Consider the following 72089-nt stretch of genomic DNA (forward strand, 5'->3'; position numbering starts at 1 on the left):
GTGTTTATTCCATATAGCATTGTTATGATTGTGCTATGGTATTAAGAAGTCACACGAAATAAACCCACGCTTCCGCAAAAGCCAGGGTGTGACAGCTTGGTATCAGAGCTTCGATCATAGCGAACTAGGATTCTTTCTCGAGTCTAGACTATGATCACTAGGGCTCTCACGAAAACATTTTTACATTGCATACACTAAAACTTCCAGATCCAGGATACAAAACATTTTACAAATAAAAGGCACAAAAACACTTTGACAAAATTTATGGTTCAATCTTAGAGACTGAGGGAGTTTAGCCTTAGAGGCAGGGAAGGTTCAGTCTTAGAGACTGAAGGGTTCAATCTTAGAGATTGGGGAGGTTTAGTCTTAGAGACTGGGAGGTTGGTCTTAGAGACCAGGGAGTTAGTCTGAGAGGCTAGGGAGATCAGTCTGAGAGACTGGGAGGGTATTCTTGGGAGACTAGGAGAATTACTTGTTTGTTTTATTGCGACTTACATGTTTATTTGATTTCATGTTGACATTTGTGCATATGTGTGGTTATGATACAGACACCATGCCATCATCTTCAGACACAGGAGTATCGGACACAGTGGACCCTATGGCGATTGTGTCAGACGACGAGATACCATCAGAGGGAGACGTATACACATCAGACACCACTAGCACTGATGACGATGATTTCTAGCCGTTCGCTCTGCCATCAGAGTTCAGATACAGCCTGCTGATGGCATTCCTGCTGGGGATCTACCTCTTGCGGTGATCCCTGCTCCCATTCCGCTTACTGCTTTCCCCGTGGCGGATGTGCCACTCGATGTCGTATCTGATGACGACATTGATCTGTTCGAGGAGGGTCCGCCTGAGGATGACGATGAGGGCGGGGCCCCGATTGATGTTGATGCTGTCCTTCCCATTGCTGAGGGCCCTATAGAAGAGCTTCCTCTTGGTTCACCTATCCCAGACTCGTTGGAGTCTGTGGCATCCGCGTCCCTGCACGACCAGGGTGTGCAGCATCACTTTCCTGACGCCGACCCTGACATGGAGATGTCAGCTGCACCTGGTCCATCACACGAGTTCGAGTTTGACCATGAGGTCGATGATGATTTTGATCCAGTTTTTCCCCTGACTTCGATCCTGACCAGGAGATCAAGTTTATTCATATGGACCAGCCCTTAGAGGCACCCGTAGCTCCCATTGATCCGTTGTTTGATATCCCTGCTGATTTTGACATGGACCTTGTTGACCCTGAGCCTGTCATGGGCCCAGAGCCTGTTGTTGCTCCTGATCCTGCCAAGAGCCCGACCCTTTACTTGATGATGCACCAGCTCTTGCACCACCCATTGTTGACTTACCCATTGTTGCACCACCATTGGTGGATGATCCTGTTGTTGATGCACCTTTACCTGATCCCGTGCCGGCATTGCTTGACCGTGCACCTTTCGCCGCACACATAGATCCTCGTTATGCCGACACCCGCAACGGGTGGATCGATGATGATGACGAATACCCACTGTTTGTGCTACCTGTCACTCCTCCAATAGCACCTGTTTCGGCACCCACTGATATTCCATTGTTTCCCCCACACACCACTGACGTTCATCGTACTGATCTTCCCATTACGTTCCTCCAGGACATACCGCCACCTCATCCTGGAGAGGGTTCATCGAGGCAGCCGCCTGTTTCTGTTCCACCCGTACTGGCATCATCTTTTCCGTTCACGTCTCAGTTTCCTCATGTTGCACCACCTACTGCACCATCTTTCATACCATCGAGCGAGCCATTTTTATGGACTACGCCCCCTGTTATGCCATTATCTGACCCGTACCACCTATTTCACGTGGGGTACACTACGGAGGATACACTTGCGTTGTTGCAGCTACAGCAGGACGCCCTGAGCCGTCGTATTTGGGAGTTGGAGAGAACTCCACATCCGCCTTGCCACTGTCAGACCCCCTTTGCAGCACCACATACTCCACGTCCGCTTTCCCCCGATTCAGACGTTCGTTTCTTGACATCTGAGCAGCAGATTGCATATTTGCTGCGCGTCTGCCGTGCTCTTGAGGAGGACTGGTTACACATGCGTCGCTTGCTTTTCTCTCGTTTTCCTCCTCCTCCCCCCCCCCCCCATCAGCATAGGTATTTTTGGTTTGATGCAGGTCGATCATTTTGGTGAGAAAGTCGCGATTGAGCCAGCTTACGAAGACTTTTGAGAGATCACATTTTTGTATATGATATGTGTAGACAGACTTGTATTTTTGGGGGTGATGTAGCCCCATGATCTTATTTTGATATGTGATGTACTATTAAACATGTAAAACAATATTGTGGTTGTGATTAATGAAGCTCAATGGCAACGTTCTCACTACATGCTTTGTTGAATTATATGTTTTAATTTTATAACATGCGATGTTATGTGATTGATGAATGTTATTACGTACGCATATTATTTACTTACTATGACCTGACCGACATGATCATCTTTTAGAAGATGCCTCCACGACGCGACCCGCGCATGCCTACTACTGAGGCAGAACTCCAAGGGATAATCGTCGCGGCTATAGCTCAGTATGCGGCCTCCCATGCAGAGACAAGCGGAAATATCTCGAACAACAACGGCAATAACAATCCACCCAATGGTAATGTTAAGTCGTCTGAGATATATTACGATACATTTGGATATTTCTAGCACGTCTGCTAATACCATTTGTAAATTCTAACGTATGTGCAGGGTTCACCTACAAGCAGTTCCTCGACTGTAAGCCCGTAAATTTCGACGGCACTGGAGGTGCTGTTGCGTTTGTTAGGTGGGCTGAAAAGACAGATTCTGTCCTAAGGATGAGCAAGGGTGCTCCCGAGCAACAAGTTACCTACATCTCAGGGCTGTTTCTGGATGGGGCCCTATCTTGGTGGAATCTGCAAGTGCAAACATTAGGAGAAGCGGCAGCTTATGCGTTAACCTGGAATGAGCTAAAAGAACTCATGAGAAGGAAGTATTGCTCGCGTGCTAAAATACAGAAGTTAGAGACTGAGTTCTGACACCTAAGGATGGAAGGTCCTAAGATTGCAGAGTATGTTCAGAGATTTCATGATTTGTCCCATGTAGTGTTGTACATGATCACGCCCGAGTTTAAACGTGTTGAGCACTTTATCTGGGGATTGGCCCCTCAGATCATGAGCATGGTTACCACGTCCAAGCCTGCAACAATTACTGAAGCCATTGATCTCAGTGTGGCACTTACTGAGGAAGCTATTAGATTGAACAAGTTTTCAGTGTCTGAACCAAAGAAGAAAGAGACTCATGTGGAGTCGTCTGTTGAAAACAAACGAAAATTTTCCAACTTCAAGCAAGGTACAAGCAATGTGAGTAAGAAGGGTGAGTCAAACACACCGGCCCGAGCCACAACCAGTGTCGTAAACAAAGGAAAGGGTTACATGGGCACTCTGCCCAAGTGTGATACGTGCCAGCGCCATCATTCTGGTCAGTGCCGACTGAGGAAATGCGAGTCATATGGAAAGAACGACCACACGAAGGATACATGTTGGGCCGGAACTGGTGTTGGGCGTGTTGGTAATCGAGGTTATGGGAATGGTAATGGAAACGCCAACAAGGAGGAAATGCCGGAAATGGAAACCGTGGAAACGTTGTGAACCAAGCTGGGAGTGGAAATCGCAACCAAAACAACACTCAAGGTGGAAATGGAAATGGAAATGGTTGAGGACCGGGATGTTTTAATTGTTGAGAAGTTGGGCACTTTAAGAGGGAATGCCCATAACTGAATCAAGCCCGTGGAAGAGTTTTCAACATTGGAGCAAGGGAAGCGCGCCAGGATCCAAACGTTGTCACTGGTACGTTCCTTATAAATCAACGCTTTGCATCTGTTCTGTTTGATACTGGTGCCGACTATAGCTTTGTATCGTTAGAATTTAAGAATATGCTTAGGTTAACTGCTAGTAAGTTAGATATTTCGTACTCAATTGAACTGGCTAATGGAAAGCTAGTTGAAGCAAATGAAGTTGTCCGAGGATGCGTAATTGAGCTGGGAGAACGCGAATTCACTTTGGATCTACTACCAGTCGAATTGGGAAGTTTCGATGTGGTGGTTGTGACAACTCAAATTTCCAAGATTTCTATTTCGCATTTATTGCACGTTCTTGTATTATTTAGTTGAATGATTTCACAATTAGATGCTATGGAAATTGTATATGTGTTGACACAATGAAGTGGGTTGTGAGACGTTGCATCATTATGTGTTAATTGTGATAAACTTGTCAAGTGTGTAAACTTGGTGGTGAAACTGTGAAACTATTTGAGATGGTGTAATACTGTAAAATATATTAGCTAAGGGTGTAGAGGGTCATTAGTGAACTTAAACTATACTTAACCCTAAATCATTCACTAAACCACACACACAAGAATTCAAGCACGTACTTGTAACTCTCTAATCCTCTAGCAAGCATCATCACCAAATCATTTGGCACAAGAAAATCATCACTCTTGATTACTTTTCTCTAGGATCATCACAAGGTAATTGTTTAATCATTGTTGTGATTAATTGTTGATTGTTTGATTGTTTTCAATTCTTGATTCTTGTGAATTCTTGTAAACCCTAGCTTTGATTTGATGGTTCTGTACTTTAAATTGATTATGATTATTCTGATTGTGATGATGTGTTAATCGTATAATCGATCCTCTTGATGATTTAAGATGCTAGATATGATGAATGGACGATTTTTAATTGAACAGTTTGTTGTGAAAATGTATGAGTTAGGGTTTTGTGTCGTATGAAAAACGTAACTGTTATGATTATTTGGAGTCTGTGCAATGTATGGAATTCCACATGATAGTCTGAGTTTAACGATTAAACATATGTCTGAGTTTAAATGATTGATTTGGCCGAGTTTATTAAGCCCACATTTGGTCCGAGTTTCTCATCCTTTTCCCTTGTCCGACTTTAAAGATGTTAAGTGGTCCGAGGTTGATGTTTAATGCTTATGGGCCGAGTTTAGTGATTTATAATAGGTCCGAGTTTAATGATACAATATGGACCGAGTTTAAAGTTGTTTGGGCCGAGTTTAATGAATTGTAATGTGACCGAGTTTAATGAATTGTTGAGTCCGAGTTTAATGGATTGTAATGTGACCGAGTTTAATTGATGGACATTAAGTCCGAGTATAATGAGTTCACCAAGGGTCCGAGTTTAATTGATTGTGGTGATCCGAGTTTATTTTGATGATTGAAGGTCCGAGCTTTAGACAAGACCACCTTGTCCGAATTTAACTCCCTAAAACCCCCCTATGTCCGAGTTTAAACAGGAAACCCCCCCCCCCCCATTTCCTGGTCCGACTTTAAGTACACTTAGTTTGGTTGTGCCTTTGTCCGAGTTTGTTTATACATCAATGGAGTCTGAGTTTTATCTAGCCTACCTGATCATGCCTGATTTGATGTTATGTTATATGTGTTTTGTCCGAATTCTAAACCGTAGTATGTTCAGCTCATGTAATTGTTAGCCAGCGAGGTTATTAACTGTGGTAAACGTGGTTAGTGTATAAATGTTGTTGGTTAGGGATGTGGCTAATCATGCTAACCATGATAACCTGCGTAACATAGTAAAACCCTAATAACTACTAACCCCTGTTAGTCTTCATGGTTCTGTCAAGCTTGCTTAAGAATAACAATATTTCAGCAACTGTGAAAGGCACGTGTATGAAACATGAATGTTATGAATATAACAACCTGTTTATGTGATACATGCTGTTAATTACCAAGCAATATCTGATATGAACTTGCATGCGAATATTTATGATCTTGGACTGATTTGTTATACGTGCATACAATAGGACTCGATTAATTACTTGTGAGTGCATAACCTAGCATACCGAGCAAACCAAGGTGAGTTCACACTCCTACTAAGGCATGGGATTCCCGGGTTGTGGGAATGGGTTAAAGGTTTCAATTGACTTAGAACGTACAAATGCTTTCCTAGACTATCACCTACCATGATCCTCGGATGTCAGGATGGTTCCGTAGGTTAGGATAACACCTACGTGGTCATATGCCAAACACTGCCTCGGATGTCAGGCACGCACGTAAAACCTACGTGTACGCATTACTTCTATCCTCGGTACAAAGGATACGTACGTGAAACCCACGTACACCCCCGCGTCTCCTATCCTCGGTTATGAAGGATACGTACGTAAAACCTACGTACACCCCATACGCGCTACTGTTCTCGGATGAAGAACAGGGATGATACGAGTAGTTGATACGAATAGTCTAGTGGTCACATAACATGGGAAGCCCCCACCTGTATAACTTACTATTGGCCCAGTAGAGCCACCCGTTACTTACTGTTACGCACTTACTTACTGTGAACTCGCTCAACTAGTTTGTTGATCATTCTGTTACATGCCTTGCAGATCGTTAGGTACTTGGAGCTTGCACTGGAGAAGCGGGTCGTTGTGGGCAAGGATCGTGGTTTCTACGTTGAACTATTATGACATTTAAAACTATTAACTATTGTTGGATTATTTACTATGCTTCCGCTACACTTTGAAACTATGGTTATGTTTTGAACACCTATCGTATTGGATGGATGGTTTACATTTATTTTACTTAATATTAATTACATGTTCAATATGATTGGTGGCTTGATCCTGGTCAGTCACGCTCCCAAGCGGTGATACTCCGCGGGTGGATTTTGGGGGTGTGACAGTGGTAGGGATGGATTGGTTGTCAAGCAACAAAGCCGAGATTGTTTGTCACAAAAAGACCATTCGCATCCCAATAGAAGATGGAGAGACGATCGTAGTTCATGGAGAAAAGCGTGATACGCCTTTGAGAATCATTAGCTGTCTGAAAGCTAGAAAGTGTTTACAGAAGGGATGTGTTGCCTTCTTGGCACACATCGTGGATAAAGAAGCTGCTGACCAGAAGATCGAGGACATTCTAGTCGTAAAGGAATATCCTGAAGTCTTTCCAGAAGATTTGCCAGGATTACCGCCGTAAAGACAAGTCAAGTTCCACATTGACTTAGTTTCAGGCGCCGCGCCTGTGGCTAAGGCACCCTACCGACTTGCGCCTTCGGAAATGCAGGAGTTGTCAACGCAACTTCAAGAGTTGTTAAACAAGGGATTCATCAGACCAAGCTTCTCACCTTGGGGAGCTCCAGTATTGTTTGTCAAGAAGAAGGATGGTAGTTTCCGCATGTTTATCGACTACCGAGAACTGAACAAGTTGACAATCAAGAATAGATATCCTCTGCCGCGAATTGATGACCTATTTGATCAGCTGCAAGGTTCAAGTTACTACTCAAAGATCGATCTACGATCAGGTTACCATCAACTGAGGATACAAGAGGAAAGTATTCCCAAGACTGCTTTTAGAACTCGATATGGACATTACGAGTTTCTGGTGATGCCGTTTGGGTTGACAAATGCGCCAGCCGTTTTTATGGATTTGATGAACAGAGTCTGTAAACCGTACCTCGACAAGTTCGTGATTGTGTTCATCGATGACATTCTAATCTACTCGAAGAAGAAGGATGAGCACGAATAGCATTTAAGAGCTATTTTGGAGCTACTTAAAAAGGAGAAGTTGTATGCCAAGTTCTCAAAGTGCGAGTTCTAGTTACGCGAAGTCCAATTTCTTGGACATGTGGTTAATGGAAATGGAATCCATGTGGATCCCACAAAGATCGAAGCGATAAAGAACTGGGAGACTCCAAAGACGCCAACCGAGATTCGACAATTCTTAGGTTTGGCTGGTTATTATCGAATGTTCATTGAGGATTTCTCGAAAATCGCTCAACCCTTGACCTCCCTTACCCAGGAAGACAAGAAGTTTGATTGGGGAGACAAGCAAGAAGAAGCATTTCAGTTGCTGAAGAACAAGCTTTGTAATGCATCGATCTTATCGCTACCCGAAGGAACGGAAGACTTCGTGGTATATTGTGGCGCCTCGCATCAAGGTTTAGGATGCGTGTTGATGCGGCGACAGAAAGTTATAGCATACGCGTCACGCCAGTTAAAGGTTCATGAGAAAAATTATACCACGCACGACCTGGAATTAGGCGCGGTGGTATTTGCGTTGAAGATCTGGCAACATTATTTGTATGGTACGCGATGTACAATCTTCACTGATCATAAGAGCCTACAGCACATATTTGACCAGAAGGAGCTAAACATGAGACAAAGACGTTGGGTTGAATTGTTGAACGACTATGATTGCGCGATCAAGTATCATCCAGGGAAGGCGAATGTGGTCGCCGATGTCCTAAGTCAAAAAGAAAGGATTAAGCCCATAAGGGTTAGGGCTTTGGAAATGATTGTCCAGACAGACCTCTCATTGCGCATTCGTGTCGCGCAGAGAGAAGCTCTCAAAGAAAGGAATGTTGAGGATGAATATCTCTGTGGGATGGAGAAGCAGTTGGAACCAAACGAGGAAGGAACTTTATGCTTCATGAAACGAATTTGGGTTCCTCTGTTTGGTGGATTGAGAAAGGTCATTTTCGATGAAGCTCACAAGTCACGGTACTCAATTCATCCCGGTGCGGAAAAGATGTACCAAGATCTTAAGGATTTCTACTGGTGGCCTAGGATGAAAGGCGAGGTTGCGGTATACGTTGGTAAATGTTTAACTTACGCCAAGGTAAAAGCCGAGTACCAAAAGCCTTCAGGTCTTCTGCAGCAACCTGAAATACCCAAGTGGAAATGAGAATAGATTTCGATGGATTTCATAACGAAATTGCCAAGGACGCCCAAAGGTCACGATACTATTTGGGTAATAGTAGACCGTCTAACGAAATCTGCGCACTTCTTGCCAATTAGGGAAAAAGATAACACGAGTAAGCTAGCTGAGATATACATGAGGGAGATCGTTGCACGACATGGAGTGCCTCTCTCAATCATCTCTGATAGAGACGGAAGATTCGTGTCAAGGATTTGGCAATCCTTTCAAGAAGCATTCGGTTCTCAGTTGAACCTAAGTACAGCCTTTCACCCGCAAACGGATGGACAGAGTGAACGAACGGTTCAGACTTTAGAATATATGTTGCGAGCTTGCGTAATGGATTTAGGTGGAAGTTGGGACACTCACCTACCATTGGTCGAATTTTCATACAACAACAGTTATCATGCAAGCATTCAAGCCGCACCGTTCGAAGCTCTTTATGGACGCAAATGTCGATCACCGATTTGTTGGGCCGACGCAGGTGATAGATAACTGGTTGGTCCGGAATTGGTCCAGGAGACGATAGACAAGATTGCACAGATCCGAGAGCGCATCAAGGCGGCTCGCGATCGACAAAAGTGTTATGCGGACCGAAGAAGGAAGCCTTTGGAATTTGAGGTAGGAGATATGGTTTTACTGAAGGTTTCACCCTGGAAGGGTGTGGCACGCTTTGGAAAGCGTGGCAAGTTGAATCCATGTTACATTGGTCCATTCAGAATTCTGCAAAGGATTGGGCTTGTAGCATACAAGTTGGACCTACCTGCTGAACTTAATGGTGTTCACGATACATTCCATGTATCAAACCTGAAAAAGAGTCCAACTCAAGAGACAGTTGTCATTCCTGCTGACGAAGTTCATATCGACGACAAGCTCCACTTTGTTGAAGAACCAATTGAGGTTACTGATTAGAAGATAAACAAGACACGTAGGAGTAGTGTCAAGCTCGTCAAATTTCGATGGAATGCACGACACCGCCCAGAATTCACGTGGGAGCGTGAGGACCGCATGAAGGAGAAATACCCCCATTTATTTCCCAAGACCCCTACAACTAGAAGTAGAACCTAAAATTTCGGGACGAAATTTTCTTAACGGGGGGAGAATGTGACAACCCTCATAATTCCAGGTATCCGTACAACTAATTAATATTTAATTTGTGCTTAATGACTATGCTTGATTACAATTGTGATTAAACTGCTTTCTGTTTTCTGTTACATACATACACATGCATCACATTTTATATTGTCACTCTATTTATTACACACAAACATTAGTGACAAACTTGATGCACAAAGCACAGTTAGCACAGTGAGCGGATAACCCAGAGACATGCTGACAATGCCAGCACCTAGACAGACAATGTTTTTGAGGCTAGTATGAGCCAGAGATAGAATACTACACTAGTAGGGAGTGTAGGGAAGTGAGGACCATAAAACTGCGTCACTAGATGATAGTTATAGTGCCGGGAAGTGCCTAAAACACACTTTAAATGCAGAATTCTGCACCTAATAAACAAAATTCCGCATTTAATAATGCTAGTAAAGTGCAAAAACTTGGCAAAATAGTCCTAGATACTTTCCAAAGTGTTGGAAATTGATTGTGTAACTAAAATTAATACAAAAGACACTTTACGGGTTTATTAAGCACCTTAAAGGAACAACACCCAACCGAACAACCGGACTTTACCCGGAACACAAGCCAAACACATTGTTTTTATTTTTCTGAGCTAGTTAGGGTCCCCAAACACCCTAACACACTATATATTATATAACACACCATAACCATTAACTAAACACTTGTTTCTCTAACTAGTTAGTAACTATACATTTGAAAACCAACCCCATATCCCCCCCCCCTTGGGCGACGGTCACAAAGGGGTGACCCACCCTTTGATTTCTTTGATTTCTGTAATAGATCATGTTGGACACTTAGAGACATAATACTCAATGGTTAAAGAATGAACTTGGTTTATATAAGTGCACAAGGGTTATGCATACATTCACAAACACACAACACAAACAAGCTCTCTCTCTCTCTTCTCCTCTTCCTTGTGTTCGGCCGCCAACAACCACCACCATACCACTACCCTCACTTCATCTTCCAAGTAATCCACATACATCTAAAGGTGCAAGAGACCATACAAGTAAGCTTGGTGTGTTCGGAAGCTCAAGGACCACTCTCATTTTCTTTTAACCATCACTTCTACACTCTTGAACTCCCCTAGCCTTGTGCTAGTAGTAAGTTTCTTAGATCTTCATCTTCTTCATATTTTTGATGGTTAATTGTTAAAAGAATGGTGAAATCTCAAGAACTCTAAATAACCATAAACAAGTCTTGAACATAAACTAACAAAGTGATGAAGTAGTGTTAAAATGATGTTGAAATCATGATATATTTGTGTTGTTATGCTTGTTGTTTGTTGTTTGCTAGTTGAAATGATATAGTTCATCACATGGACTTGCTAGATCATGTTTAATAACATGAACTAGCAAGATGTGAAAGTTAGAGGTATGTGGATGATGAAATCATCCACACATAAACTATGAACTTGGATAAATAAAATGTTTTCTTGAAAAATAAAGATCAAAGTGGGTTATAATCTTATAGATCTAAATGTCTATGAGTGGTTTTTCGAAAGAACCAAGTAAGTTTTGATAAAACTTGGATCTTACATAAACTAATCACACTTTTAGTGGGTAAACAAGTGTAGAAACACTTGTGTAAGAAGAAATTTCACAAAGAAATATTTTTAGAAAATGTGACTAGAAGTTGTGAATATTCAAACTCTTTAAAAATAAAGTTTTTAAGAAACTAATCACATTTTTAAAGATAACAAGACTTACTAAGTGTGCTAGCAAGTTACTACATGTTTTTATAAATCTTCAAGTTCATGAGTTTATGGTTTATGCTTGTTTTTGACAAGTTTGGTAATTAGAAATTGTATGTTGTTAATTGATGATTGATTGAATGAATTTTTGAAAAGAAAATGATATGCTAGTAAGCATGGACGCCTCCACTTACAAAGGAAACTCTGACGAAATTTTTCTAGAATTCCAACACTTAGAAAATATTTTTCTAGTAAGTGTTTAAAAATATATTTTAACCTTATCTTCAAAATAAACTTCGCCACGATTTTTATTACAAAAATACTAAGTGCCGGAGGTTGATTTTCGTAAATAAAATTTGTTAAATATATATTTAGAATATATATTTTATACTAAAACTCTTGGGTGATTGTTTGTTTATTACGTGAACTAGATATATTATTTTTAGGGTAAAAATAATATAACTTATAACGCCATGATATTACGACTCCAAAATAATACCCAAAACTCTCACAAAATAAATATTTAAGTTACACAAGTATTGTTGCATTACGACACGCTAAAACGTAACTTATGTAGTATTTCGGAAAAATACTCTCATGCGTATATTTTTGATAAAGTATTATTTTGGAAAATTTATGAAGTAATATATAATATTTTTGGGAAAATATATACATTTTGAATTAAGACGATTTAGACAAGTAATTTAAATATATTTTTCTAAGTGGGACTTAAAATATATTTTTCGGAATTACAAGCGTACGTGTATAAATACCCCCATCCTTGGGAAGGAAATACACATATAAAATAATTAAGAAGTGTGAATACGAAATGGTTGCCTAACTATTTTCCCAAAAACGTTAAACCCTAAGCCAAGGCACGGCCCATCCGTCTAATAGGCATTAGTACGTGTAGGTCGTCGCGTAGCAGACCGAGTTGGGATTGACGACTATTTCAGGAGACGCACTTCTGTGAGTTCATGTCCCCCTTTTCTCTTTACTGTTTTCAGTTTTATACTTCGGGGGGTGAAATACATGCGACAATTATTACAAACATTTATTTACATGGTATGGTTAGCGTAGGGAGGGTTTACTACTAGATCATGTGAGGGGTGGGTACAACACTTAAGGCCATTAATCCTCGTTGTTAGGACCGAGGGACACGAGAGTGATAGATCTATTTGGGTGTAGCGAGCCCACACCCGTGAGGCTGGGGCGGCCCATTGAGGTGACTGTGTCTAACCGCCGAAGCCCGGTAACAAATTTGCTAAGTTTGAGTTTTCCTGCACTTTCTCACACATATCAGTGGCTTTGCAACCCATTGGTGATCTCTTTTTCCTTATTTCTACATGCCAGGGACTTTTATTCATACATGAAAGGTTTATACATACTCACTTTTACATGAACTCGCTCAACTTTTGTTGATTTTTCAAACTACATGTATTACAGGAAACTAGAGGATCTGGCGAAGTATGCAATCGTGTCAAGCTGCGTAGGAAATAGTGATGTCATCCAGGTTTAGGAGGTGTGACCCTTGCCTGGACGGGTTACAAGTCTTAAACCATGTTTTTATTTAAGTCTTTTGTCGAGTCGTATGAACATGTTTTAATTTTGTCGTGGTTGTATTTTGTTTTATGTGTCGACTTTTAAAAACAACGATGTTGTGGTAACTTTTAAAAATTTATGAATGGATGACTATCATGTGTTTATTTCATATAGCATTGTTATGATTGTGTTATGGTATTAAGAAGTCACACCAAATAAACCCACGCTTCCGCAAAAGCCAGGGTGTGACAGCTCTGTCGTCGGATCCGCATGGTGGTGCCAATCGTCGCACGATCGTCCCACTTGCCCAGACCAGTTTTCTTCGCAGAATCTGTGTATCTCAGTCGTTTGGCCCGGAAAATCCTCGTTTTCATCATCTTCTTATTTGGCACGCTGTTTTAGGTCTGTAAACAAAAATACACCCGATTAAGTATCCGATTCTCGGTTTTATGGCCAAAAACGCGTAAATGGAGGAATAAAACATATGTATTTTGGTGAATATCAATACTCTTTAAGGAACTATTGTTGCAACTCTTGCCATGTGTGAATGCTTGCATAAGGCAAGGAGATGAACCATTCACGTGCTGAGTCTTTTAGGGAGAACTGAAATAGGACCAACTTAACTTGATCAGGTGTGAACCCGTGTCCACCTATCATACCACAAACCGCTTCAAATTCCGCAATATGAGCATACGGTTCTTCACTCTCCTTTCCATGAAAATTAGGCAACATGTTCAAGATATGTGGTTTTGCCTCAAAAGATCGGTCACCATTAAGAACGGGCATGACAATAGGTGATGAGTTTTCCGCAATTTGTGGACAGAAGTGACTCTCTACCCCCCTGATATTCGGATCCGGAAATCTCGGATCTCTTTGCATTTGACGTGGTACGGATGGTGCTCGATTCACCCGTGGTGGGGTTTGGTATCCGTTACCCCCATGTGGTTGTCTTTGCTGAAACCCTTGGTATTCCCGGTTTTCCATCAAATTTAATTGGCCTCTTTGCATTCCCGCATATCCTTCACATTCATCCCATTCTTCATCATGCTCCAAACCATAATCCAATCTACCCTATTCCTAATCATCCACTCTACCCCGATTCATTCTCTGTTCAAACTGGTCACCAGCACGGTGCGGGTGAGGTTCACGGTTAGATCTATTCACAACCCGAATCGGCTCGGGATGTTGTTGGTTTCCTAGCGGATTACCCATGCGTGAGTACTTTAAATATCCACCTCTCACTTGAAAGTCACTTTGTGGATGTGCTTGTCTAGCATTTAGGTTTTGTGGTGGTGGTTAATTTGGTTGGTTTTGAATTTGGGTTTGATTTTGTGGTTCGGTTGGAAACGGAGGTAGTGGCATGTCGGGAAATGGTTCTTGCTGTGATGGTTTCTGATTCGGATTTGATTGATTTTCTGGAGGATTCATTGTTGAAACTATCGCTTTTCCTTTCCAGACAAAACGAAGAAGTAAGTTCTGTATGGCGGTCTTTTCGATTTCGGGGTCGAAAAGAAGTGGTGATGACATTCCTGAAAACCTGGTATACATGCAACTAGAAATCAACTGCACACAAGTAAACAAGAAACTACGCGTAATACCGAACGAAACAAAAATAAACAAAAAGAAATATTTTTTGGTTTTTTAATTTTTTTATAGAAAACAAGAAACACAACTAATTAAACTAACACTAAGCGCATGAAATCCCCGGCAACGGTGCCATTTTGATGACTGTCGTAAGGGTCATGCAAAAACCTAATTAGCCTAAGTAGATAGCGTAAGAAGGGTATCGTATCCACGGGGAATTTGTGGTTAATGTTCAGTTTTAACTATGATCTAATCTATTGTAAATTCGGGGGGTTTTAATGATTGTTTGAAAGAACACGGAAATTGTTGAGAAAAGTGTTATCAATAAGAGAAAAAGTAACCTCCGCCCGGAATCCCAATTACCCGTTTTTAACACAAACACCTGTTTACTGATTCAAAACACCACATAGACATGGACTTGGATTAATGATTTTGATTAATTGTTAGGGGTAGTTTTTAAGATTCACCGTACAACTTAACAACCCGCTTAATTATACCAGTTACCCACCAATTTATTAACCCGCTAACGATGCAAGTATATCGCCAATACGCTTACTAAACGACAAACAATTCAAATATAATAAACGTTGCACAAAATCTACACAAGTGGTCAAGATTTACCAGTTAAAAAGAATCCGGAAAACAAAGTTTTAATGCAAAACGAAACAATCTTTCATCCGGGCGGAAGTCACAATGCGTTTAGCCGCTCATGGTCGTCATCACAGCTTTAGTCTTCATCGGGGATGGATTAGACATGAGAAACAACTTGAACGAGTGAGGTTTATGGTCAAAATCGTTGGAAATCACCTTTGACTTCGTCTGGAAGGGCTGGAAACTGATTGGATACCCTAAAAAGCAATTTAAGCCGTTCTTATACTTTTCCCGTAATTGGACTCTCCCACGCGTTGCGGGGGAATCGTGGCTCCTTGCGCGTGGCGCCTGGAATACCCAGGTTAGATTTTTCGTTGCGGGTCCCGTGTTGACCCATCAAACCCATTTTTTCAGCTCAGTTTCTCTTTTTTACCCTATTTAGCACCTGCTACGCCAAAAACACCAAACACGCAATAAGTATATGAACCAATATGAATTAACGTGTTAACACACTCAAAATAAACACAAACTACTACAAATATACCGTGTTTTGACCCACACATCTATCCATAACTCAAAAAAAAATATGGTATACGAAATTAACAAAGTTTGCAATAGGTGTGCAAAATATGCTATCGTATTGATGTAGTTCAAATATTTTCCAACTATGATTATTGAGTTAATTTGTTCCTTTCAAGATTAGAGACGGAAGTTATCGCTAATTATGAAACAGAATCATCTTTTAATCTTTATTAGATAACCAACAATTTTTAAATTCTTAGTGTTGCCACAGGTCATGTTCATCGCAATTCCCAAGCAAAATTAGAGACAAAATTAACTTGTGTTGTAAATACCTGTGCAGGAAAGTGGATTTTGTTTCACATTTTGGGCATTGATGTAATGTACGAAGTGATCCCAGTTTTGGCAGGAAGATGACAGATTACAATTATCAAGTATGTATATTTAACACTTCACTGCTGGGTGCCTGTGATGATCATCATTCATATTGTATAAGGTTAACAAGTAATTAATTAAACATCTATTAACATGTATATTAAGGTGACCTTGCTCTTTTTATGAGTAAATACTAAATACTAGTATTAGTTTAAGTTTTCTTTGAATTGCTGTACTTAACTACTTGACCAAGTAACATTACCAAAATGTCACCTTCAAAAGTCCATGGAGTGACCTCTGAACCATGGGAGGCGTCCCTGTGTCACCTTCAAGCGTCCATCAATGGGGTGCTAATGGGGTGCTGACACGTGTCAAGAATAATGGATTGAGTCGACGGCTGACTCCTCCGATGCGTCGGGCTGACTCCTCCTACCCACTTCATCTTCCACACCACCACCATCTTCACTTGACGTTGCCGGAGAACTGAACAATGAATACGCCAATTGAATGTAAAAAATGGATGACATTAGTGCCTTTGTCAATCTTTGTTATCCTTCCTCGGTTTGTATTAATGGGAGTGGCAGATGCATTTCTAGAGGTGACATTGTAAAACAGTACCCGAACTTCGTATTCATCATCTCCCTTTTTGCATTCAAGGATCTTCACAAGCTCCCTCATACACCATGTAGATGAGGGATAGTCATTTGAGAATATGACTATCAAAAACCTTGACTGTTCGATGGCTCTATAGAGTTCTGGTGCTATCTCTTCTCCCCTCTTTAACTTCTTATCATCTCTGAATGGATAGATCCCTTTCCTTCTGAAATCACTAAACAGATGATCAATAAATGTTTTACAGATATCTTCACCTCTGAAACTCACAAAGACATCATATTTCCATCTGTGAGCATATTGTGAAGATGATGCCATCATATTTCCGTCTGACATGTGAAGATGGTGGTGGTGGGGAAGATGAAGTGGGTAGGAGGAGTCAGCCCGACGCATCGGAGGAGTCAGCCAAGCCACTAGGAGGAGTCAGCCCTACGCATCAGCTACCTTTTTGCCTTTGAGGAGTCAGCCGTCGACTCAATCCATTATTCTTGACGCGTGTCAGCACCCCATTGATGGACGCCTCCCATGGTTCAAGGGTCACTCCATGGACTCTTCAAGGTGACATTTTGGTCATGTTACTTGGTCAAGTGACATTTTTGTAATTTTCCCTAGAGACATCGTTTATTGTAAGCTTCATCATTTATTGTGGATATATCGCCCTAGAGACAGACCCTTTTGGCCGTTTAACAGAGGACAAGCATGATCCGCCAATTTGATTGAGGTAAAAATTTGCTATATAGCTCCAAGACATCCATCATTAATGATAAAATCAAAGATGGAGGACAAAGAAAACCCCATCTTCAAGCTCAGGCAACCTTTTAGTATGCTTGGAGTTATTAGAAAAACCATTAATACAACATTCAGAAACAGGAGGCTTCTTCTAGTAATCTTATGTCTAGTGATACTAACAAACATGTTGGTACAAGTGGCAACCAGATGTGATTTGGAATCACTCCTCCAATATTTCCCATATCTGAACGCATATGGAAGACGTGGCAAAGGTGTAAATACATGTGAAAGGATGTTAGCACAGCCTGAAACGTCAAATTATGAGATATCTATCCTGCCCTGTTGTTTGTTTTTATATTTTTCTATTATTACAATATCTTGTTCTTATGAATCTTATGCTGGGAATACCTTGAGCATCAATGATGCTTTCTGTAAACCATCAAATATCTGGATAAGGCCACTTCTCACTAGCGGTTGCATATGGTTGCTCACCATGGGAATATGTCTAGTTTACATATATATTTATTTTGCAATATTGTCTTTGGCTGGAAGATCACATCTTTCGTCAATTCATTTCTATATGGCTGCACTAAAATGGATTTTCAATGCACATGTGAATGCTCTTTGGATAATGAGTCTTGTGGTTACAGTTTTAGAGGACAATATCAATGGGCTTGATGCTATAAATAGAGCAAGACACCTACTGAAGGGTAAAAGAATTCAGACAAGTTTGTTAATGATGCTTTACTATGGTGCATGTCTACTCGTTCGAAAATATTTTGATGCCTTTTCGTTGATATTTGAAGAATGGGCGATTGAAATACAGTGGGGTATTAAAATGCCTTTTGTGACTGGGTTCGATGTATTTTTGTTTGTGTTCTACACGGTTCTTTACCACGAATGCGAAATGGTCAATAAGGTGGATGGGTTATGGGATGCATAATGCACATTTCCGGATAAATCTTCCTAGTTGTAGATGTTATTTCCGGATAAATCTTCCTAAAATATAATACGCTTTTTTATTGAGTTCGTTAATTTGCCCAATTTTTCTTGACTTTGCACTAACCAATTTTTCTTGACTAGCTTGATTTGATTATAGGAAAAATTACACTTTTCGTCCTTTATGTTTATATCGGAATACAACGGATACCCTTTAACTTCAATAATTACAGTCACAGTCCTTTATTTGAAAAACTCATTACACCATACGTCCTTTAACTCTAACCCAGTTAAAATTTTAAGTTAAGCCTGGTCATGTTCTTTACAAATGAGGGTAGGTTGGTAATTTTACCCATTTATTTAAAATATATTTAAACAACTAAACCCCCCATATCTCTCTCTTCCCCCCCCCCCCCCCCCCCCCCAACCAACCCCCACCATCATCCCATCGTTATGATGACTGACTCTAGCATCGGTTCAGTCAAAAACTGCTTTATAAGGGGAAAAGGATGGCAGTTCGGTTTTAACCGGGTTCAATGGAGATCTCAAACCGGTTCAACCGTTCAATTCAGGTCCAAACCAGTACCAAATCAATGTCCAAACGGCTGCTTTTCAACCCAACTTTTTGTGCACCTCTATTTTAACCCAAAAGAAACATAGGATGGCCGCATCCATTTCTTTTATCAAAATGGGCACATACACTGCAAGTAGACATTTGGCTTAAAAAAATTCAAGATTTAGCGAAAAGGTTCTTCAATGATTGCAAATAAACCAAATTGATGATTTATCAAAGCTCAGTTTCCTAACACTTCTTCTAAAATTACAAAAATTAAAACAACAAAACAATTGCAAAAAACTCCTATTAGCACTTCAGAGAACAACAAAAGAACAATTGAAAATAATAAATGAAAAAGAAAGACAAATCCAAGTTTGTTCTTTTATCTCAAAACCTGAATAATATTTATCCTAAAACTCATCTTCCCTGTTTAACGAGTAAGTGCAAATCAAAGATATCTTTGTCACCATTGCTTGATTCACCTAATTTCTTCCAAACTCCAGTCGCGTCCATTGTCAAAATGGCGAGATCTGAGAAAGCCGTCGTCTTCATCAACAAGGACTTGATCTGAGAAAGCTTCAGATCTAATTGGACAAGATGGGTTGAGGAGGTTTCCCTTGGGTTTTTGGAGAAAGCCGTCGCCGTCATCAAAAGGGACGATTCAAACCTGAGTGGTGTTGCTGGATACGGTGGTAACTGGTGATGGAGGTGGAGGTTGGTTGAAGAGAAAGAGAAAGAGGGAGGGAGAGAGATTGGCTGAGGAAGAGATAGGGTTCAATAGAATTAATGAGTAAAATTACCAATCTATCCTTATATGCAAGGCACATGATCAAACTTAACTTAAAATTTTAACCTAGTTAGTGCTAAAGGACGTAGAGTGTAATTGGTTTTCAAATAAAGGACTGTGACTGTAATTATTGAAGGTAAAGGGTATCCATTGTAATCCGATATAAACATAAAGAACGAAAAGTGTAATTTATCCTTGATTATATGTATAGGGGCAGGCTTTAGGGAAAATGGCTAAAAGTGTGAAAATGGTGAGAATGTCCTCATCTGTTGGATCAAAACAATTTATGGATTAGATTAGCGTGGTGGCGGTTTCGTAAATAACATCAATTTTATTACGTGGAAGCGCTTCACTAAGGGTAAAAGGATATTTTTACTGCTCTAATACAAAACGTCAAACTCATAAGTAAAACGCCATGAAAATTCTTGCCTTAAACTACAAGCCATACACATCATCTTTATCTAAACGTCATTCATACAAAACGCCAAACCTTGTGTTTCAAACGCCACAACATTATTTTACTTTACAAGAGTTAATTAGTTTTATTTTGTCTTCTTTATCTAAAACGTCATTCATACAAAACACCACTTAATGATGGGACACCTACAGCTTTAACAGATAAAGCTAAACAAACAGTAACTGAAACCAAGGAAGCTTCATTACTAACATCTATTATAAAAAATTCTCGTCTAAACTACACGCTAAAAACATCTTATACAAATAATGTCTTAGGACCTTCCGTTGATCACACCAAAACAAATGCCATATTTTACTAAATACCATTCAATTTATAAACATTAAAAAGTTCAAAAACCACATATCGCAAAAATCGTTTCTTGGGGATTCAGTTTTGTTCTCAATAAAGTTTCACTGAATGAGTTGGACAACATTCTTAAGTGAGGATTAACAATGTTGTCCATCTCATTCAGCAAAATATTATTGAGTTAATACTCACCTAATTAGAGGTTTAAGGTATTTTATTTACTGAAAGGTATTCTTTTTTTTTGTCGTTTACGTGTGTCCGATCTTCTATGGTTTGTTATGTAACTTCCAAATCACATGCTATGCAGAAAAAGTGGAAAAAATGTGAAAAAACAATAAAAATGATATATAAAAAATATAAAACGCCAAATGCTACTATTGTGTGTTCTGAAAAAAAATAAAAAAACACAAAAAACGCCAAAAATAATATCGGATTCTTATTGTTTTGATATTGACCTGTTATCTCCGCAAATCTATCCCTAGTACTAGGAGGAGGAGCAACAATCGGCATATCTTGAACCTTTTTCATATAAGATTGAACATGATTCTTGTATAAGGATAGCTCCTCCTTATTACCAGATAAACGGTTCAAAGTATACTCTGTTACAAAAATAATTTCTCGCATCATACTTTGCACATCGGGATCAAGCTCAGTCATAAATTCACGACTCATTGAGTAATCGGAAGAGCAATTTGGCCCTCTTTACGCTATCTATTCAAAATGTACTGTTTTGGAAATTCCCTAATATCCAAACTTCTCAAAACATAATATATATGTCTACATAGCAAACCAAATGGCTCAAAACGCCTGCATGAGCAAGTGCTGGTGCAATTAGACTTATGGTAAATTACTTGAAAAAAGGCCAAAAACAATGTATGTATAAAACGCCATGCAGACAATGTTTGTATAAAACACCATCAAACAACAAAAACAAAAAATCCATGCAAAAAAAATAAATGTTTAAAAATATAATAAACGCCATATTCAGAAAACGACAACATAAAATACCCAAAAAACGCCATTGTTTACCTCAAATAAGGATGTACAGGATGCTGGAAATCATTTATGTAGAACTTAACAAACCCATCGGGCTGCTCTTCATAACGTTGATTTAAGCAATCCCCAATCTCGATTAGCTCAGTTTGAATGTCACATAAAATATTTTTTGTCTATATGTCAGCAGCTTGGCTCTCCAACACCTTATAATTACTATTCATCTGGGGGCGTTTGTATCGAGATTCATGATCATTTTTCTGGTGCATGTGACGTTGTGCTTCTATTGCAGTTTCGTAATGAGTCATGAACTCAACAAAAGTAGATTTTGAATTCCACACTTGACCAAAAAAATGGTTCTCACTCTCCGACCTTGATGTCGTACGCATAAGGCCCGACAGTTCCTCCATTCTATAGTATGCAGGGATCCAAGATTCCTAAGTGCAAAAATATCAGAAAGCTAGTCATTATCATTTAAATTTAACTCTCCAATAACCTCTTCCCATCCTGATTCAAACTGTTCGGGTGTAAGAATATCCGTCCACACAACACTACGAATGCGTTCTTTGAAATTGGTGGAATTGCATAGCCTAACACCAACCTATATATAACACAATAACGCCATGCAAATAGATACATTAGAAACAACAAACTAACATGAAAAACAGTTATGAATGGCAAAACGCCATATATCTTAAAACGCCAAACACATTAAAATAAGAAAATCAACATTTAGAGATATTTTATGCATCACCTACCACATGCATAACCGATGCCTCGTTTTAACAAATACAACAGAAATAGCCTTCTTCATTGATGGATCTTGGTCAGTGACAACAACTTTTGGTTGAGAACCAACAACTTTTAGAAAAACTCTCAACAACCATATATACGTATCAGCAGTTTCTGACGCCAATAATGTAATAACTTGTATTTTATCATATTTTCTTTCATAAACGCTTGTACTCTCGAGATTTGATTAACGCTATGGGTTAAACTATATTTTAAACGCATGCTACAACGCTTATTTAATCGCAATTGTCGCATTTAAACGCTATTTATAACGCTTGTTACTTAAACGCTTATCCCAACGCAAACTCGAAACGCAGATTTAATTTATGTGGGTTATTTTTGTGATTATTTGATTAGAATGTTATGTGATTATCAACGCAACGCTTATACACTCAAACGCTCACTCACAACTCGATAAAACGCAACGCAACACTTAACAAGCGAACCAAAGTTGGAAAAATAACAAACGTAAACTTGGCCGTCTCCGGATGGAGCCATCCGGACACAGCCATGCGCACACCGCCTTAACCCCCACCCTCACCTATAAATAGGGGACTTGTGTCTCCATTTCAACACTTTTGACTCTCTCATCCGCTCTCAAGATTTCAGACGCGAATCAAGACTTTTTGTAAGCTTTTTCCTTCAATCTTCATTCTATTCCACTTCTACACCATCTTCTTCATCAAAATCACACACACACTTTAACTATTTCTCGAAATCACTGATTTTTGACCTCTCGAAGTGGTTTGCACTCGTTTTGCTTAGGCAAACTATTGTGGAGCATCATTCAATCGAGATTGGTTCAAGATCGAAAGGATTTTCACATTTTACAACTTATCTATGAAATCTCCTTCAATTTTATGTAATTTTGGTGGAATCATGACCCCGTCAGACTCCCGACTCGTTCCATAGTCGAGGGGCCGACTCTATGGTTGATTTCCACCAAGGAGATGGTCCGATCTACGGGTCAGACAAGGATTTCCGTCAAGAACGACACCTCCGGCTGAATGGGCTACGCCATCCGCCCGAATGGGCTTGACTCGGTATTCACTGTTTTTTTGTTCCGTTATCGTACCCGTCTCCGTTGATTAAAAACATTTTGAACAAAACTTCAACAATTTTAACGGATCACAAACAACCACAGTCCATCTGTCCGAATGGACTATGTCTATCCGACCTGATAGATTCGGTTGCCACACCATATCTTTTCTCTCAAACTTTTAAACACCGGTTACACATCAGACCAATACGTTCCCACCGAAAAAGCCATCCGAACGAATGGACACAGGCCCATCCGTCCGGATGAGGCCCATCCGTCCAGATGGAGCCCATCCGTCCGGATGGATCAGACCCATCCGTCCGGATAGGCTTTTGGACACTTAACTCGCTTTTTGTCGCAACCCCCATTCCCTAATAACCCGGGAACGGGCGGCCGCAAACAGTTTCGGTGGTATCTTGTTTTTGTCTAATTTGGCAGCGGAATTTTCATCAGGACCGTTGTTAGGAAATATTTTATCAAAGTAAAATACCACACTTTCATAATATTAAACACATGGGATAAAACCCAAGTTTTTGGTACACACAACTTCATAGGAATAAATCCTATTTTTATTTAATACAAACATATATTTTATTTTAGGTAACTTTATTGCCACTTTTCCAAGCCTTTAGTGTTGTCCAGCTGGCTTCTATTTGGCTTTCACATTCTGTTACCTGAAACGCGTTTAAAAACAACTTGTCAATGGGAAATACTGGTGAGTGAATCCCAGTTCAATCAAGTTTAAATAAAAACCATTGTACAGTATTGACGGCGGTCTCGCAATTACATTTGTTTCCAAGTCATACCAAATACCACCCACGGTACTGTCAAACCCGACGTGTGGAAATGTTACCCCTCGCAAGGCAGTAACAAATTTTGTATACAAAACCCCAACATACCGACGATAATTGTATCCTTACAAATACTCAATAACTGTTTAATATATAATGAATTAAGTGAGGTTTTATAAAAACAATTTGCAAAAAGGAGATTACTCAAATTGCTGTCTTAGATTTTCTGTAAGGGTTCCCTGGGAATTATCTATAAATTACACAAATGCACACGTGTTAGTATAATAACCCATTTTAACATTAGTAATACCCTCCCCGAAACGGCATTCCAACGACTACGTCGGGCAGAACCACGACAGCCGTTACGGAACCCTAGATCAATCAGGCAGAGTATCTAATATGTATCCAGGGATTATGATACTTACAACGGAGCAGAATCTCGTTATTTAGGGGGGTATTAGAGCCGAGTATAGCTTCTACTATTAAGAAATTCGTGAGAGAGAAAGAGATTTGAGCGAGTTTCGACTGAAGGCCTGATGCCCTCTTATATAGAGCCTGATTTCGGTTTCTTCGCGGCCCGCGTAAGGTTTAGACCTCGGGCTACGCGGCCCGCGTAGTAGGTCAGGTAGGGTTTAGCTCGTCCGGGTCATCGGCTAGCTTCGCCACGATGATGACATGTGTCATCACCTGGTGTTGCTGCGTTTTCGATCGCTCGTGGTCCGCGTAGGCTCAAGGGGTCGCTTACGCGCCCCGCGAGAGCCCAAAAATTTCATTTTTAATTAATTTTAATGATATTAAAGGTATCCGGGGTCCGTTTTCACGTATGGGGTGTATTTTGGAACATATTGGGATATTTTAAATATTTTTAGGGTGTCGGAAAATATTCCGAGGGTGTCGGTTTATTTTAGGGTTGTTATATCCTCCCCACCTTGTTTTAGAGCTCGTCCTCGAGGTCTACTAGAACAGGTGTGGATATTTTCTTTGCATTTCTGATTCGAGCTCCCATGTGTATTTTGGTCCTCTTTTGGAGTCCCACTTCACTTTGACCATAACTAATCTCTTATGCTTGAGGTTCTTGACTTTCCTGTCTTCAATTTGTAGAGGCCTTTCTACAAATTTGAGTTGTTCATTTACCTCTATATCCTTAAGAGGTACTACAAGTGACTCATCAGCTAAGCATTTCTAGATATTAGATACATGAAATACATCATGCACTCCTGCCATTTCCTCTGGCAGTTGTAGCTGATAAGCTACAAGTCCTATTCTTCTAATAATCTCAAAAGGCCCAACATACCTGGGACTTAGCTTTCCCCTTTTGATGAATCTTACTACTCCTTTCCAAGGAGAGACTTTCAACAACACTTTATCTCCTACTTGAAATTCCAATGGTTTGCGTCGGTTATCAGCATAACTCTTTTGTCGATCATGTGCTGCTTTCAGTCATTCCTTGACTTGAATGATCTTGTCGGTTGTTTCCTGCACTATCTCAAGTCCAGATAGTTGCTTTTCCCCAATTTCTGCCCAACAGATTGGGGTTCGACACTTTCTTCCATAAAGTGCTTCGAATGGTGCAGCATTGATACTTGTGTGATAACTGTTATTATAAGAAAATTCTATTAATGGTAAATGATCGTCCCAATTACCTCCGAAATCAATTACACAAGTTCTAAGCATGTCCTCCATTGTCTGAATTGTTCTTTCGCTTTGTCTGTCTATTTGAGGATGATAAGTTGTGCTTAGATTTAACTTGGTTCCCATTGCTTTTTGGAAACTTGCCCAAAAATGAGAGGTAAAACGGCTATCCCTATCAGAAACAATTGATAAAGGAATTCCATGTAATGAAACGATTTCATTTACATACAATTTGGCTAATTGTTCCATACTGAAAGTTTCCTTCATTGGTAGGAAATGAGCTGATTTAGTTAGCATGTCTACAATCACCCAGATTGTATCATTACCTTTTCTTGTTTTGGGTAATTTGGTAACAAAATCCATTGTTATCAATTCCCATTTCCACACTGGCATCTCTAACTATTGTAACAAACCTGAGGGTTTCTGATGTTCAGCTTTGACTTGTGAACAAGTTAAACACTTAGAAACATAAGCTGCTATATCCTTTTTCATTCCTATCCACCAGAAATTCTTTCTTAAATCCTGATACATTTTATCACTTCCAGGATGCATTGTATACTTAGACTTATGGGCTTCTTCTAATATATGGTGGCGTAGGTTTCCTAATTTAGGTATCCATATTCTTTTCTTATGGAATCTCCAAATTCCATCTGTTCCTTGTTCTAATTCCTTAATCATTCCTTTTAATTTTTCAGTATCCTCCTTGATTACTGATTCTTGTACTTTTCTAATTTGTTCATTTAAATCTACTTGTAGATTTAATTTAAGAGAACGTACCCTTTTTGGCTTTTCGTGATATTTTCGGCTTAAAGCATCAGCCACTACATTGGCTTTTCCTGCGTGATACTGGATATTACAATCATAATCACTTAATATCTCCATCCAGCATCTTTGTCTCATATTTAACTCTTTTTGCCGGAAAACATATCTTAAACTCTTATGATCTGTGAATATGGTAAACTTACTACCATAAAGGTAATGTCTCTAAATCTTAAGGGCAAAAATTATGGCTCCTAATTCTAGATCACGGGTTGAATAATTCTCTTCATGATTCTTAAGCTGTCTAGACACGTAAGCTATAACCTTTTGACGTTGCATCAACACACATCCATAACCTAACTTAGAAGCGTCACAATAGACTACAAAGTCTTCAGTTCCTTCTGGTAACGCTAGTATGGGTGCATGGGTTAATCTTTGCTTAAGAATTCTAAAGGCTTCCTCTTGTTTTGGTCCCCAATCAAACTTGATAGATTTACAGGTTAACTTAGTTAAAGGAGTGGCTATTCTAGAAAAATCTCGAATAAATCTTCTATAATACCCGGCCAATCCTAAGAAACTTCTAACCTCGGTTGGTGATTCAGGGGTTTTCCATTTGGTAATCGCCTCGATTTTTGTGGGATCCACATGAATTCCTTCATGGTTAACTAAGTGTCCAAGAAACCGTACATGCTCTAACCAAAACTCGTACTTTGAAAACTTAGCGTAAAGCTTTTCCTTTCTTAATAGACTTAGAAGTGTGTGCAAATGCTTTGCATGATCCTCTTTACTTTTAGAATAGATGAGAATATCATCAATAAAAATAATTATGAATTTATCCAAATATGGCTTACATATTCGGTTCATCATGTCCATAAATGCAGCTGGGGCATTGGTTAAACCAAATGGCATGACAGTAAATTCATAATGGTCATACCTTGTTCTGAATGCAGTTTTAGGAATGTCCTCTTCCTGTACCTTTAATTGATGATATCCTGATCTGAAATCGATTTTAGAGAAAAATCGATCCTTGGTAATGGGTACCAATTCTTAATCGTGACCTTGTTCAATTCATGGTAGTCAATGCACATACGCATCGATCTGTCCTTCTTTTTGACGAACAGTATCGGCGCTCCCCATGGCGATGAGCTTGGCTGTATGAATCCTTTCTCCAATAATTCGTCTAACTTTTTCTTCAGTTCCTGCATTTCTGCTGGTGCCAAACGTTAAGGTGCTTTGGCAATCGGTGTTGTCCCTGGTAGCAGATGGATTCTGAATTCAACTTCTCTGTCTGGCGGTAGCCCTTGCAATTCTTCTGGAAATATATCTGAAAACTAAGACACTACTGGAATGTCTTTTAGTTCTTTTCCTTTACACTGTGTTCCAGAGTCTCACTTAAATAGAGAAGAGAAAGGAATTGGAAAGAAAGAGGATAACAATCATGTTCCAGAGATTTTTATATGAGGAGAAAGGGGGAGAGGAGAAGAGAATGAGGAGGTTTTTTGTTTCTTATATATTTCTTCCCAAATCGGAATGATTCTCAGAGAAAAGAAGAGGTAAACATCACGTTCCTAATTTTCTTCCAATTTTACCCTCGTAAGAAATATGGCGGGTATATCTCCCACATCCCGCCAAATCATCAATCCACCTTCCATCATCTATCCCTCAATTGAAAAACTGTCGATCATTGTTTCTGTACCTGCTCTCCTCAGCAATCAGCAGTTCATCTTCCAGGTAAGATCACGTTCCTATTTCACATCCAATTTTGAGCGGCCAATCTCCTTTGCGTGGTCTTTTTATCTAAAATTTTGATTAAATTAATGTGTCCAGTTAGGGTTTTGGCTTCTTGAGTTGTTTTTGTTTGATTAAATTAGATTGCTTTGATTGTTTATAGCTAAAACTTTGAAGCATAGGCCTGAATTTGCCGTTTGAGAACTGTATGTATGTATGAAGGAGGCCTGACCCTGCACTTAGTTCAGTTTCAGTTTCGTTTGTATGTAAAATTTGAGATAATTAATTGAAGAACTGCTCGTTATAAATTTATAATTATAATATTCGGCTATTTTGATAAAAAAAAATGAGATGGTGTATGTATCCGGAAAGTTCTCTTTCAGTTTCCTTTGAATATTTCTCTGTTACTGATTGAGGTTATAGTTATCTGATCTGATCACCTTTACTGTCATGTTATCTAATTAGTTTAGACAAAAAATGAGATCGTGTATGTATCTGGTTAGTTCTCTTTGAGTTTTGTTTAGCAATTCCCCTGTTAATGATTGAAGTTATCTGATCTTATCATCTTTATTGTCACCATATCTACTTAGTTATAGTCAAGTGTTAAATGTTTTCACTTTAAGTTGAGTCAGATCTGACCTAATACGCTAATAGTTGGTTTAGGTCGTATTTTGTTGACTAGAATACCACAAAATTGAATTCTCCTCAACCCTAGTTTCTAGTTTACTCTTATTTGATTTACTAACTCTAATAGACACAAGCATTAATTAAAAAACATGTCAGTGCACCCTACAACAATTTTACAGAAGAAGAACGTAAAGTTTTAACTAACAATTTTCTAATCTAATAACAATTTTCAACAGCAAGTAAGTTTACAATGGATAATCAGATACGCGAGGCAGCTGAACTTGTGCGAGCTAGACAATTGCAAGCAGCTAACCTGATTTGCTTTCTGGTGGCTTTCGTTGCACTACATAGATTGTCAACCAGAAGTCGTGCTAATTTACCTACTAATGATGAAATTTTACAACGATGATATGTGCGAGAAAAGATGTTACACGACCTTTCAAACGGCGGTAAATGTCGTGAGCTTATCCGCATGAGTGAGAAAGCTTTTATGACATTGTGCAGTATTTTAAAGCGTGATGGTGGACTTCGAGCTACTCAACGCATGTCTGTTGAAGAGCATGTTGCCACATTTTTGCATATTGTAGGCAATGATTTGAGAAATTGGTTTACCTCGTGGCTATACCGTCGTTCTGGGTCAACAACTAGTCGGTGCTTCCATAGAGTTTTGCGAGCGATTATATCACTAGAAGGTCGTTATATTCAACAACCTAAAGGTGATATTGTCCCAAAAGAAATTCAAGAAAAAAAGAGATTTTATCCTTTTTTTAAGGACTGTATCGGTGCAATTGATGGAACACATGTTCGCGTCAAAGTACCTAATAAGGATGCCCCTAGATATCGTGGTCGTAAGGGATACCCGACAACAAATGTATTGGCTGCTTGTACATTTGATTTAAAGTTTACGTATGTGCTAACTGGATGGGAGGGTACAGCATCAGATTCAAGAATTATAAAGAATGCGCTTACTAGAGATGATAAACTAGTAATTCCAACTGGTAATTTGTTCTACGAAATTCTCTTAAATTGTTTAATAATGTATTCTAATACTAATTACAAGTTGTTTATAGGTAGATATTGTTTAGCAGACGCGGGTTTACCTCACACGAGTACCCTAATGGCACCATATAGAGGTGTTAGGTATCATTTGAAAGAATACTCCACGCGTGCCCCTGAGAATGCAAAGGAGTTGTTTAACCTTCGTCATGCATCATTACGCAACGCAATTGAACGAGCATTTGGTGTCCTAAAAAAGAGGTTTCCTATTATTAGAAGTACAGCGGAACCATTTTACTCGTGCGAAACACAGTCTGGCATCTTTTTGGCATGTTGTATTTTACACAACTTTTTACTAGAGGAAGACCGTGACAAGGATCTTGAAGATGAGGTCATACAAGAGGTGTTAGATGGACCACAAGAGGAAGAAAGTCAAATTACAAGAGATATACGTGAGGGTAGTACGAGATCTGAACAACTAAGGAACTCAATTGCAAATGAAATGTGGACTAACTATTTGACTTATCCAAACAATGAAATAGATATGTCAAAGTAGTTTTAGAATAGTACATTATAGTATTTCATTTCGATTTTGTATTGACTGTTATGGTTTCAATGAATTGGTGACTTTGTTCTTTTTTATTAGCATGTGCTTATAGTAATTTTATTTAACATAAGCAACCATTTACATAAGTACACATTTGAATTTATTTATGTATTACCATGTAGAAAGTTATCATGAGCAAACACGGAGCCACCGGAAAGAAGGAACAAATAAAGTGGACGGAAAGTATGGATAATATATTCATACAATCCATGATAGCGCAACAGGATAATGGCAATAGGATTAATGGCAGTTTTACTTCACAAGCATACAACAATATGATTGAGGAGCTGAACACAAAGCTTCAAATTGAATTGACCAAAAAACATTTGAAGAATCGTTTAAAAACATTGAAAGAGCATTTTTCCCAATGGTACGACATGTTTCGTGGAACGTCATTGAGTGGATTCTCATGGAATTCAGAAAATCAATTAATTGAAGCCGAGGATGAACTCTGGGATAAATTAATAGAAGTAAGTTTTTTTTTAATTATTTACTTGAATATTTAGAATATCGTTTATAATACTCATTAGCTAAATTTTGTTAAATAGTCAAAGCCTGATGCTGCGGCATTGAAGACAAAGAAAGTCTCAAACTTCAATGAAATGCTACAACTATTTGCAAAAGATAGGGCAACCGGTGCACATGCTGAAACAGCCAAAGAACGAAATGCCCGACTGAAAGAAAATGACAGCATTAACATAGAAACAGTTCCAGAAGTTGATGACTTCTGCGCTGCTAATGATGTAGTTCTGGAGAGCCAATGCAATACTGATGATGATATTCAAGTGCTACATCCTACGTCTTCTCGTGCAAAGAAATGTAAGAGTAGAAAAAGAAAATTTGAACAACAAGATGAAGATTTAACCTCTATTATTATGAATGGCGTTAGCGGTGTGGCTAATGCTATTTTAGAAGGCAATAAAATACTTGAAAGAGCTTATCATCGCGAGTACACAGGTGAAGAAATTTATAATGAACTGGAGCCATTGGGTTTGGATTCCCATGAAATACGTGGAGCTTTAAATTACTTGGCAACCAACCAAGCAAAAGCAAGGATGCTATTTAGTTGTCCTCCTCTGATACGGTTGGGTTTACTAAGAGATATGATGGGTTCCGGTAACTAAGCGAGTTTAGGATGCTTTTGTCTGGTAGAAGTGCTACATCCTTTTTTAGTAACTTTTATTTCTTTGTTGGGTATTTTATTATTGCTTATGGGTCTTGTGATTGTTTATGATGCTTAATTACATTAGGTCTGGGATTGTTTATGACTCTAAATTACAACAGTCTTGGGTCTGTTTTTTTTTTTACTATGGGTCTGTTTTTTTTACTAAGCCGAGACTGCTTTAGGATTATGTATGATGCTACAGTACTTATATTTCACTGCTCATCTTCTTGAACCATTATTTCTTTAATTGTGATTCTTGAGCTATAAATATATTCACCCGCTGATGAACAATGACAAGCTGTTTGATAAAAGTATGCTGTTATAATTCAAGATTATTGGACCTGCATGGCCATTAAGTTGCTGCTGAATATTTGGAACAAAACACAGATATTCTTGACTTGTTGATACCCGGGTAAGCCTTTTATATAAACCGATTTACTTATAAATGGTTCGATCCATGTTAAGTTTTTTCGCTAACGGGTCAAAACGTTGTATATCCATGTTATGCTCATGAACTCATCGTATGAATTGCAGATCTTGCTGTTGGAGCATCCTCAAGATCCACATTTGGTGCGCGCACAGATGGGTAACCATTTTGACCCGTTACAAAGAAAATTGCCCATTTGAGCCTAAAGATCGTCCTAACGCTAAGGAGGTACTATTATATCTATTTATTTAAAAATCTTGTTACTGAGTGTTTTGAAGTTATAATTCTACATGACTGATATCGTTGACTGTGCTTGGACTGAGGTGGAACTGAGTACGAAAGCCGGAAAGCGGATAAGTGGACGCCGGTTTACCCGCCCCAGTACGCCTAACCTGCATTTAATACATAAGGTTATGATGTTTTGTGTTAAAAGGGTATAATAGTAAAATTGTAGGTAGATACTATTTAGTAGACGTCGGTTTACCCGCCACAGTACGCCTAACCTGCATTTAATAACGCGTAACCAACATTGCGCGTATAACCGACACCTAAACGCATGAATCGACACCGGAATGCGCGTAACAGGCCTTAAACACGTGTAACTGGCACTGGTTACTCGTGCAAAGTCGGTTTCGTGTCGAGTGGTGCATTCAGTGCTTACCAGGCTGGGTTACGCGCGAGACCCAGACTGGATACGTGTAACTAGAGTAAAAACGCGTAATAGACGCCGCAAGTGTAATTGACGCCTGAACGCCCGTAGCACAGTAGCAGTAGGAGTGCTACTGGAACAAAATCGGAGACGCCATAGGCCTCCAAATTCCTGCTGCTGTTTGGTTTAAAGAGGAACAAAAAGGTAGCTGCTGCAACTGATGGAATGATTCACATGTTCGATATGTCGGGTAGGGGCTTTATGACTACACGCTCTAGTGATATAACGCCCCATAAAGCCCCTCTATGACGTGGCGTGCCACTTGTCGCATAACGCCCCCAAAGGGGCTTTATGACTACACATGGCCTAAGGCGCAAGGTGCTTAAAAATCCCGTTTTAGACTAGTTTAGGTTGATTTAGACAGTTTTTTTGCAGCTTTTGACCCTATTTTTCCAGATTTTTTTTTTGCGCGTTGCTGTACGCAATGCAGATTTTGTAGCGCTGAACCTTCGGCATCTTTTAGTATGATGATAACTGGTTGTGTTGACTTTGAGCTAAGTATTCTATATCTAACAGTTTTCATGAATGTTTTTTGAGCTAATGTGTTTGCGAATCAATATTGAAACTTTCTTACGCCGAACTTGGGCCTAGCTCAAGTGCTCAACTTGTGTGCAGCCATGAATTATGATTAATATTGTTTTAGATTTTGAATAGTTAGTTATGTTTGATTAATTGATTGTACTACCATGCTTTTGTGGATTCTACCATACTTTTGTAGGTTCTGCTCTTCACAAATACTCATGCTAACTTGTGTTTGATAAATATGGTTTTTATCGCATTAATAGATTGATAATTCGTAAAATTCCTGTTGCTGTTTGGTTTAAAGAGGAACAAAAAGACAGCTGTCGCTAATCGTTACGCGCTGCCGGATGGAGTCTGGGGTGCGTCGTTCAAGTGGTCTAGGCAGATACAGTCTACGACTGAACTGGTATGCTAGTTCCAGTTTGATATGTTCGTTGTGGCTGTTGTGCTTCATACACGGACCCGTTGATACCCCTAGCGGCGGATGCATATTCGATATATAAATTATAGACCAGTTTGTTTCTTTTTCATTCAATTTGCACTTATTATTATTTTTTAATTAATAAAACATACGTATATGCAGGAACTAACCACCGGTCGATTTGAAATTGCAGAAAACAGCTTCACCTGATGGGAAAGTTAGAGCTTTATGATCTTGTTCTACAAGACTATAATTGATGCAGGAGCAAAACTTCTTTTGCACTTATTATTATTTTTTACTTACTTTGAAACACCAGGAATGTAGGAATGTATGTAGAATTCCATATTAAAGCACTAACTGAATTATAGTAGTCAAAGGCACAAAATAGCATCTGGAAGTCTATCAGCATACTCAGATTGTAAAAATAATTATAATTAATATAAAATTAATTAACAAATACTAAAATAGTCGAGCCTGAGCCGAGGGCGAACTTGAAAAATTACTTACGAGCCGAGCTCGAGGTTTTAAAGTCAAAGCTTGAATCCCGCTGACCTTGAGCTTTCATATGTTAAACGAGCTCGAGCTTGGTTGACCTCAGGCTCGGATCGTTTGCACCCCTAGCACTTTTCTTGCATGATGGGACACAAGTTTAGGTTGGTTGAAATGGAGTTTAATTTGTTATTGAAGATAAAATAATGTTTTAAAGAAGACGAGAATGTATGGGTTATTTTTATTTTAGTATTACTTAAAAGGGTATAATAGTAAAAATTGTCACTTTTCCTTTCTTTTCCTCTCCACTCGGGAATGCAAAAAAATGTTTATTTTCCTTTCGTTCCTTTCATTTACTTGAAACTCTGGAACACACAATAATTTTTATTTGTTCCTTTCTTTTCTCTACTAAACTCTATTTCTTTTCTTTTCTTTCTTTTATTAAACTCGGGAACACAGCGTTAGTGTTAGTGATTGTAGAAATCAAATACACTATAGATCCTTTTCTTATACAACTTGCAGTTTTCATCACAGAGATGAATTTTGTGGATCTAGATGGCTTATCTCCTTTAATTGTGATCTTTTCACCCCTTGGTGAATTTACATGAATTGACTTTTGATCACATAAAATACTGGCTTTATTGGCTATTAACCAATCCAATCCAAGTACAATATCAAATTCTAACAGATTCATTAGGTAAAGGTTTGCAATAAACTTTTGATTTAAAATTTCTATTCTTTCCCCCTGCAAGATTTCAGAAATCCTAACGGTTTCTCCATTTGCTGTCTCTACTAGACATTCTTGTGGGAGTTTAGTTAATGATTGATTTAGAAGTCTGCAAAACGAAGTATTGATAAAACTTTGGTTTGCACCAGAGTCAAACAATACTTTAGCAAAAACATCATTAACTAAAAACATACCGGCTATCACGTCCGGAATCATTTTGGCTTCATCTGCAGTCAGAAAAATGCTCTAGCATTTTTAGTGTTCACAGGTGGAGCTAATTTCGGACAATTTGGCTTGGTGTGACCTTTTTCTCCACAGTTGAAGCACAGTCCATTACTAGATTTCCTCCTGCAATCTTCTTCCTTGTGTCCTGGTGCCTTGCAGAAATTGCAGTGAGTGGAGCATTTTCCTGAGTACTTCTTCTTACAAGTTTTGCAGTATGATGCAGAGGTAGAACCTAAGTTCCTACGGTTGGAATTTCCAGAACGGAATTCTTGAGTAAGTCTTTGGGATAGGTTTCTCCTCTGGTCTTCTTCTCTAGTACAGATTAATTCATTTGTCAAGGTATTTGCTAGTTCTACAGCTTCTTCTATGGTTTGGGGCCTAGCTGCCTTGACTACATGCCTAATCTCCCCGATTAGTCCCCAGATGTAATGGGAGATTAATACTGGCTCGGGTGATGCAAGGGTTGGTACTATTCTAGCATATTCAAAGAATGTAGTAGTATAACCCTTACTATCTACCCCGGTCATCCTAAGATTCAGAAACTTATTCACTATCTGTTCCTTTTCATTGGGAGGGCAGAATTTCCTTTCTACCATATTTTTGAATTCCTCCCATTCTATGTTATATACCCTATCACTTCCTCTTGACTGGAGGATAGTGTTCCTCTATTCTAAAGCTGAGTTTTTAAACAGATTTGATGCAAACATTATCTTATCTTCTTCAGCACACTTGCTTATTTTTAAAACAGCCTCAGTCTTTTCTATCTAGCGTAGAGCTGCAATGGGTCCTTCATTGCCCGAGAATTCTATTGGTTTGCAGGACTAGAATTCTTTGTAAGAACAACCATAAGGCATGGTTCTTCTTCTTTTGGGAATGGGCACTTGAAGTACAGGTCCATTGTTCACGCTGTGTTCAGGTTCAGTTGGTCGCATACTGCTATGCTTACTTTTATTATCAGCTTCTTTAACGGTTTGGATAATAAAGGGCATTGCATCTATTATTCCTTGTGCCACTATGTGTTGGATGGCACTATTATCCACTTGGTTTCCATTGTTATTGTTGTTCGGATTCTCATTATTCAGATTATCGTTATTTGGGTGGTTATCACTCTGGTTTTCCTGGTTCACTTCGTTGTCCATCTGAATTTTAAACATTTATCACGCATTAATATCACAAAATAATATTTTAATATAGCCAATCACATGTCACGCACTTTGGTCAAAAGCGTCGATCATTGAGACTTTACTCTATTTATATAATATGCATCTATTGCACACCAGTACTAAAATTAAAATTACAATACCGACTGAAATTTAAAGTTACACTACTAGTAGTAGGCATCCGTAGTTTTTTTTCATACACATACACACATATTTTATTATTATATTATACTATATTATTATTATTATTATTATTATTATTATTATTATTATAATCTTCTCCACCATCACTTCTAAGGATATGGATTCATCCAAAATTCCATATTGCGCTCGTCGTACTTGTCACAGCCCCCGATCCCTAATCCCTGGGAACGGGCGGCCGCGAGCCAGTTTCGGTGGTATCACGTTATTAACCAATTTGGCAGCGGAAATTTTCATCAGGACCGTAGTTAGGAAATATTAAATCAGAGTAAACCACCACATTTTATAATATTAAATACATGGGTAAAACCCAAGTTTTCAGTATACACACTTTTATAGGAATAAATCCTATTTTATTTAACAAAACATCTATTTTATTCTTAGGTAACTTTATTGCCACTTTTCCAAGCCTTCAGTGCTGTCCAGCTGGCTTATATTTGGCTTTCACATTTTGTTACCTGAAACGCGTTTTAAAAATATTTTGTCAGTGGGAAATACTGGTGAGTGAATCCCAGTTTAATCAAGTTTAAATGAAAAGTCACGGTGAACAGAATTAAGGGCGATCCCGCAATTACATTTGTTTCCAAGTTATACCAATTATCACCCGTCGGTACTGTCAGACCTGACTTGTGGAAATGTTACTCCTTGACCAGGTGGTAACAAATTTTGTATACAAAACCCCAACATACCCACGATAATTGTATTCTTACAAATACTCAATAACTGTTATTGCATGGAAAAGTATGTAAGGTTTTGTAAAAACAATTCACAAAATAGGTTTACAGAAAGAGGATTAACTCACAAAAATGAGTATATAAAAAGAAGGATCACTCACATTGCTACTTTAGATTACTCTTTTAGGGTTTCCTGGTGAAAATCTATAAATTACACAAATGCACGTGTGTTAGTATAATAACCCATTTTAACATTAGTAATACCCTCCCCGAGACGGCATTCCAACGACTATGTCGGGTAGAACCACGACAGCCGTTACGGAACCCTAGATCAATCGAGCAGAGTATCTAATACGTATCCAGGGGTTATAATACTTACAACGGAGCAGAACCTCGCTATTTAGGGGGGTATAATGCCCGGGTATTATCTCTACTATTCAGAAATTAAGTAAGAAAGAAAGATTTTGAACGATCGGAAATGAAATCCCGAGGCCTCCTTATATAGGGCTGAAAACTGGGTCTCTCGCGGCCCACGTAAAATAAGCACAAGGCTTACGCGGCCCACGTCAAAGATAGGTCAACGCGTAGCTTGTCCGGATCACCACTAGGCTTGACACGATGCTGACACGTGGCCGCACCGGGGCTCGCCTGATCATCAAGCTGTCGCGGCCCGCGTAAAGGTTAAGCTTAAGCTTACGCGGCCCGCCTAAACTTAAAAATTCTGATTTTTATTTTATTTTTAATGTTATATTGTATTTTGGGCTCGGTTTTCACATATGGGGTATATTTAAAGACATATTAGGACATTTTAAATATTTTTAGGGTGTCGGAAAATAATCAAGGGTGTCGGTTCAGGGTTGTTATATCCTCCCCACCTTGTTTTAGAGCTCGTCCTCGAGGTCTACTGGAACAAGTGCGGATATTTCTTTTGCATTTCTTATTCAAGCTCCCATGTGTACTCAGGTCCTCTTTTGGAGTCCCACTTCACATTGACCAGAACTAATCTCTTATGCTTGACGTTCTTGATCTTCCTATCTTCAATTTGTAGAGGCCTCTCTACAAATTTGAGTTGTTCATTTACCTTTATATCCTTGAGAGGTACTATGAGTGATTCATCAGCTGAGCATTTCTTGAGATTAGATACATGAAATACATCATGTATTCTTGCCATTTCCTCTGGCAGTTGTAGCTGATAGGCTACCGGTCCTATTCTTTTAATAATCTTAAAAGGTCCAATGTACCTGGGACTTAGCTTTCCTCTTTTGATGAATCTTACCACTCCTTTCCAAGGAGAGACTTTTAATAATACCTTGTCACCTACTTGGAATTCTAACGGCTTACGTCTGTTGTCAGTATAGCTCTTTTGTCGATCACGTGCTGCTTCCAGTCGTTCCTTGACTTGAATGATTTTATCTATTGTTTCCTGTACTATCTCAGGTCCAGATAATTTCTTTTCCCCAATTCTGCCCAACAGACTGGGGTTCTACACTTTCGTCCATAAAGTGCTTCGAATGGTGCAACATTAATGCTTGCGTGATAACTGTTATTGATGCGTGTGTAGTGTAATATATTTTTGATGTATATTTTAAGCCCTTTTTACACTTTTAGCCAAGTTTTAAATTTATAAAACACGATATTTACTAACACTAAACACACATATGGGCAAGTGCACCCATCGTGGACGTAGTATAGTGTTGGTAAGATACCGAGGTCGTCCAAGGACACAAGAGCTTTTAGTACCGGTTTATCCTCAACGTCTAATCAAATCAAAAAGTTAGAAAAGGTTTTTAAACTAAGAAAATAAAAACTAACTAAATGCTGAAAAATGAAATAAAGATAAAAACAGATAGACAAGATGAATCACTTGGATCCGACTCGTGTATTAGTATAACCTTTGATTATTTTTGCACTTTTGCACTTGTTTAAGAGATTATCTTAGTTATTGTAGTAGGCCCCTCTTTTGAAGGCGACGTTGCCCTCAACCCAGTAGTTTGAGTCAGCAAGGATACAATCCTAAAGGGTTGGATTATTGGAAGATAATGAATTAAGTTATTAATGCAAATTATGGTAGGCCCCGCTTTTGGCGGTGACGTTACCCTCGACTAAGTAGTTTGAGTCAGCAGGGATACAGTCCTAAATAGCCGTGTTATAGTATTAATAGTAGTTAACTTATGAGGGGGTCAAAGAGTTTGGATCCCCGCCATCCAATACCTATGGGCATTGAAGGAGATCCTACTAAATTTGACCCAGGTCCCTTGCAGGACCTCTAAACGCTGAAAAAGGGCAAGACCCTTACCAAACCGTTCCCTTAACCCCCGACCAGGTAGCCAACATACCTCCATATAGACCGTGGAGATATGAATGGTGAAAACCTTTTATTTTATATAGATAGTAAAATAATGCCAAGACACCACGGACAAACGATAAGGAAAGATCACCTTCAACATAAGCAACTAGTTATTAAAGTCATTAATACAAAACCAGATAAAAAGTGCAAAAGATTAAAAATAAAAAGTATTATACTAAACACTTGTCTTCACCAAGTGATGTAAGAGACTTAGGCAAACATGGCCTTGATTGTCAAGAACTCTTACGATCAATCTTGGATCCCGAGACGACTCACACACTCTATGATGGACAATAGATAATGGTGTTATGGTGGTGGTGGGTGGTGGATGAAGTGTGAGAGAGGTGGTGTGCCAAGGGATGAGTTGCAATGAAACCAAGCACTCCTATTTATAGGCTGAACAGAAGGCTGGGCACGGCCCCGTGTCGACTGGACACGCCCCCGTGCCTGTCTGACACTCTCTCTCTTCATTAATTGTAATTCGCAATTACAATTAATGCGCCTGCTGTACTTTCGCCACGCCCCCGTGTCCGCTGGACACGGCCCCGTGGTGGGCAATAGAAGCTTCTATAGGTTTGTCTTTTCTGCTGCTTCTTGGGCACGGCCCCGTGCTGGCTGAGCACGGGGCGTGTTCAGTCTTCTGTCTTCTCTATTTTGCTTGGGAGGATGCCGATGAGGGGTCGGGCAATCCACTTGTGTTCCTTTTCTTGTATTTATGTTAGATTTAGCTGTCTTTTTGCTTCTTTTGTGAATTTGAGCTCATTTAATCCTGAAAATACAAAAGGAAGACAAAAGCACTCTTTTTCCAACATTAGTACTTAAAAAGGGTTAGTTTTATGCCTTATTTGATGTATTTTATATGTTGCATTTTACACACATCAAATACCCCCACACTTGAACTTTTGTTTGTCCTCAAGCAAAACTCTTTAATATGTGGCTTACACTCCCAAATGGAATGGGTAGAAGAGAAGGTTTTGGCTTGTCATAGAGTGTCGGGAATCCAAGATCTTTTTGGGTTTTATTTTTATTTATTTACAATCCTATTCGTTATGATTTATTTAGAACGTTTCATAGGATAAATTATTTATTTAGGCATAACATGCCTTTTTTAAAATTCCATTTATATACAAGTTCACATACCTCACGGGAGAAATCACTCACACTCGGCCGAAGGTGTATTTTTAGTGAATCACTCGAGAGCGGCATGGAACTTATTCCTACCATAAGCTTGCCAAGCAATCAATCCTCCTCCTTTTTAACTTGTTACCTTTGTAAATATCAAGAGGACTTTTTTGGGTAAAGGCTTGGGCTAAAGGTGGGTGAATGGGTTAGTGGTTAGTAGAAAAGGGCGAAAAGCGTAAAAAGCGTCGGTTTTCGTAAAACATTTTGTTTTAGTGACTTTTTATTTTTAGTGAAGTATTTCTTCAAACAAGCTTTTTGTTTTAAGAGCTTTGTTTGTTTATTTCAAACTTCAACATCATCATTTTTTTTTAGTCACACGAAAACCGAGCTTGTTACTAAAATAAAGGGTAAAAATAAAAAGGGTTTTGGTGGGTAAAAGGGTTTTTAGGGTAAAGAAATGAAAGGTTTAGGCTCAAAGGGGTTAACTAGGGGGAGTTTTTAGGTGGGTGAAAAGAAAAATGAAAATAATGGTTTTGAAAGAAAAAGGGTTAGTGCTAATGCCTCCATCATTTACTTACTTGGGTTTAAGTTGGTAAGGACCGGGAATGAATCGTCGTGGCAAGTTCTAGAGTTGTAAGAACCAAGCGGCTATTCACACAAGAAACGAAAAATGAGCATTTAGTCTAAAGATGTGTATTTGTATGCTCAATAAAGGCTCAAAACTCACTTTTTGTGGGAATGGGTTTTTCTATGTGATCAAGTATATATAATCAAATTTTAACTTAAGCTTGTCATGCCGTTTCGTGATTTTCGTATGTTGGTTCTTTTTATCACGACGCTATTGGTTGTAAACTTGTAAAAATATAACCTTATTAATCTTAGAATTCCCAACTTAAACTTTAGACAAGTAAAGAAAAATTGAAAATTTTGAAAAAAATTGGGGTGATTAGCGGTTCCAATAGAGTTTTGTGTAAGGCTTGTTTTTAGGACTTGCAAAATTTCAAGGTTTTAGCATCCCCCCCACACTTAAATTACACATTGTCCTCAATGTGTCCCAAAAATAAATTTTTAGGTTGATTAGATGTGTAATATGGTGTTAAAAGCAAAGATTTTATGTTACTGGCAGTCTGGACATGGCCCCGTGTCCGCTGGACACGACCCCGTGGTGGACTGCCAGTAACGAAAACTTACAGAAGGCGAACACGGGGGCGTGTTGGTTAGGCACGGCCCCGTGTCTAACAAAAACTTGTAGGAAAGTAACCAAACAGCAGTCCTGGGAGGTGAGCACGGGGGCGTGTCGGCTGGACACGTCCCCGTGTGGACAGTCTGTAAGCCTGAAAAACTGGTTCCTTTCTCCGGTTTTTCCATCCTGGCCTTATGAGTGCTAAGGCTTAGCACTCTAAGCCTCGGTTTGTACCTGTTTCATCACTTAATAACACACCAAGCAACACAAACATCCTACATTACCATAGTTAATTGTTCCAAGTGTAAAGTAAATAAAACGGAAAATAAAAGTAGTCAAGGAAAGTAAATTGTTCAACACTTGGCATGCAGGCCACAAACTGTTCGATAGATAAAAGGGCTTAAACCTGTGGGCTTGCCATCAACCCGCTCCTGCTCCTTCAAACCCCCTACTCCATGTCCTCATCGCTATCATCACCACCATCCCCCTGACCCGCCATGTACTCCCGGATGCTACCGATATCGTCTTGTATATCCTTGATGTTTCGTTCGATAGCGCCGACCCGGTGGTATGTATTGTTGGCAAGGTTGTAGGCGTTCCTGGTACACATGAGGTTTTCCTGCAAAAGATCATGTAAGTTTTGAAAGTTAGGAAAACCGCCTCCTTGTGAGGAGGATTGACCCGGATCACCATGGGGTTGATATTGGTAGTGTGGAGGTGGTGCGTGAAGAACTAGGGCCTCCTGCGGGTTCCATGCATAGCCTTGCGTCCTTTGGAAGCTCATTGTCCCGTCTTCCGCCTCATAAAGTAAGTTCATGGCTTGGAAAATGTGATAGTCAACTCGCCCTGACCATGGGCTTCTTTCAAAGGACCTTGGGATATGTGTGAAGTGCTTGAAGAGACGGTACACCCACCCTCCAAAGAAAATAGGTGTTGGAGCACGAGCAAGGCGGTTGAGATGCATGTTTCGTAGCAGGAGATATGGAACATCGAGAGGCTTCCGGTTGTGGATACAGTGAAGGACAACCAAATCTTTCAACCCTACAACGCCACCACTGTCGTGTCGTTGGCTAAGAGAGTAGGTGAGGAGCCTGTGAATGTAACGATAGAGTGGGTCCCTCAGCTTAGTACTCTTGGTGCTGCTAGGGTTGTAGATTCCTTCACCGATTTGAGCCCATGCAGCTTGACGTTCATTTTCATCCAAATCTCTTAATCCCCCGGTATTTTCCTCATTTCCCGATTCCTCTTCCCCGTACAGTCCCACAATTGCTCCAAATTGTGCCATAGAGATCGAGTACCTTGTCCCCCCACACCGAAATGCAACCCCTTCATTGTCAAATGGGTCACACCTTGAAGTGAAAGTAAAAGTGCTATAGAACTCCAAGGTGCATTGATGCACCGACCTAAGCCGAGTGGTTAATGCAACCCTTAGTGGTCCCGTAACGATGTTGTTGAATCGGTCCAAATGGTTTACCAAGGTTAACAGGTGTAACACCTCGAATTTTTGCGTCCAATAAATAAATGACACGTGTCGAATACGACAAAAATAATATAAACCCGGATTTAATTAGGATATGTGGTAGGATTTTCGAATGTGTCGACATGTTAATTTTATACCTCTGAGCGACTTCAACATTATAAATCCCAAGACCCTAAACAAAATTAATAAGCATCTAATATATATATCTTAATCCGGTAATTACTAGTAATCAAAAGTGTCCAAGTTGCTAATATTGGATCTTAAAGAAAATAATACAATCTAAATAATTGCTCATGACCCCCATACTTGCCCCAATGAATAATACATGATGGAGTAGACATAACTGGTGCAAGCATGGGATATAAAGGACCTCCATCTGACTTATTCCAGATTCAAAATCATGTATAACAAGTTGACCATTCAAACCTTGAAAGGTTAAATTTTTTTGCCTCTGCTAAGCGTTTACGGACCGTAAGGGTCCTGCCTTACGGACCGTAAGGGGGTGAAAGGGTAAAACATTTCCCGCTACAGGCTTACGGACCGCAAGGCCCATGCCATACGGTCCATAAGCGATGCCCAGCGACAGAAAGTTGGCTGTTGGCTGTTGTAAACGGTAAATCATTAATGTTAAGATCTTCCAAGAGATATGGGCGACCCCTAATCATCTCCTAACACTTTAGGACAGTTGTTGATCATCTAGAACCCATTTTAGGCCTTGTTGTCATGATCACAATGGATCAAAGTGCCTATAAAAGGCCTCATTGTGCACCAAGTTTTCCTCACACCTTGTTCTGCCTTCATTGATCATTTCTGGAGCTCAACATTCCTCTCAAGTGTTCTCTAAGCAAGCATAGGACTTCAGTAAGTATTCAAGTCCTTTCTAAATTGAATTTAGCTTAGTTATTTAGCTAGAAATCAAACCGTCGTAATTACGGTTTGACTTCGAGATTAGTCTACAATGGCTCAGTCATATCTCGAATTGAAAGTAGTTATAAGTTGGTATCTATGTGGGTAATAAACCCCTAAAAGGGTTCCCTCTGATCACCACTCTAACTAGTTCAAATAACGAGTCAAACATGCTTAGAAAAAGTCAACAGAAAGCTATTTTGCGATTTTACATGTAATCTGTAATGTAGACGGTATACAACCTGTTTGAACACTCATAAAACATGATAATAAGTATATAAACACGTCTAAGCTTGTTTGATCCGGCCATTTGCTATATTGACCCGGTTCGGAGCCGAATATCGCAAAAGTTTGACTTTTGCTTTGACTTCGGTTCTGACCCGTTAAAGTTCGATTTAGATATGCCTTAGGACTCTCTTAGGACCAGGTTACATGATGGTATAACCCTCTGTGACCGGTTCGTTGTTTGTCCGAGTCTTTTACGCGTTTCCGTTAATTGCTTAAAAGTTGACCGTAACGCCCTTTTTAAATTAAAACGAGAATTTCGGACATGTGAAGGAATCATAACCTTAGTTACTGATTTCTAAAAATGTCCCTAAGATTTCATATCAATCCGAGGTCCAGAATAAGAGTTATGCTAAATAGCGCAAATTACGGAACTTTAGTAATTTAATAGCGCAATTAGCATAACGCCTATCTAAACCCAGATTTCGACACCAAACCTTTTACTCACTATTGTAAAATAATATTTTGGGATTTTTAAAGATTTTTAATTATTTTTAGCCTGCTCATAACCTACGGTTATGGCTACGGTTCGGTAAATACCGAATATGCCCTTTTCGGCCATAACTTGAGTTCTACAAGGTCTTTTGACCCGATTACAGTTGCTACTGATTTTAAATAATAAATAAAGTATTTTAGACTTTATAAACTGTTCGGGAAACTCAGATTTCCTGTAGAACTCTAAAAACATCTTTATAACCTTTAAAAAGACCAAAATACCCCTACGAGGCATAATATCAACTTAAACTCGTTACGGGCATTATGGAAGGTATCCTACTGATACCACAACCTCCTTAAAGTATACTGACTTAGGAAAACAGTATAGAACTCCTACAGTTACCCGTTGCGCCCTTTGCGCGCACGGTTCGGCTTATGTAACTAGTTTACATAAATTAGCCGATACGGGCCAAACCATATTATTTTGACCCCAAAATCCAGAGTGTGAATATGAAACCCATATAAAACAAGCCTTCAAACTTGTTGGGTCAGAATCACATTCCATTCACGGTTTTCGCCTTTCACGCGATTAAACCGTATCTATCCTTTGAAACTGACTGGTCTAGGCTACGGCTAATATAAAGGCCCGTTAGGATTCTAATAGGTTATTTTAAAACCTTCGTTCCGGAATAGGAGCCCAGTAAAAGATATCTGTGATTTAATCAATTAAGGACTATACTTGCAAAGGTAAATACTTTTAACTTATTTTCCGTTATACGGGCTTGGGGTACGGTATCTAAAATACCGCTTGGTCGGGCAATTGACCCCAACTCATTTGTAGTTGGGTATTATCAATGTGACCCGTTTAAAAACTTGTTTTGTTGACTTAACGCCTTTGGGGGCTTAATGACCATATCCCGGATATCCTTGGCATCATTTTACGAAATGGCCACGACCTCGACATCCGGGTGTAGGCGTACACCCGGCATTGTGTCTATATTAATTAAAGGTGTAACCGTTGGTTTACCCACCACGGTTTTACGCTATGTGGTGTGTCTATTAAACTTTAACCCGGCACGACCCGGGCGACCTAACGCATAGCAAGCATGTAATTCTTTACAAGATTTAATTATAAATTATCCCAAGTTATAAAAGAGTTTGTGCCTTGTGCATTCAAATCAATTTTAATAAACATTTTCCAAAAGTGTCGGTTGAATGTATTTACCAGTGTAAACTGACGTATTTTCCCAAAAAGATTAACTGCAGGTACTAAACGTAATCGGCTGGCTATAGCTCCTTAGCATCTTAAAGTGTCTCGCAAGCTTTTGATGCCTTGTCTGTTGAACAATACTCTTTATTATTTTGATCCCCCTGTGGATATCATTCGACTATTTGTGATACATTCGATATTACAATCAATGGTTGAATTATAATTATCTTTATGCTTCCGCTGTGCATTCATATAATTGTGTGGTTTGACTATATTGTTGCCAACTACGTCACGGTAATCCCCCACCGGGCCCACCGGTGATACACGTGGAAATCGGGGTGTGACAACAGGTCCGTGCATGCTCGTCTGGGGTACTCCTCGGGCCTTGTTTGAAGTAGCTCGTATCTTGCCCTAGCATCGAGTTCACTTGCATTGAACCTTGTGAACTTTGCCATCTGAAAGAATACACCAACAATTAGCACGAAACAATGAGATTTTTAAAGAAACTGTAAACAGTGGGCTGGACACGGCCCCGTGTTCAGCGGGCACGGCCCCGTGTCCAGACGTCTGTAACCCAAAAACTTCATTTTTCATCCCGGTCCAGAAAATCTGAAAATTTTTGGCCAAGTAGGTGCGGTTTCCCCCGAAAATGAATCCCCAAGTGCCGTTTTTCCCAAAATAACCCGTTTACCCTTCCAATTTCATCTTTTTCGGTTCAAAAACAAGGGTTTGAGGTTTTTGTGAGAAATCGGACAAATCTATCAACAATACAAGTGTATTTACTTCCCATTATACTAATCTAGACTAATACTAACATATTACATCAAAAATTTGAAGTTCGATCCGGATGAACTTGAAGAACCCTAGATTTTTCCCCAAATTTTGATGTTTCTACTACATGCAAATAACTAATCTAACTACTAATGATGATAGAATCATACCTTGATGTTGTTAAACGTGGAAGTAACGTCGGAAATCTGCGGAAAATCGCCTTGAACCAGAGCGTTTTCGGCAAAACGGGGCGTGTAGAATGAGGTAACTGTTATGAAATGGGGGTTTTATCCCGTCAGTTGCGTCGACATGGCCCCGTGTCCAGCGGACACGGCCTCGTGCCGAGCAAAAATTTTGAAAACTTTTTTTTTTAAGGTGTGCTCGTGTGAGTGCCCATTTTTCTGAAAACATGGTTAGAAGACTTACCGGTTTGGATGTATACTCGTTTGTTTGCAACATTTAGGGTATGATGTGGATGCTTCTCATTCGTTAACCGTTTCAAGCGAGATCTCCTCTTCTTCATCCTCAATGGATCCTCGGTAGAGTTTTAGCCGTTGGCCATTGACTTTAAATGGAATGCCATTTCGAGCTTTAATTTCTACTGCACCGTGAGGAAAAACATGGGTGATGGAAAAAGGTCCTGACCACCTAGATTTTAGTTTACCAGGAAATAATCGAAGTCGTGAATTAAACAAAAGAACTTGGTCCCCAACCCGAAATTCATTAGTCTTAATATATTTATCGTGTAAATTTTTCATTCTTTCCTTATAAATTTCGGAGTTAGAGTACGCATAAATCCTTAATTCGTCTAATTCATTCATTTGACAGAATCGATTTTTACCTGTAGTTTCTAAGTCTAAGTTTACGTTTTTTATTGCCCAGTAGGCCCTGTGAGCTATTTCTACTGGTAAGTGACAACTTTTTCCATAGACAAGCTTATATGGGGTTGTGCCTATAGTGGTTTTATAAGCAGTTCGAAAAGCCCATAAAGCATCATCTAATTTATCAGCCCATTCCTTTTTATTTAACCCTACGGTTTTTTCAAGTATTCGTTTTAAACCTCGGTTAGTCACTTCGGCTTGCCCATTTGTTTGAGGGTGATATGCTGTTGAGACCCGGTGATAGACCCCATACCTTGCTAATATTTTTTCGAGTTGATGATTGCAAAAATGGGTACCTCTATCACTTATCAAAGCTTTTGGTGTTCCAAAACGAGAGAATAACTTTTTCAGAAATTTTACCACCACTCTTCCATCGTTTGTTGGAAGAGCTTCGGCCTCTGCCCATTTAGACAAGTAATCGACTGCCACAAGTAAATATTTGTTTCCTTTTGACGGTGGGAAGGGTCCCATGAAATCGAGTCCCCACACATCAAAAATTTCACAAACGAGAATGCCGTTTTGAGGCATTTCGTTTTTGGAAGAAATATTTCCTGATCTTTGGCAAGCATCACATATCTTTACAAGATCTTGTGCATCTTTGTAAATGGTTAGCCAATAAAATCCTGAATCAAATACCTTTCGTGCGGTACTAGCGGCACCATGATGTCCTCCATATGGACCTTCATGACAATGACAGAGAATTCTTCGTGCTTCATTACCATGGACGCACCTTCGGATGAGTTGGTCGGCACACATTTTGAAAAGATAAGGGTCTTCCCAAAAGTAATGCTTTACATCAGCAAAGAATTTCTTTCTTTGGTGATGCGGCCATCCTTTGGTGACTACACCGCTAGCTAAATAATTAGCGTAGTCAGCATACCATGGTTCTTGTCTACTCTCCATCATCTCCAAGGACTCTGTGGGAAATTTTTCGTTTATCTGCTCGTCCCTGGTTGCCTCCAAAGCTGGGTCTTCTAGGCGTGAAAGATGATCTGCAGCAGTGTTTTCTGCTCCTCTTTTGTCTTTGATTTCAATGTCGAACTCTTGGAGGAGTAGAATCCATCTGGTCAAACGGGGTTTTGCGTCATGTTTCTTGAAGAGGTATCTGATAGCTGCATGATCTGTATAGACTACAGTTTTAGAAAGAACAAGGTAAGAACGGAATTTATCAAAAGCAAACACCACAGCCAATAATTCTTTTTCTGTAGTTGTGTAATTTTCTTGTGCATCGTTAAGCGTTTTACTAGAATAATAAATTGGGTGGAAATGCTTCTCTTTTCGTTGTCCCAAGACTGCTCCAACAGCAAAGTCACTTGCATCACACATGATTTCGAAAGGAAATTTCCAATCGGGCGCTATCATGATAGGTGCATTGACTAGCATTTCCTTGAGGGTTAGAAATGCTTGATTGCATTCCTTGTCAAAGATGAAAGGTGCATCTTTTTCAAGTAACTTTGTTAGAGGTCTTGAAATTTTTGAAAAGTCCTTGATAAACCTTCTATAAAATCCGGCATGCCCTAAGAAACTTCTGATTGCTCTAACGGAGGATGGTGGAGGCAATCGAGAAATAGTTTCTATTTTTGTTCGATCAACTTCCATACCTTCGCTTGAGATTTTGTGACCGAGTACTATTCCCTCTGTTACCATGAAATGGCATTTTTCCCAGTTAAGGGCGAGGTTGGTTTCCTCACATCGGGATAGCATTCGTTCAAGGTTATCGAGGCATTGGTCATATGAGTCTCCAAAGATAGAAAAGTCGTCCATGAAGACTTCCATTGTTTTTTTTATCATATCATGGAAAATGGCTACCATACAACGTTGGAATGTTGCAGGTGCATTACATAGACCGAATGGCATGCGTCGATAGGCAAAAGTTCCGTAGGGACATGTGAAAGTTGTTTTCTCTTGGTCTTCAGGTGCTATCGGTATTTGAAAGTAACCTGAAAAACCATCCAAGAAACAACAAAATTTATGACCGGATAGTCGTTGTAACATTTGATCAATGAAGGGCAAAGGAAAGTGGTCTTTCCTTATTGCTTCATTTAATCGTCTATAGTCTATACAAACTCTCCACCCTGTGACGGTTCTTGTTGGTATTAATTCATTTTTTTCATTAGTTGTTACCGTCATACCTCCTTTCTTTGGGACTACTTGGACAGGACTCGCCCATGGGCTATCGGAAATAGGATAGATTAGTCCGGCGTCAAGTAGCTTGATGACTTCATTTTTAACCACTTCTTGTACATTGGGATTTACTCTTCGTTGTGGTTGAATTACTGTTTTGTAGTCATCATTCATTAGAATTTTGTGCGTGCACATGGAAGGACTTATTCCTTTAATATCTACAAGCTTCCAAGTGATCGCATTTTTGTGTTTTTTTTACAAGATTAACTAATTTCTCTTTTTCTACGCTACTTAATTTAGATGAAATAATTACAGGCAAATTACCATCTTTGTCTAGAAAAGCATATTCCAAACCTTTAGGAAGTTCTTTGAGCTCAATGGGTGGGTCTTTAGGAGACACATTATTTTGTGGCTCATCTAGATCAAGAACCTTAAAGGTTTGTTCTATTGCGACCTCTTCTTCAACAAAGTGGTCATCTTCTTCAGTTGTATCGGGTGGCTCATCTTCATCTTCAATTAGGGGGTCATTATTGCCAAAAGGATATTTCATTGAACGCTCAAGATGTATGCTCCTTTTGAATGCCCCTAATTGAACAGGTAGGTTGTTAAATTTCCGGTTTTTCAAAGCTTCATGAGTTTTCACAAAAGGTTTTCCTAAGACTAGAGGAGCGTCATCGAGGATGACAAAGTCGGTTGGAATAACCATTTGATTTGTTTGAACCAAGACATCCTCAATCACACCGATTGATTTTATTACCTTTCGATCGGATAGAAAAATGGGTATTTGAAGTGGAGAAAAATCACTAATACTTAATTTTTCAAAAATATAGTTAGGCATTATGTTAACACAAAGATCTTTACCAATGGTGATATTACTAATAAAGGAATTATGAAAGAAACATGGAACTGGTGTGATGTTAATTTCGAAAGGATCTTCTTTTATTAGCGAGGTTTGATCATTTGTTAACTTAACACTTACCATTTCTTCAATTTTAGCACTAGTGTTTAACTCTTTTAAAAACTTGGCATGAGGGGTTACTAAACAATGATTTTCGAAAGAAGGTGACAAGAGATTAATTTCTTCGAAATTAGACTCTTCTTGAAATTTAACATTATCGGCCTCACCTTTTTCGTTGCTTAACTCATGTGTCAGTTTTTCACTTTCTTGTTCTTCCATTTTTACATTTTCAACTATCTCTTCGTTATTATTAAAATTTAATTCTTCTCTTGCGCGGGACTCCTCTTCCCTTGCGCGAGATTCTTTTATGCAACGTTCGATAGTTTTAATGTGTTCTAATATCCTATTGGTCACTTCGGTGAGAGAGAAAGAATTGGGATCCTCAAAGCTTGAATCCGGTTGTTCGATCCTTGGCTCCTCATAGTACCCATATGAAGTAGATGGTTCACACCATTGTTCTTCATTGTAAGTATATGATGGATAAGGGTTGAAACTTTGTTCTTCATAGTACTCATATGAGGTGGGTTGTTCACGCCATGGTTCCTCATAATAAGTATATGAAGGTGGTGGTTCATATCTTGACTCCTCAAAGTATGAGTACGAAGGCTCATACCTTGGTTCCTCAAAATATGAGTATGAGGGAGAAGGTTCATACCTTGGGTCTTCATAGGATGTGTATGAAGTTGATGGCTCGTACCTGGGCTCCTCATATTGGCTGTATGAGGTGGATGGTTGAAACAAGTTACAATATTGTACCGAGTGCGGGTTTCCACAATTAGTGCAATAGTCTCTCATATATTCATCCTCTTCATAGGTGTAGTTGTAACCTCCTGAGTATTGATCCATAAGAATCACTCAGCAGATCACAACTGAGTTTCGGGACCAGAAAACAAAAACAAAGACGGAAACAGAAGGCTGGACACGGCCCCGTGTTGGGTGAACACGGCCCCGTGTTCAGGGTCTGTATCTGGGCGTTTTAATTAAAGTTACTGGTCACGTTGAGCACGGGGGTGTGTTTAATGAGCACGGCCCCGTGTTCAGACTCTGTAGCTGGGTATCTAACTAAAAAATATGCAGCACGGGGGCGTGTTCAGTGAGCACGGCCCCGTGTTCAGGCTACTGTAAATGCAAACTAAACTAAAATGCAGAAAAATGTGCGCGCGTTTAAAAAAAAGTTTTGAAAAACTGATTAGGCCGTTGATTTTAAGCTTTCTTAAAATCCTTGTGTCCCTGGCAACGGCGCCAAAAACTTGATGCGTGTGTCGTGTAATATATTTTTGATGTATATTTTAAGCCCTTTTTACACTTTTAGCCAAGTTTTAAATTTATAAAACACGATATTTGCTAACACTAAACACACATATGGGCAAGTGCACCCATCGTGGACGTAGTATAGTGTTGGTAAGATACCGAGGTCGTCCAAGGACACAAGAGCTTTTAGTACCGGTTTATCCTCAACGTCTAATCAAATCAAAAAGTTAGAAAAGGTTTTTAAACTAAGAAAATAAAAACTAACTAAATGCTGAAAAATGAAATAAAGATAAAAACAGATAGACAAGATGAATCACTTGGATCCGACTCGTGTATTAGTATAACCTTTGATTATTTTTGCACTTTTGCACTTGTTTAAGAGATTATCTTAGTTATTGTAGTAGGCCCCTCTTTTGAAGGCGACGTTGCCCTCAACCCAGTAGTTTGAGTCAGCAAGGATACAATCCTAAAGGGTTGGATTATTGGAAGATAATGAATTAAGTTATTAATGCAAATTATGGTAGGCCCCGCTTTTGGCAGTGACGTTACCCTCGACTAGTAGTCTGAGTCAGCAGGGATACAGTCCTAAATAGCCGGGTTATAGTATTAATAGTAGTTAACTTATGAGGGGGTCAAAGAGTTTGGATCCCCGCCATCCAATACCTATGGGCATTGAAGGAGATCCTACTAAATTTGACCCAGGTCCCTTGCAGGACCTCTAAACGCTGAACAAGGGCAAGACCCTTACCAAACCATTCCCATAACCCCCGACCAGGTAGCCAACATACCTCCATATAGACCGTGGAGATATGAATGGTGAAAATCTTTTATTTTATATAGACAGTAAAATAATGCCAAGACACCACGGACAAACGATAAGAAAAAGATCACCTTCAACATAAGCAACTAGTTATTAAAGTCATTAATACAAAACCAGATAAAAAGTGCAAAAGATTAAAAATAAAAAAGTATTATACTAAACACTTGTCTTCACCAAGTGATGTAAGAGACTTAGGCAAACATGGCCTTGATTGTCAATAACTCTTACGATCAATCTTGGATCCCGAGACGACTCACACACTCTATGATGGACAATGGATGATGGTGGTGGATGATGGTGTTATGGTGGTGGTGGGTGGTGGATGAAGTGTGAGAGAGGTGGTGTGCCAAGGGATGAGTTGCAATGAAACCAAGCACTCCTATTTATAGGCTGAACAGAAGGTTGGGCACGGCCCCGTGTCCGATGAACACGCCCCCGTGCCTGTCTGACACTCTCTCTCTTCATTAATTGTAATTCACAATTACAATTAATGCGCCTGCTGTACTTTCGCCACGGCCCCGTGTCCGCTGGACACGGTCCCGTGGTGGGCAATAGAAGCTTCTATAGGTTTGTCTTTTCTGCTGCTTCTTGGGCACGGCCCCGTGCTGGCTGAGCACGGGGCGTATTCAGCCTTCTGTCTTCTCTATTTTGCTTGGGAGGATGCCGTTGAGGGGTCGGGCAATCCACTTGTGTTCCTTTTCTTGTATTTATGTTAGATTTAGCTGTCTTTTTGCTTCTTTTGAGAATTTGAGCTCATTTAATCCTGAAAATACAAAAGGAAGACAAAAGCACTCTTTTTCCAACATTAGTACTTAAAAAGGGTTAGTTTTATGCCTTATTTGATGTATTTTATATGTTGCATTTTACACACATCAGTTATTATAAGAAAATTCTATTAAAGGTAAGCGATCGTCCCAATTACCTCCGAAATCAATTACACAAGTTCTAAGCATGTCTTCCATTGTCTGAATTGTCCTTTCGCTTTGTCCGTCCGTTTGAGGATGATAAGCCGTGCTTAGATTCAGCTTGGTTCCCATTGCTTTTTGGAAACTTGTCCAAAAATGAGAGGTAAAACGGCTATCCCTATCAGAAACAATTGATAAAGGTATTCCATGTAATGAAACAATTTCATTTACATATAATTTTGCTAATTGTTTCATACTAAAAGTTTCCTTCATTGGTAAGAAATGAGCTGACTTGGTTAACCTATCTACAATCACCCAGATTGTATCATTACCTTTTCTTGTTTTGGGTAATTTGGTAACAAAACCCATTGTTATTAATTCCCATTTCCAAACTGGCATTTCTAATTGTTGTAATAAACCTGAGGGTTTCTGGTGTTCAGCTTTAACTTGTGAGCAAGTTAAACATTTAGAAACATAAGCTGCTATATCCTTTTTCATTCCTATCCTCCAGAAATTTTTCCTTAAATCCTGGTACATTTTATCATTTCCTGGATGCATCGTATATTTAGATTTATGAGCTTCTTCTAATATACGGTGACACAAATTTCCTAGTTTAGGTATCCACATTCTCTTTTTATGGAATCTCCAAATTCCATCTGTTCCTTGTTCTAATTCCTTAATCATTCCTTTTAGTTTTTCAGTATCTTCCTTGATTACTGATTCTTGTGCTTTTCTAATTTGTTCATTTAAATCTACTTGCAGATTTAATTTAAGAGAACGTACCCTTTTTGGCTTTTCATGATATTTTCGACTTAAAGCATCTGCCACTACATTGGCTTTTCCTGCATGATACTGGATATCACAATCATAATCACTAAGCATTTCCATCCAGCGTCTTTGTCTCATATTTAGCTCTTTTTGCCCGAAAACATATCTTAAGCTTTTATGATCTGTAAATATGGTAAACTTACTACCATAAAGATAATGTCTCCAAATCTTAAGGGCAAAAAATATAGCTCCTAATTCCAAATCATGGGTTGAATAATTTTCTTCATGATTCTTAAGTTGTCTAGAGGTGTAAGCTATAACCTTTTGACGTTGCATCAACACACATCCATAACGTAACTTAGAAGCATCATAATAGACTACAAAGTCTTCAGTTCCTTCTGGTAATGCTAGTATGGGTGCATGGGTTAATCTTTGCTTAAGGATTCGAAAGGCTTCTTCTTGTTTTGGTCCCCATTCAAACTTAATGGATTTACAGGTTAACTTGGTTAAGGGAATGGCTATTCTGGAAAAATCCCGAATAAATCTTCTATAATAACCAAAACTCGCACTTTGAAAACTTAGCGTAAAGTTTTTCCTTTCTTAATAGACTTAAAAGTAGGTTCAAGTGCTTTGCATGCTCTTCCTTACTCTTAGAGTAAATTAGAATATCATCTATGAAGACAATTATGAATTTATCCAAATATTGCTTACATATTCGGTTCATCATGTCCATAAATGCGGCTGGGGCATTGGTTAAACCAAATGGCATGACAGTAAATTCATAATGACCATACCTTGTTCTAAATGCGGTTTTAGGGATATCTTCTTCCTGTACCTTTAATTGATGATATCCTGATCTTAAATCGATTTTAGAGAAAAATCGAGCTCCTTGAAGTTGATCAAACAGATCATCGATCCTCGGCAATGGATACCGATTCTTAATCGTGACTTTGTTCAATTCACGGTAATCAATGCACATACGCATTGATCCGTCCTTCTTTTTAACAAATAAAATCGGTGCTCCCGATGGCGATGAGCTTGGCTGTATAAATCCTTTCTCAAATAATTCGTCTAATTGGTTCTTTAATTCCTGCATTTCAGGGGGTGCCAAACGGTAAGGTGCTTTGGCAATCGGTGCTGTTCCTGGTAGTAGATGGATTCTGAATTCAACTTCCCTATCTGGCGGTAGTCCTGGCAATTCTTCTGGAAAGACATCTGAAAACTGGGACGCTACTGGAATGTCTTTTACTTCTTTTCCTTTAGTGTTAGTGATTATATAAATCAAATACACTATAGATCCTTTTCTTATATAACTTGCAGTTTTCAACATAAAATAGTGGATCTAGATGGTTTATCTCCTTTAATTGTGATCTTGTCACCCTTTGGTGAATTTACTTGAATTGACTTTTGATCACATAAAATACTGGCTTTATTGGCTATTAACCAATCCATTCCTAACACAATATCAAATCCTGCCAGATTCATTGGGTAAAGGTTTGCAATAAATTTTTGATTAAAAATTTATATTCTTGCTCCCTGCAAGATTTCAGAAATTCTTACGGTTTCTCCATTTGCGGTTTCTACTAGACATTCTTGTGGTAGTTTAGTTAATGATTGATTTAGAAGTTTGCAAAATGAAGTATTAATAAAACTTTGGTTTGCACCAGAGTCAAATAATACTTTAGCAAAAATATCATTAACTAAATACGTACCAGCTATGACGTCTGGAATCATTTTGGGTTCATCTGCAGTTAGAACAAATGCTCTAGCATTTTTAGGGTTCTTGTTGTTTGCAGCTGGAGCCAATTTCGGGCAGTTTGGCTTGATATGACCTTTTTCTCCACAGTTGAAGCACATTCCATTACTGGTTTTCCTCTTGCAATCTTCTTCCTTGTGTCCTGGTGCCTTACAGTAATTGCAGTGAGTGGAGCATCATCCAGAATGCTTTTTCTTGCAGATCCTGCAGTATGGTGCAGAGGTAGAACCTACATTCCTACGGTTGGAATTCCCAGAACGGAATTCTTGAGTAAGCCTTTGGGTTAGGTTTCTCCTCTGGTCTTCTTCTCTAGTTCATTAGTCAAGGTATTGGCTAGTTCTACAGCTTCTTCTATGGTTTGGGGTCTAGCTGCCTTGACTACATGTCTAATTTCTCCAATTAATCCCCAGATATAACGGGAGATTAATACCGGTTCAGGTGATGCAAGGGTTGGTACTATTCTAGCATATTCAAAGAATGTGGTAGTGTAACCCTTACTGTCTACCCCGGTCATTCTAAGATTCAGAAACTTATTTGCTATCTGTTCCTTTTCATTGGGAGGGCAGAATTTCCTTTCTGCCATGTTTTTGAATTATTCCCATTCCATGTTATAAACCCTATCACTTCCTCTTGACTGGAGGATAGTGTTCCACCATTCTAGGGCTGCATTTTTAAATAAATTAGAAGCAAACATTATCTTATCTTCTTTGACACACTTGCTTATTTTCAGAACAACTTCAGTTTTCTCTATCCAGCGTAGGGCTGCAATGGGTCCTTCATTGCCCGAGAATTCTATTGGTTTACAGGACCAGAATTCTTTGTAAGAACAACCATATGGTATGGTTCTTCTTCTTTTAGGAATAGGCGCTTGAAGTACGGGTCCATTGTTCACGCTGTGTTCTAGTTCACTTGGTCGCTTACTGCTATGCTTACTTTTATTATTCGCTTCTTGAACCGTTTGAATAATAAATGGCATTGCATCTATAATTCCTTGTGCCACTATGTGCTGAACGACACTATTATCCATTTGGTTTCCATTGTTATTGTTGTTCGGATTCTCGTTATTCAGATTATCATTATTTGAGTAGTTGTCGTTCTGAATATTATCATTCTGGCTTTCTTGGTTCACTTCGTTGTCCATCTGAATTTTAAACATTTACCAAATATTAATATCACAAATAATATTTGAATATAGCCAATCACATGACACGCACTTTTGGTCAAAAGCGTCGAGCATTGCGACTTTTACTCTATTCATATATTATGCATTTATTACACACCAGTACTGAAACTAAAATTACAATACCGAATGAAATGTAAAGCTACAATATTAGTAGTATGCATCCATAGTTTTTTTTCTAACACATACACACATATATTATTATTTTATTATTATTACTACTACCGTTTCTGCCATCACATTCACTGATATGGATTCATCCAAAAATCCATATTGCGCTTGTCGTATTTCCATACAAGACGCTCTCCCACCTGTCGCATTCTCTCACTGCTCTCTAAAATTTACTCACCGAAAGTCCTAAGCATTTGTACGTTTTCTGCACTCATTGGGGGTGCAGGTTCTAGGACTGGGTTTGGAATCTGAGGTGCAGGTTCCTAGTACGGGGCCTGGTATAGGTAGGGATTCTCTAAGATCTCCCTAATGTATGCATCATTAACGTAATAGGGATCTTGTGGATCTAACCCTGGGTAGGCTCCTAGGTTGGGCATTGACACATTTTCCTGAATTGGGTTTTGTTGCACATAGTCCCTAACATCGTCCCACCAGGGGTCGTAATTGTTTGGGTCTAGGGGATTTGGTGCAGGTACCCTAGGTATCTCCTCCGGGTTGTAATCAGGCATTTCTATTTGGTTTTCAGGGTTTTCTAGCTCCATGGGTTGGTCAGGAATCGGTGGTTGTGGTTGGGGTGCTAGCATTTGCTCCAGGTTTGGGTCAGCTGCAGTGGTTGCTAAAATATGGATATTGGCTATACCCCTATTGAGCATATTCTAGGCATAGGCATTAGTTTCTCTTTTAGCTGTGGCTAACACTCGCTGTTCCTGCAACTTTTTCATACGTTTCCTACGCTCGTGTGCTCCCCTACTGAACCATCCCCTCTTTTTCTGAGGAAATGGCTCTTCAGATTGAGCCTTAAACACAAAGATTCCTTCTTCCATATCAGCAGAGTACCCTGAGAGGGCAGGCTGAGAAGAGGAGGTGCCTTCGCTTCTAGGCGAACCAGACAATTGACGATACGCGTCAAATGGTCCTGGTCGCTCATACTGTAAACTAACAGATAGTCAGATAACACATTACAAGAAAATATAATTATGCACGTATTTTCGTAATTTATTTCCTAACACTTTGAATTTTGATGTCAGCGAAACACTTCTGTGGCTGAATCAGTGGCATAGCTCTGATACCACCTTCTGTCACAACCCCCGATCCCTAATCCCCGGGAACGGGCGGCCGCGAGCCAGTTTCGGTGGTATCACGTTATTAACCAATTTGGCAGCGGAAATTTTCATCAGGACCGTAGTTAGGAAATATTAAATCAGAGTAAACCACCACATTTTATAATATTAAATACATGGGTAAAACCCAAGTTTTCAGTATACACACTTTTATAGGAATAAATCTTATTTTATTTAACAAAACATCTATTTTATTCTTAGGTAACTTTATTGCCACTTTTCCAAGCCTTCAGTGCTGTCCAGCTGGCTTATATTTGGCTTTCACATTTTGTTACCTGAAACGCGTTTTAAAAATATTTTGTCAGTGGGAAATACTGGTGAGTGAATCCCAGTTTAATCAAGTTTAAATAAAAAGTCACAGTGAACAGTATTGAGGGGATCCCGCAATTACATTTGTTTCCAAGTTATACCAATTATCACCCGTCGGTACTGTCAGACCTAACTTGTGGAAATGTTACTCCTTGACCAGGTGGTAACAAATTTTGTATACAAAACCCCAACATACCCACGATAATTGTATTCTTACAAATACTCAATAACTGTTATTCGCATGGAAAAGTATGTAAGGTTTTGTAAAAACAGTTCACAAAATAGGTTTACAAAAATAGGATTAACTCACAAAAATGAGTATATAAAAAGAAGGATCACTCACATTGCTGCTTTAGATTAATCTTTTAGGGTTTCCTGGTGAAAATCTATAAATTACACAAATGCACGTGTGTTAGTATAATAACCCATTTTAACATTAGTAATACCATCCCCGAGACGGCATTCCAATGACTACGTCGGGAGAACCACGACAGCCGTTACGGAACCCTAGATCAATCGGGCAGAGTATCTAATACGTATCCAGGGGTTATAATACTTACAACGGAGCAGAACCTCGCTATTTAGGGGGGGTATAATGCCCGGGTATTATCTCTACTATTCAGAAATTAAGTAAGAAAGAAAGATTTTGAACGATCGGAAATGCCCGAGGCCTCCTTATATAGGGCTGAAAAATGGGTCTCTCGCGGCCCGCGTAAAATAAGCATAAGGCTTACGCGGCCCGCGTCACAGATAGGTCAATGCGTAGCTTGTCCGGATCACCACTAGGCTTGACACGATGCTGACACGTGGCCGCACCGGGGCTCGCCTGATCATCAAGCTGTCGCGGCCCGCGTAAAGGTTAAGCTTAAGCTTACGCGGCCCGCCTAAACTTAAAAATTCTGATTTTTATTTTATTTTTAATGTTATATTGTATTTTGGGCTCGGTTTTCACATATGGGGTATATTTAAAGACATATTAGGACATTTTAAATATTTTTAGGGTGTCGGAAAATAATCAAGGGTGTCGGTTTAGGGTTGTTATAGTACTTCCAGACGAGTCGCTCTCCCACCTGTCTCATCCTTTCACTATTCTATAAAATTTCCTCACCAAATGTCCTAAGTTATTGTACGTTTTCTACACTCATTGGGGGTGCAGGTTCTAGGACTGGGTTCAGAATCTGGGGTGCGGGTTCCTGGTATGGAGGTGTAGGGGCCTGGTATGGGTAAGGATTTTCTAGAATCTCCCTAATGAATACATCATTATCGTAATAGGGATCTAGAGGGTCTAACCCTGGGTATGCTCCTAAATTTGGCATAGGCACATCTTCGTGTATCGGGTAACATTGCACATAGTCCCTATTGTCGTCTCACCATGGGTCGTAATTTGGGTCTAAGGGATTTGGTGCAGGTACCCTAGGTATTTCTTCTGGATTAAAATCATGCATTTCTACTTGATTTTCAGGGTTTTCTATCTCCATCGGTTGGTCAGGAATTGGTGGTTGTGGTTGGGGTGCTAACATTTGTTCCAGGTTAGGGTCCGCTGCAGCTAGTACTCTATGTTGGTTGCAGCTAGTACTCTCTGTTCTTGTAACTTTTTCATGTGTTTCCTATGCTCGTGTGCTCCCCTACTGAGCCATCCCCTCTTTTTCTGAGGAAATGGCTCTTCAGATTGAGCATTAAATACGAATATTCCTTCTTTCGTATAAGCAGAATACCCCGAGAGGGTAGGCTGAGAAGAGGCACCTTCGCTTCTAGGCGAACCAGACAATTGACGGTACGCGTCAGATGGTCCTTGGTCGCTCATACTATAAACTAACAAATAGTCAAACAACACATAACAATAATATACAATTATGCACGTAGTTCCGTAATTTATTTCCTAACAAATTGCATTTTGGTGTCAGCAGCACACCTCTGTGGCTGAATCAGTGGCTTAGCTCTGATACCACCTTCTGTCGCAACCCTCGTTCCCTAATAACCCGGGAACGGGCGGCCACAGCCAGTTTCGGTGGTATCTTGTTTTTGTCTAATTTGGCAGCAGAATTTTCATCAGTACCTGTTGGTGCAGTCATCTGTCGTCTTCGTCTAATGTCGAGTTCGGGATACGTTGCGATTCGTTCAAGCATGATGTCATCACATATGATGATGACATCATAGTGATGACATCATATATTGCCTCATCCCAAGTCTTATGCATATTAAAAAGGAAACGACAAGATCATGAGATCCATTTGTTGTGATTGGACCTTTGGATGGTCCAATGAGATTCTACAAACAAAAGGTCCAATAAGATGAAGATTCACTAGAAGACAAAAGGATGGAAAGTAAAAGTGGAATCGCTTATTTGACATTATGTCGAATCGCTTTTATGGCAGACATCATGGATCGCTTTTTCGGCAAATACATGGATCGCTTTTATGGTTTATTAACATGGGTCGCTTATGTGGTTTGTCATATGAGCGGTTCCAAACTTGTATATATAGGCTAGTCTTGCATTTCATTTGTAACAGTTTTCAGATCTGGTACCGAGGTATAGCCGGTTTTTCCTTGTAATGGAAACGTTGTAAAATCAATCTACAAGAGGTTTAAAGTGTGATTCTAGCTGTGTACACGTCCGTTTCTTTGTTTCCGCCTCTGAAACGATTTGAGCTCTTCCGAACGACTCGTTTAGGTCGGAAATCGTTCCTACAGTACCGTAGTTAGGAAATATTTTATCAGAGTAAAATACCACACTTTCATAATATTAAATACATGGGACAAAACCCAATTTTTTGGTACACACAATTTCATAGGAATAAATCCTATTTTTATTTAATAAAAACATCTATTTTATTTTAGGTAACTTTATTGCCACATTTCCAAGCCTTCAGTGCTGTCCAGCTGGCGTCTATTTGGCTTTCACATTTTGTAACCTGAAACGCGTTTAAAAACAACTTGTCAGTGGGAAATACTGGTGAGTGAATCCCAGTTCAATCAAGTTTAAGTAAAAACCATTGTACAGTATTGAGGGCGGTCTCGCAATTACATTTGTTTCCAAGTCATACCAACTACCACCCACGGTACTGTCAAACCCGACTTGTGGAAATGTTACCCTTCGCAAGGCAGTAACAAATTTTGTATACAAAACCCCAACATACCGACGTTAATCGTATCCTTACAAATACTCAATAACTGTTTAACATATAATTAATTAAGTGAGGTTTTGTAAAAACAATTTGCAAAAAGGAGATTACTCACATTGCTGACTTAGATTTTCTGTAAGGGTTCCCTGGGAATTATCTATAAATTCCACAAACGCACACGTGTTAGTATAATAACCCATTTTAACATTAGTAATACCCTCCCCGAGACAGCATTCCAACGACTACGTTGGGCAGAACCACGACAGCCGTTACGGAACCCTAGATCAATCAGGCAGAGTATCTAATACATATCCAGGGGTTATGATACTTACAACGGATCAGAATCTCGTTATTTAGGGGGTATTAGAGCCGAGTATAGCTTCTACTATTAAGAAATTCGTGAGAGAGAAAGAGATTTGTGCGAGTTTCGACTGAAGGCCCGATGCCCTCTAATACAGGGCCTGATTTCGGTTTCTTCGCGGCCCGCGTAAGGTTTAGACCTCGGGCTACGCGGCCCGCGTAGTAGGTCGGGTAGGGTTTAGCTCGTCCGGGTCATCGGCTAGCTTCGCCACGATGATGACAAGTGTCATCACCGGGTGTTGCCGAGTTTTCGATCGCTCGCGGCCCGCGTAGGCTCAAGGGGTGGCTTACGCGCCTCGCGAGAGCCCAAAAATTTTATTTCTAATTAATTTTAAAAATATAAAAGGTATTTGGGGTCCGTTTTCACGTATGGGGTGTATTTTAGAACATATTGGGATATTTTAAATATTTTTCGGGTGTCGGAAAATATTCCGAGGGTGTCGGTTTATTTTAGGGTTGTTATACTTTTTACCCCACTCGACACTCTGATTTCGACCGTGTCAGCACTTGGAAGCCTTATGCTTCTGTTCCCACACGCAGGTTGATCCGGCGCTCCCTTCAATCTAATCCAGATTGTGTTTACTTGATAGACACACACTATGAGTATACTCGGACCCATTTTCGTTTAACACACTTTTGGGTGTTACATATGTTCTCTATCAAAACACAACACACAATGCAAACACTCTATAAACGTTAACCGCTCCCGCATGCTATACGTGATTTGCTGAATGCTTGTTACTATGCTTATACAGTGTTACACTAGACCGCCTTTAGCAACAATAGTACTATAGTTTGGACTCAGCACCTGTTGTGAACAGGGGTTGCTAAGAATCACATTACTTTACTTCACGTGTTCGCTTCGATGAACATGTGTCGCGCATACTCTACATCGCAGTCACGTGGTTAGGTTGTATCATTGTTGGTAGTTACATGCTTCGCCCGTTACGTGTTACATGCCGGTTATGCGTAAACGCTTTTCATACTATATCTATGCAAACTTGTGTACTCACTTTTACTTTATGTACAGACTTTTATTTTAACATATGTGATAGGTTGATTGGTCGCTATGCAGCAAACAAGTTAGGAAGTCTAGAAACTCACCAAATAAAACCTGAGTTATCGGATTGGAATTTGTTTTTGAGACTGAATATCTGTAATGACTATTTCTGGATTATTTGTTTAATAGTATGGGGTATTAAACCTTATAAATATTTTCGTTTAATTGTTATTATGGATTCTCTTGGACAATCTGTTTCGCTCAGTGCCACGCCCCGACGATTCCGCCATCGGTTGGGGTGTGACAAATAATGCAGCCCCAAATGTAACATTGCAGTGGTAATTGTCTATACCAGTGAACGGTACAAACACGATAGAGTATCTGCATATGAAAACGCCATTGAGAAAAATGAAACGAGAACAAAACGCCAATGCATCTAAACAGTGAAAACGCCAAAAAAAACAGAAAAAATAGAATTATAAATATTACTTGTTGGAACGATACGTGGCGTCAAACAAAATCACATCACCAAACATGTGGTAATTACGTTTGCATTGATCATCACACCAAAAAAAGTCCCTTCAAACGATTCTCTTCGTCTGTGAAGTAACCGTACGAGAAATTAGGTCGTGACTGTTTTTTTTCATCCAAATGTCTCACAACCATATCAGCGTCGTATTCCCCTATAGACAAGTTAATTTGTATCTTGTAGTTCTTAAAATCAACTTTACTTGCATCCACGTCTTCAAAACCGCCAAAACAAGTCTTCATAACATTAAACGCCTTAACTTGTACCAAATTCAACTTAGACATGCTATGTATAGCATGCTTATCAGGTTGTTCAACAAATCATGGTTGTACTCCTCAACAAACTTATAGACCTTCCATGATCCAGCCTCAATTATTACATATAAATGTGCTCCACAACCAGTTCTCTTTGAAAAGTTGGATCGCACAATCCTTTCCTTTTGATTCGGGTCCAACGTATCAACCTTCTTGTCTTTATATACCCCAGATCTCGTACACATATAATACTTAATATGTTTTTCTCCTTTGGCTTTTATATTTTCAGCCCCTTTCCTGACAGAAAAACCACAAGCCGTAGCATACCTAACATACATTGAATAACAATCATCGAGGCTTGGGAATATCACGTCCATTTTGGGCTTTATCTCTTCACTAACGTCGGGAATGATAAATGGAAAACCATTTTGGGGCAAAACCTTTCATTTGAAGGAACACCCTCGTCTAAAAAACATAGTGAGAACAAATTAAGAAAAACACCATTAAAATACAAAATGTCTATTATCGATGAAAATATCATTAATTGAATAATAAACAAGGCCTAAGAAACATATATTTGAAAACGCCATTATGAAAACACCATTAGTTGATTAATTAATATTATGAAGAATTAACAATATTAAATAAAACGGGTTAATGAAAACGCCATAATTAACAAAACTGATGTTTACAAATTAACAAATAGTAAGAACTAATGTTTACAAATAGTACTTGATGTGCGTGCGGTGTTATATATTTTTATGTATATTTTTAGCCCTTTTTACACGTTAGTCAAGTTTTAAATTTATAAAACACGATATTTTACTAACACCAAACACACATATGGGCAAGTGCACCCATCGTGAGCGTAGTATAGTGTTGGCAAGATACCGAGGTCGTCCAAGGACACAAGAGCTTTTAGTACCGGTTTATCCTCAACGTCTAATCAAATCAAAAGTTTAGAAAAAGGTTTAAAATAAAAACTAAAAATGTTGAAAATAAAAATAAAACAGATAGACACGATGAATCACTTGGATCCGACTCACATTTAGTGTAACCTTTGATTATTTTCGCACTTTTGCACTTTTTAAGATATTATCTTAGTTATAGTAGTAGGCCCCTCTTTTGAAGGTGACGTTACCCTCAACCCAGTAGTTTGAGTCAGCAAGGATACAATCCTAAAGGGTTGGATTATTGAAAGATAATTAATTAAGTTATTAATGCATAATGTGGTAGGCCTCTCTTTTGAAGGTGACGTTACCCTCGGCTAAGTAGTTTAAGTCAGCAGGGATACAATCCTAAATAGCCGGGTTAATGTTTTAACAGTAGTTTACATATGAGGGGATCAAGGAGTTCGGACCCCCTTCATCCAATACCAGTGGGTATTGAAGGAGGTCCTACTAAAGCTGACCCAGGTCCTTGCAGGATCTATACACTAAACAAGGCAAGACTCTTACCAAACCATTCCCCTAACCCCCGACCAGGTAGCCAACATATCTCCATATAGACCATGGAGATATGAATGGTGAAAATCTTTTTATTTTATATAGATAGTAAAATAATGCCAAGACACCACGGACAAATGATAAGGAAGATTCACCTTCAACATAAGAAACTAGTTATTAAAGTCATTAATACATAACCAAATAAAAAGTGCGAAAAGATTAAAAATAAAAAGTATTACACTAAACACTTGTCTTCACCAAGTGATGTAAGAGACTTAGGCAAACATGGCCTTTGATTGTCAGGAACTCTTACGATCAATCTTGGATCCCGAGACTACTCACACACTCTATGATGGATGATGGATGATGGTGGTGGATGTGGGTTGTGATGGTGGTGGTGGGTGGGTGAAGTGTGAGAGAGGTGGTTTGCCAAGGGATGGTTTGGAAATGAGCCAAGCACCCCTATTTATAGCCTGCACAGAAGCCCGGACACGGCCCCGTGTCCATTGAGCACGGCCCCGTGTCCACCCATCTTCTCTTTCTTCATTAATTGCAGTTTGTCTGCATTAGTTGACCACGCCCCCGTGTCCGCTCGGCACGACCCCGTGTGCAGAAGCGTATCTGTACTATCAAGATTTGCCTAGATTCTGCGAATCTTAGAGTTGACCATGGCCCCGTGTCCGCTAGACACGCCCCCGTGGTGGGTTTTAGAAGCTTCTACAACTTTGTCTTTTCTGTAGACACTTGGGCACGCCCCCGTGCTCATTGAGCACGGGGCATGTTCAGCCTTCTGTTCTCTTGCTTTTGCTTGGGAGATGCTGTCGTGGGGTTGGGCATGCCTTGTTTATTCCTTTTCTTGTATTTATGTTAGATTTAGCTGCCTTTTTGCTTCTTTTGTTCATTTGAGCTCATTTAATCCTGAAAATACAAAAGAAAGACAAAAACACACTTTTTCCAACATTAGTACTAAAAAAGGGTCAGTTTTATGCCACATTTGATGTAATTTATATGTTGCATTTTGCACACATCAAATACCCCCACACTTGAATCTTTGTTTGTCCTCAAGCAAAACTCTTTATAATGTGGCTTTACACTCCCAAATGGAATGGGTAGAAGAGAAGGTTTTTTGGGCTTGTCATAGAGTGTTGGGATTTCCAAGATTCTTTATTAGGTTTTATTTTTATTTTATTTACAATCCTATTCGTCATGATTTATTTAGAACATTACATAAAATAAACTACTTATTAGGGCATAACATGCCTCTTTAAAATTCCATTTATATACAAGTTCACATACCTCACGGGGGATCACTCAACACTCGGCCGAAGATGTATTTTTGTGAAACACTCGAGAGCGGCATGGAATTTACTTCTACCATAAGCTTGCCAAGCAATCAATCCTCCTCCTTCTTAACTATATACCTTTGTAAATATCAAGAGGACTTTTGGGGGGAAGGGTTAGGCTTGGGTTAAAGGTAGGTGGTTGGGTTAGTGGTTAGTAGAAAAGGGCGAAAGTCGTAAAAATCGTCGGTTTTCGTAAGACATTTTTTTATAACTTTTTATTTTAATGAAGCATTTCTTCAAACAAAGTTCTTTTTGATAACCTTGTTTGTTTATTTCTTTTGGCTTCGTCATCATTTTTTTTTTTTTTTTTGATAAGGAAGTCATAAGAAAACCGAGCTTTGTTACTAAAATAAAGGGTTTAAAATGAAAAAGGGTTTTGGTGGGTAAAAGGGTATTTGTTTTGGGTTAAGAAATGAAAAGGTTTAGGCTCAAAGGGGTTAACTAGGGGATTTTGGGTAGGTGGTAAAAAAAAAAGAAAAATAATGGTGTTGAAATAAAAAGGGTTAGTCCTAATGCCTCCATCATTTACTTACTTGAGTTTAAGTTGGTAAGGACCGGGAATGTATCGTCATTGCAAGTTCTAGAGTCGTAAGAACCAAGCGGCTATTCACACAAGAAACGAAAAATGAGCATTTAGTTTAAAGATGTTTATTTATATGCTCAATAAAGGCTCAAAACTCACTTTTTATGGGAATGGGTTTTTATGTGATCAAGTATATATAATCAAATTTTAACTAGATTTGTCATGCCGTTTCATAATTTTCTTATGTTGGTTCTTTTTATCACGATGCTATCGGTTGTAAATTTGTAAAAATATAACCTTTTTAGAACTTGAAATTCCCAAATTAAACCAAGACAAGTAAAAAAAATGAAAAGTTTTTGAAAAAATTTGGGGTGTTTAGCGGTTCCAATAGAGTTTTGTGTAAGGCTTGTAATTAGGACTTGCAAGATTCAAGGTTTTAGCATCCCCCACACTTAAATTACACATTGTCCTCAATGTGTCCCAAAAATAAGTTTTTAGGTTGATTGAATGTGTAAAAGCATGTTTAAAAACAAATCTAAATGTTACTGGGCATCTGGACACGGCCATGTGATGGGTGAACACGGCCTCGTGGTCAGATTGCCAGTAACAAGAACTTACAGAAGGTGGACACGGGGACGTGTTGGCTGGGCACGACCCCGTGTCTGGCAAAAATCTACATGATTTAGACAAACAGCAGGTCTGGGGCAATGGGCACGGGGGCGTGTTGGCTGAACACGACCCCGTGTGGACAAACTGCAAAGGTGTAAAACAGGTTTCTGGCTTCGGTTTTCCTGTCCCGGCTTTAGTAGTACTAACGTTTAGTGCTCTAAGCCTCGTGTGTACTTGTTTAACTAATAAATACCACACCAATCATAACAAACAACCTTAATTACCAAAGTTATTCATCCACATCACAAGTTAAAAATAAAAAAATGCAGAAATTAAAAAGTGTTAAAGGAAGTAAATTGTTCAACAAACGGCACGCAGGCCAGAAATTGTTTATGAGATAAGGGGGGTTAACCTGTGGGACCTCCATTCGTGGGATGCTACCTCCTACTCCTCCCGCTTAATCCATGTCCTCGTCTTCATCATCATCATCACCTCCTCCGTGGCCCGCCATATACTCCCGGATGTTCCCGATATCATCCTGTATATCGGAGATGTTTCTTTCTACTGCTCTGACCCGGGTATATGTGTTGCTAGCCATATTGTAGGTGTTCCTGGTGCACATAAGGTTTTCCTGCAATAAATCATGTAAGCTTTGAAAATTAGGAAAACCGCCTCCTTGTGAGGAGGATTGACCCGGATCACCGTGGTGCTGGTAATGGTACTGAGGAGTAGGAGGTTGGATAGGTGGAGCGTGTAAGACGAGTGCTTCTTGCGGGTTTCATGCATGCCCTTGAACCGTTTGAAATCTGACCGTCCCGTCATCTGCTTCATGAATCAGGTTCATGGAGCGGCAAATGACCATGTCTACTCTCCCCGACCATGGCCCTTTGTGGAAGGACCTCGGCATGTTCACGAAATGTTTGAAGAGGCGGTATATCCACCCTCCAAAGAAGATAGGAGTCGGGGGAGTAGCGAGCTGGATCCAGTGCATGTTTCGGAGCAGGAGGTATGGAACATCAAGGTTGACCCGGTTGTGGATGCAATGAAGGACTAGTAGATCCCGTAAACCTACAACACCGCTGCTGTCATGCCTCTGACTAAGAGAGTAGGTGAGGACCCTGTGGATGTAGCGGTAAAGAGGGTCTCTCAAGAGGGTACTCTTAGTTCGGCTTGGGTTGTAGTGCCCTTCTCCTATTTGAGCCCAAGCAGCTTGGCGGTCACTTTCCTTTATCTCGCGGAGACCGCCGATGTTTTCCTCATCCCCAGCATCTTCTTCCAAATACAACCCTACTAGAGCCCCAAATTGAGCAATTGAGATCCGGTATGTGGTTCCTCCACAGCGAAACTCCAACCCTTCATTGTCAAAAGGCTCGGCCCTTGTGTTGAAGACGAGCGTGCTGTAGAACTCCATGTTGTATTCATGTACAGCATGAAGCTGAGTGCAAAGGGTAGCTCGTAACGGGCCGGTGACAATAGTGTTGAATCGATCCAGTTGGTCCACTGCCTCAAGGGTGTTTATGCAAACTTGTCTGGGGTCCTCCTCGTGCCTAGTCCTTAACACGTCATAACGAGCTTGAGCCGCTATCTCGTTAGCATTGAATCGAGTGAATTTCTTGGCCATCTGAAAGAAAACACCAAAATATTAGCAAGAAACAGCGAAAATTTCAGAGAAAATTGAAAACAGTCGACTGAACACGCCCCCGTGTTCAGCGGACACGCCCCATGTTGGACTGAATTTGGCTGGACACGTCCCCGTGCTCAGCGAGCACGACCCCGTGTCCAGGCGTCTGTTTACCAAAATTCCCATTTTTCGACCCGGTCCCGAAAACTTGAAAATTTTTGGTCCAGTAGGGGCAGTTTTCCCCGAAAATGAAAACCCAATTGCCGTTTTTCTCAAAGCAAACTGTTTACCCCTTCGATTTTATCTTTTTCGGTTCAAAAACAAGGGTTTGGGGTTTTGTGAGAAATTGGGCAAATCTACACACAATACAAGTTGATTTACTTCCTATAACATGTATCTAAACTAATGCTAACAGATTTATGCAAAAATTTGAGGTTCGATCTGGTTGAAGTTCCAGAACCCTAGATTTTTCCCCAAATTTTTGATGTTAAACTACATGCAAGTGCTTAATCTAACTACTAATAATGATAGAATCATACCTTGATGTTGTTAGAAGTAGAGGAGACGTCAAAATTTTGTAGAAAAATCGCCTGAACCAGAGAGTTTTCGGGGAAACGGGGCGTGTGGAATGAAGAAACTGTGTTGAAAAGGGGGTTTTATCCCGACAGTTGCGCGGACACGGCCCCGTGCTCGCTGAGCACGGCCCCGTGGACAGGCAATTATATATATATATATATATATATATATATATATATATATATATATATATATATATATATATATATATATATATATATATATATATATATATATATATATATATATATATATATATTAAGTGCTCATGTGAGTGCCCTGTTTCCCAAAAACTTGGTTAGAAGACTTACCGATTTAGATGTGAACCCGCTTGTTCATAACTTACCAGGTATGATGTCGATGCTTTCATTCTTCGACCGTTTGAAGCGAGATTTCTTCCTCCTCATCCTCAATGAATCCTTGATAGAGCTTCAGCCGTTGGCTATTGACTTTGAATGGAATTCCATTCCGAGATTTAATTTCTACTGCACCGTGTGGGAAAATATGGGTGATGGAAAAAGGTCTTGACCACCTAGACTTTAATTTACCAGGAAATAATCGAAGTCGTGAATTAAACAATAGAACTCGATCCCCTACTCGAAATTCATTAGGTTTAATGTGTTTATCATGCAAGTTTTTCATTCTTTAAATTTCGGAGTTAGAGTATGCATAATTCCTTAATTTGTCTAATTCATTTAATTGACAAAATCGATTTTTACCCGCAAATTCTAAATCTAAGTTTACAATTTTAATTGCCCAGTATGCTTTGTGTGCAATTTCTACTGGCAAATGACAGCTTTTTCCATAGACGAGCTTATATGGGGTTGTACATATTGTTGTTTTATAAGCAGTTCGAAAAGCCCATAAAGCGTCATCTAATTTGTCGGCTCATTCCTTTTTATTTAGCCCTACGGTTTTTTCAAGTATTCGTTTTAAACGTCTATTAGTCACTTCGGCTTGTCCGTTTGTTTGAGGGTGATATGCCATTGAGACCCGGTGATAGACCCCATATCTTGTTAAAAAAAATTTCAAGTTGATGGTTGCAAAAATGGGTACCTCTATCACTTATTAATGCTTTAGGTGTTCCAAAACGAGAGAATAATTTTTTCAGAAATCTTACCACGACTCTTCCATCATTTGTTGGAAGTGCCTCGGCCCATTTAGACAAGTAATCTACCACCACAAGTATATATTTGTTTCCTTTTGACGGTGGGAAGGGTCCCATAAAGTCGAGTCCCCACACATCAAAGATTTCACAAACAAGAATGCCGTTTTGTGGCATTTCGTTTTTGGAAGAAATATTACCTATTCTTTGGCAAGCGTCACATGTCTTGACAAGACTTTGGGCGTCTTTGTAAATGGTTGGCCAATAAAACCCTAAATCAAATACCTTTCGTGCGGTACTAGCGACACCATGATGTCCTCCGTATGGACCTTCATGACAATGGCGGAGAATTCTTCTTGCTTCACTACCATGTACGCATCGGCGGATGA

At 39.4% G+C, this 72089-nt stretch overlaps 3 protein-coding genes across 3 annotated transcripts; 2 read left to right on the forward strand and 1 right to left on the reverse strand.

Moving 5' to 3' along the window:
* Positions 1-16622: 16622 nt before the first annotated feature.
* LOC110944805 (TMV resistance protein N-like) lies at positions 16623-17165 on the reverse strand. The gene has a single exon (XM_022186451.1). It carries the CDS (start codon positions 17163-17165, stop codon positions 16623-16625), a length of 543 nt encoding a protein of 180 aa, XP_022042143.1.
* A 12166-nt stretch (positions 17166-29331) lies between these two features.
* On the forward strand, positions 29332-30459 carry LOC118479568 (protein ALP1-like). The gene has a single exon (XM_035974154.1). The coding sequence runs from the start codon at positions 29332-29334 to the stop codon at positions 30457-30459; it is 1128 nt and encodes a 375-aa protein (XP_035830047.1).
* Positions 30460-30641: 182 nt separating this feature from the next.
* On the forward strand, positions 30642-32265 carry LOC118479569 (uncharacterized protein At2g29880-like). Its single transcript, XM_035974155.1, has 3 exons — positions 30642-30980; positions 31059-31626; positions 32210-32265. Exons 1-3 carry the CDS (start codon positions 30642-30644, stop codon positions 32263-32265), a joined length of 963 nt encoding a protein of 320 aa, XP_035830048.1.
* Positions 32266-72089: the final 39824 nt, after the last annotated feature.

The sequence above is a fragment of the Helianthus annuus genome, chromosome 6 (assembly GCF_002127325.2).
Source record: "Helianthus annuus cultivar XRQ/B chromosome 6, HanXRQr2.0-SUNRISE, whole genome shotgun sequence".
NCBI lineage: Eukaryota > Viridiplantae > Streptophyta > Magnoliopsida > Asterales > Asteraceae > Helianthus > Helianthus annuus.

Coding starts and splice junctions, on each gene's coding strand:
- LOC110944805 (XM_022186451.1), bottom strand. CDS start 17,165: ATGCGTCGGGCTGACTCCTCCTACCCACTTCATCTTCCCCACCACCAC.
- LOC118479568 (XM_035974154.1), top strand. CDS start 29,332: ATGTTACACGACCTTTCAAACGGCGGTAAATGTCGTGAGCTTATCCGC.
- LOC118479569 (XM_035974155.1), top strand. CDS start 30,642: ATGAGCAAACACGGAGCCACCGGAAAGAAGGAACAAATAAAGTGGACG. Junction 30,981..31,058: donor TCTGGGATAAATTAATAGAA/GTAAGTTTTTTT, acceptor TTTGTTAAATAG/TCAAAGCCTGATGCTGCGGC. Junction 31,627..32,209: donor AAGAGATATGATGGGTTCCG/GTAACTAAGCGA, acceptor TATGAATTGCAG/ATCTTGCTGTTGGAGCATCC.